Genomic DNA, 70,599 nt, shown 5'->3' on the forward strand with positions numbered 1-70,599 from the left:
GAGACACCAGAGCTGCCGTCTTGGGTTTCTGTGGTTGAGATGACCCCGAGGTATTAGAAAGTCTCTTTTCCCCAGGGACAGAGCTGGGATGTTCCCCGTTCCTGCAGGGACAGAGCTGGGATGTTCCCCTCTTCCTGCAGGCACAGCAGCAGCAGTGCCGGGACGTTCCCAGCTCCCTCTGCAATCCAGGCCGACCACCACCACCCTCCCTGGGACCTGCAGGAATTGCTGCTCACTCCCACTCTGCCATTTCACCTCCCACTCACCAACAGCAGCTGATCCCTCTTGCCCTGCACCCCTATAAATTCTCCCAGAGCTGTAATTGATTTAATAATTGTCATGGGAGCAGCAAAAGGGGGGGAAGGGGGGCAAACTGCCAGACCCACAGAGCTGAGGCTGCTCTGCTGCTGCACAGGAAGGTGCACATGGGACAAACACCTGGGTTTGTTTGGTCAGGGGCTGGGGGCAGGTGGGGAACCCAATCCCACAATGGGGAACACAATCCCACGGTGGGGAACACAATCCCACAATGGGGAACCCAATCCCACAAAGGGGAACACAATCCCACAATGGGGAACACAATCCCACGGTGGAGACCCCTATCCCACAGCAGGGACCTGGGCCCTTCCCACCCCTGCTGCAGGACTGGCCCCAGTTCCTGCAGCCTGGCCTTGGTGCCCACAGGCTCTGCCATGTGCCAGGGCTTGGGAAAGGTGGCAGGAGTGAGGAAGAAGAGCCCCGAGGCTGTTACAAACCTGGGTGTTTCCATCTGTTCTCTCTATTCCTTATTTAACACCTTTCTCCTGACTGTTGCTGATTTGGGGTGTAAATGGACTTTTCCCCCCATGCAATTTTACCTGGCCTCATTAAAAACCAAACCACCTTCCCTGCCTGGACAAATCTGTTCTGCTCCCATGGACATCCCAATTTCCTTGCTGCAGCATTCTGGGCTCGTTGGGGTGAGTTTGATGTGGTGTAAAGCACAAACTGCAGCTCTCAGGGTGATGATGCCTGCAGATGCTAAAAGCCTGTTTAACCCTCTGGGAGCTGGGGCACAGCAGGAATTGCTGAGGGAAAAGGGAAACGGGCTCTTTGCAGCCCTTGGCTGGCTTGCAGCAGTTCTGCTGCTGGCCAAAGGTGGCCCGGAGCTCCTCCTTTCTGCGGGACTCTCCTCCTCTCTCCTCTCTCCTCCCAGGCTGGTGCAGCGTTGAACCTTTGCCAGGAGCTGGACCTGCTGCAGACGCAGCAGCAGCAGCTTTGCAGAGGGAGGAGGGAGCAGGCAGGTGGAGTGAATGCTCTCCCCGGGCTCCTCTTGACAGCAGGGCTCACACAGCCCCTTCTCCTCCTCCCCAGAGCATGCACAGCTCCCTGGGTCCCACCACTGCATTTACAGGGCACCGCCAAGGGCTCCTGCACGGGACCTTCCCCTCCTGTGCCCCTGGAAAAGGCCAAGTCCCTCTCTGCCACATCCCACTCCTCCCCAAGGATGCAGAGATGCTCCAGGCTTGCCCTGGGGCTGTCGCTGATGCTCTCCTGACACGCTGCACCTCGTGCGGGAGGTTTCCTCCACCCAAAGTCCAGCAGAAGGAGTTTCTGCTCTCCCTGCCCTCTCTTATCCCCCAAACTGCAGCTGCCGGGAGAGAATTCCCAGAAGGAGGCGCTGGAGGAGCCCCAAATTCCCCACGTTTTTCCCCAGGGACCGGCAAACCCAGGATTAACCCTCGCTGCGTCCTTTTCCTTCCTGTCCCACAGCACCTCCCAGCTCCGTGCTGCTGCTCCAGGGGTGAAGAGCTCCCGAGGGCTGACTTGGGTCAGGAGAGAGGGATGGCAGCTCCAGATTTGGACACTCTCGCCTAGCCCAAATGAAATCTGCAGGAGGTTTTTGGTTGGGCTTTTTTTCTCCTCCTCTGAGCTCAGTAGCCGCCTCCTGTTTTATTCAGCAGCAGCATTTCTGTCAGGAATTACTCCTCCCTTCCCCTTGGTTCACCCCCAGCTCCTCCACACACACACAGCCCCAAAAGGCACCTGCACCTGCCTCTGGCTGGGCCTTTGCTCCCTCCTGGCTGTGCAGGAGCTGCCAAAACACCTCCTCCTTCTGCAGCCAAATCTGCAGAGTCAGAGTCTCCAGCCAGCTCTGTGGTCCTAAAAGCATTCAGGTGTTCCCAAAATGAAAGGTGATTTTAGTGACAGGAGCAGCCCAGGCTGTGCTGCCTGTGTGCTTGGATCCCTTGGAAGGAGCCCTGCCACACTCCCAAAGCAATGAATCCAGCAGAAGGAGCAACAGAGCCTCACAGAGATGTGTCTGGGGAATGGGAAAACTTCCTCTTTTCTCTCTTCACCTGCACTCTGAAAAGAGAAGGGGAGATGGAAAACAAGTTGCTTGTAACCAAATTAAAATCAAGCAAAACAACCCCCAAAAAGTATTCAAGAAATTGCTTTCCATGATGTGCTACTGGCATAAAAAGCAAAGCCTCTTTTCCTGAAATCTAAAAATTTAGCTTGAGATCATAAGAAGCATTTTTGAAATCTTTTCCCCAGTACTTCAAAACTGCAGCTTGTACAAAATCTTCCCTGACACCTTCTAAGGGCCATTTCCCCTCAGGATGCCAAACCTCCATCCTAACTGGCCATGGATGCCATCTCCATGGCTCGTTGTTACTGCCACACATTGCAGGGCCACCTCAGTCATGTGGGGCACAAATTCTGATAGAGAGCCTGCAGTGGAATTAGGGAAACAGGCTGGGAAGGGGAAATGTTCACCAGAAAACAGAGACACCAGAGCTGCCGTCTTGGGTTTCTGTGGTTGAGATGACCCCGAGATATTAGAAAGTCTCTTTTCCCCAGCCCCACAACCGAAGAAGAAGTTGACATTCACCGGTTCTGCTTTTCAAGGTTGTTTATTTTCTCTTATCTGTTCCATTCTGTCTCTGACCTGCTGAGATCTGTCCAGGAGGTCAGTTTGAGGCACAGTCCCTGCCCTTGGGGTGCTGTTGGCTTTTTATACTAAGAACTACGGTAATTTATTTACAATAATTTTCCAATACCTATCACCTATGTCAGATAGTCTGTCTCTACTCTAAACCAATCCAAAATCACAGCAGAGGATGGAGGACAAGAAGAAGGAGAAGGAGAAGGAGAAGGAGAAGGAGAAGGAGAAGGAGAAGGAGAAGGAGAAGGAGAAGGAGAAGGAGAAGGAGAAGGACACGCCCAGATTCCTCCATCTTGCTTCTTGAACCCCCATTCTAAAGCCCCAAAATTCTACACTTTCACCCTGTGACGAATTCACTGTCATTCTGCTCAAACTCTTGTGGCTTGTAACTCTTCACACAAAGTTGGGAATTGTTTCCATGGGCTGAAATCAAAGGCTCAGGTGTTTGTGACTCTGTGCCAAGGTCTCTGAGCCCCCTGCCAGGGTCTCAAATCACCCAGAGCAGTCAGAGCAATCTCCTGGGTTCTGACACTGCTGCTTTGCAGAGCAGCTCTGAAGGTGTGTGAGGAGTGACTGACGCGCCCAAAGTCCTCCTTCAATCTCCTGACAGCCATTTCTGGGGTGTCTGTGAACTCACATCTGCTTTTCTCAGGGTATGAGAGACCTGCTGAGCCTCTGAGCACCAAGGAAACATTTCTCAAGCCACACAGGATTTTCCTCTAACACAGAGCCAGCTCCTGACCCTCCCCAGCCCTTCTGTAGTGCCACAGGGAGATGCAATCCTCTCCTTCTCAACAACACAAAGAACTTCAGGTGTTTTATCCTCTACCAACTGAAGATTTCCATGAATTTCAGCCCAAAGCATGGAAGTGGGAGGGAGGACCTTGGCTGGATATATAATGCACATGTAGCATCTCAAACAGCGGCACAAACACTCCTGGTTTGATGATTCAGTGAATTTCTCACTTGAAAATCAACTGCTGCCTTCTTTTCTCTCCTGGTTATTTCTTGTTCCTGTTGTTTTATCACTTTGGTGCCGTTATGCCACAAAAAGAGCTTTGTTCCAGGGCCACTGGAACACTGCAGAGCAGTGCTGTTGGTCAGGGAGCTCTCCCAGCTTTCCCAAAGGGTCATTCCAGCTGCACCAGGCACAAACCAGGGGGAATCCACCCCAAAACTTCTCCTGCAAAGCAGCAATGCTGCCCAGCTGCTTTATCGTGGAGTGGAAGGTGAAACAGGACCTTCCTTCAGCCTTTGAAATGTCCTTTTTACAGCTGAACAAACAGCCTCTCATGGATCCCAGGGGAGAAGCAGGAAAATGGGAAATAAAGGAGAAATATCATCCTTCCCAATCCCCTGCCTGCTCTCTGCAGCCCCAGCTCAGGTGCCTTGTCCTGCCTCAGGACAAATGGCCAAATTGTTCTCCTGGAAAAGCAGAGTCAAAGGTTCTGGAAAAGCAGAGTTAAAGGTTGTTCTGGAAAAGCAGAGCTAAAGGCTGTTCTCCTGGAAAAGCAGAGTTAAAGGTTGTTCTGGAGAAGCAGAGTTAAAGGTTGTTCTGGAAAAGCAGAGTCAAAGGTTCTGGAAAAGCAGAGTTAAAGATTCTGGAAAAGCAGAGTTAAAGGTTCTCCTGGAAAAGCAGAGTTAAAGGCTGTTCTCCTGGAAAAGCAGAGTTAAAGGCTGCTCTGGAAAAGCAGAGTTAAAGGTTGTTCTGGAGAAGCAGAGTTAAAGGCTGTTCTCCCAGAAAAGCAGAGTTAAAGGTTCTCCTGGAAAAGCAGAGTTAAAGGTTGTTCTGGAGAAGCAGAGTTAAAGGTTGTTCTGGAAAAGCAGAGTTAAAGGCTGCTCTGGAAAAGCAGAGTTAAAGCCATTTCCAGGCAGTTCTGATGGCCCTGTTTAGGAATCAGCAGAGCCTTGAAGATTTAGCTCTGATTTTTTGCTGTGGAGGCCTCAAAAGTGCAGCCCTTGCACTGCTGGGGGAATTTCACCCCATTGCCATGGGCCAGCCTGGGAAATGTCCCACAATTAATGTCCCACTTCCCTGTTAGTTAATTACTGGTGTCAGTTTCAATAATACATTTATTTTCTATAAAAGCCAAATTGATGCTGTAATTTCTACCAAGCTGAAGGCTTTGAAAGGCTCTGAAATTGTCACAATGCAAGTGCTGGAATACTGAAATATTCTGAATATCCTTAAAGTCTTGTCCAGAAAAACGCTCTGAACTCCTTTTGGTATCAGTGAAGTCTAGAGGAAACACCTTGGGAATGGGATTGGATAGAGGGAAAGATTGTGGGAAGAATAATAAATGTATATTTAACAAACCAGAAAAATATTATTTTGACGATGAAATCAACTGAAAAGAATTGGTAAAGATGTATTCATGTGAACATGATTAAAGCATTCAAATAAAATGTCTGAAACAGAAAGTTTAATACTCAAGATTTTACAATTTAAGGTTTTATTGAGGGTTATAGAAAGGACTAAGAGATAGAGATGTTAAAGGGGGAAAAAATTGAAAACCCAGCTGCAGTTTAAATGGAAGTGAAGTATTTATCAAAAAAATTGCACAGAGAAAAATATACAAAAATATTTCCCTCAAAAAATTGCAAAAATTAAAACCAGCAACTCCTTATCAGTAGTGGCAATAAAAACCCTGATTCTCCCAGTAACTTCTTGTCCAGGCTGGGTAATTTATAATTTCATCTCTGCCTCAGAGTGGTGCAAAGCCCTTTTCTCTCCAGGAGAAGAAGTGCCAGGGATGAAATAGCTGAAATGGAGATGAGTATTTGCAGACCTCTGCAAACCTCCCAATTAAGTGATGCTATTAAAATAAACCCAGAGTGGTGGGGGTGGTTCCTCTTCCATCCCACAGAAATCCTGGGCTCCATCCCTGAGGACAGCACAGGAGTGTGCAGCCTGCAGGGAGGGCTGGGGTGAGAGGTGAGCTGCTTTGGCTGCAGAATTCAGGGATTTTTATTCACAGACTGCAGAGCTGAGCACATTCAGCTGCCTTGAGCCACCTCACTGCAGCACAGCTCCCCCAGCTTTATTTCTCCCTGGGATCTGTGTTTTATGGGCAGCAGCTCGTGCCAGACTGGGAAATAAAGGGATTTTTACATCTTCCCAAGAAATGCTTTTCACTTGTGCCTGTGGGAATATGATTCACTCACTCCAGGGTGCCTTTGTGAACACCCTACGTGGATTTTATTGCTGCCTCTGCAGCAAGAGGAAAAAATATCCAAAGACTGAAATAACTGAATTATAGGGAAAGAATTCCTGAGCTGTTCATCCCCTTTCTGTGACGAAAGGAAGAACATCCTGGAATTCTCTGCTTCAGCTCCCTGCAGATAAAACCACAACCCTAAAATCTCTCTGCTTTTTAATTGTCCATGCAGCCCACAAATAAATGCTCTTTTGGACCTGTGTTTTATCTTTATTTTCATTCGTACTGGAAAGTTTTGGGACGGAAATGGAGTTATTATGAGCCTTCATGTGCTCTCAGCTGTGTTGTAAATGCAGTTTCTCTCTTCACCCTGTCACCAACAGGACTTACTTAAGCTGGCACAGCAAAAATGGGAAAATAGGGAAATATTTCACTGCTTCAGTGTGGCTATTTCTGTTGCTATGAGGATCCAATCCCAAAACATGAAGGAGATGAAATTTCTCCTGTTGAATCAGTTGTAGTTTTTAAAGCACATGTTCCTTCAGCAGCCAGCCCTCAACCAACACCACAAAAATGGAATTATTGTTAAAGACCACTTATATCTTTGCAGGGTTCCCAGAGCAGCTTTTTAGGGCACAACAAAGCTCAGCTCAGCTGAGATCATCAGGTGGCCTAAGTGGGGCCTGCAGTGAGGCCTAAAGTCAGGGGCAGCTTAAACCCAGCTCCTGGTGCTGCCCTGGGGCTGTTTCCTCACATGGGCAGAAATGCAATTAAAGCAAGGAGACTGCAAATCAACAAATTATCTCATTCCAAATGGGCTGGGAAGGTTTTGTCAGGAGTTTTATTTGTCTGGAGGAGCTGCCCCATCCCTGGAAGTGCCCAAGGCTGGGCTTGGCCTGCAGGAAGGGCCCATGGCAGGGGGTGGATAAAAGATCTTTTTTTAAGGTCCCTTCCACCCAAAGCACTCCAGGATTTGGCCAAAACCCCTCTCAGTGGATGATAAATTGCTGGAACCAAAAGCAAAACATCAATTTAATTGATTCTGGGAGATAAGAACCAGCCCTGGGAGCTGCCATCAGATGTTGAGGCCTAGATCAGAGGCCTGATCCAACAAGTAAACAGAGCTAATTAATGAATCTTCTAATTAAGTGTTCCCTGATACAGCTCAGATGAAAGAATTGGCTGCCTGCTTCTTCCAGCTCCTGTAATCAAGAGGCAGAACAAACTCAAAGTGAGCAAATTGCTGCTAGTGTGTGCAGAAATTGCTGTAAATAATAATAAAATAATGAAAGCTGCCCAGGCACCTTCTATATCTGTCACCAACAAAGCAAATAGTGGTTCAAAGGAGATAAATTAAACACTTATTTGCATTTCTTCTGAGTCTCCCAGAGACTGTAGTTCAGTCCTTGCAGACAAAATTCTGCTTTGGTTTGGAAATTCCCGTGAGTGTTGCCTCGTATTAAAAGGACTGCTTGGAATATAGGAAGAGGAGCTCCTAAAATGTGAGATTTTGTTCCAATTCATCAAAATAGATCAGAGCGTTTTCTTTCGCCTGTTTTAATTCAACTCATCAGACACTTTGATGTAATTTTAGATAAATACATAAGACCTGACATCAGAGCTATTGATCATATTTAGCTGTGAGAGTGCCTGATTCCCCACTCCCTCAGAGCTGGGCTTTTATGAGGTAGAAATTATTTTTTTAAAAAGGAAAACCAATGTTTTAGCCTTTTTATTTTTTACTCAGGACTGCTTGATCTCTGTGTAAATCCCAGCTAAGCAGGCGCAGCTCCTTCTGTGCTTCTGCAATGCACGAAGCTCCTGTACTTCTGTGCTTCAGCAGCAGACAATGAAGACTCTTCCTGAAATGCCCCCATTGCAGTTTCTGATGGGAAAGTCTTTATTTAAAAAAGGATAAAAAGGCAAACCCACCCAGAGTGGGGGCATTCAGGTAATTCCTGGTGCTCAGTGAGGCCCAGGCCAGAGCTCAGGTCTGAGCTGTTCCTTGAGGAAATGGCAGCTGCAGGTGGGGATGGGTTATTTATGGATGCAGCAGAGGGAAAGGAATGAACAGGGATGCTTTACTGGGGAGTTGCTGCTTTTCCTTGGGCAGCAGTGGGATTTGGAATCATGGAATTGGTTGGGTTGGGAGGAACTTCTAAATTAATCCAGTGCCATGCCCTGCCATGGGCAGGGACACCTCCTCTCAGGTTTCTGTGGTTGAAATGGCTCCTGAGGTGTTGGAAAGTCTCTTTTTCCCAGCCCAGAAACCAAAGAAGTCAAGATTCTTGGTTTCTGCTTTTCAAGGTTGTTTATTTTCTCTTGTCTATTCCATTCTTTCTGTGACCTGCTGAGATCTGTCCAGCAGGTCGGGTTGTGGCACAGTCCCTGCCCTTGGGGTGGTGTCGGCTTTTTATACTGAGAACTACCTGTGCTTTATTTACAATAATCTTCCAATATCTATCACCTGTGTTAGACAGTCTGTCTCTGCTCTAAACCAATCCAAAAATGTCACCATCACAGCAGAGGATGGAGGACAAGGAGAATAAGGAGAAGGAGAAGGAGAAGAAGAAGAAGAAGAAGAAGAAGAAGAAGAAGAAGAAGAACAAGAAGAAGAAGAAGAAGAAGAAGAAGAAGAAGAAGAAGAAGAAGAAGAAGAGGAAGAGGAAGAGGAAGAAGAGGAAGAGGAAGAAGAAGAAGAAGAGGAAGAAAAAGAAGAAGAAGAGGAAGAGGAAGAGGAAGAGGAAGAAGAGGAAGTGGAAGAAGAAGGAGGAGGACAGGACACACTCAGATTCCTCCATCTTGCTTCTTGAACCCCCATTCAAAAGCCCCAAAATTCTACTTTTTCACCCAGTGCCAAATTCACTGTCATTCTACTCAAACCCTTGTGGCTTGTAACTCCTCACCCAAAGTTGGGAATTGTTTCCATGGGCTGAAATCAAAGGCTCAGGTGTTTGTGACTCTGTGCCAAGGTCTCTGAGCCCCCTGCCAGGGTCTGGAATCACCCAGGGCAGCCAGAGGAATTTCTTGGGTTCTGACATCCTCCCACTGTCTCAGGCTGCTCCAACCTGGCCTTGGACACTTCCAGGGATGGGGCACATCCACTTCTGCACCATTCCTCAGAATAATTTGCATTATTTGGGTCACCCAGGGAATGTTTTCAAGAGGTGAACCTGGGTTTGGGATTCTCTGCCTGAACTGTTGATGGCCTGGGGACACTCACAAGCAGTAAGGGAGCAGCTTCAGCTCCACCAGGGCAAAGGGGGACAGTGCTGAGTTGCTGCAGGTGACACAAGAGGTACAGGCCACTCCATCCTGGCTGGAACCCACCCTGCTTGATCCCCTCCCTCTGCTCACAATATTGATTTTTCTAACACACATCCAGGGGCTTGATTATCCTCTGCATTAAGGCAGAAAGTAGCAAAAGGGACACAAAGGAAATGGTGGAATCTGGCAGCATTCCCCTGTGCCTGGAAATAAGAGTTTGGGGAGCAGGATGCCTTCAGGAATGCCTTTCTTTTCCTTTGAGTACCAAAGATCCATCCTCACCCTGAGTCCCATGGGGGTTCCACACTGCAGGGCTGGCTGCAGACACCCATCCTCCTCCCCGTGCTCATGGCACACAGCAAAGGGTTTTCCACTCAAAAAAAATGTGAGGAGGAATATTAACAGCCCACAGTTACAAGGCTTGTTTTTCTGGGATCTAAGGCACAGTGGTTTTTACAAGCTGAGGTACATTCCTTTATTAATACATGGCATAAGAAATGATAGCATTAATAATTAAATCTTGTGCTCAGGTTGCTGTAGGGCAGATTAGCATAAATCTATTGGCATGAAACAAGGTATTTCAGTTTGCAGGAGCTGAGAAAATATCCCAGAAAATATCCTGAATCCCTGAATCCCTGACCAACATGCTGGGAATCCTCCTCTCTACAGTGTCTCTATTCCTCATTTCTCACCCTTTCAAGCCCAATCTCTGCTACAGATAAAACAGATTAGCACAGAAGACTCTATCTTTGCATGTTCTGAATAATGAATGGCTGCTCTGACATGCATGAATGCAGCCAGGACTCAATTTAAAGACAAATGGTGAATAAAAATCCAGGCAAAGCCGAGCTTGCAGTGCTGGCTGCTGAGAGCAGCTGCACTGATCTTCAGGAGGACTCTGCAGATTTGCAGAATAAAGTCTCCCAGCAGCTCTGCTGGGATATAAGTGACACTTCAGCCTTGATGAGCTCTTGGTGCAGTTCATTCCACTCAGAATGAGCAGGGACTGCAGCTTTGTACCTGAGAGGCTTTGCCCTTCACAGCTCAATGATTCTCGTGTTTAAATTCCCTGAAACTCATGGAGAAGCTGTCATACAACAGGTGATGTTCTGTGTGAGGTCACTGGAAAATAGCAGGAAATACATTAAATCCACCCTGCTCTACCTTTCCTAAAAGGCTGCTATTAAATAAACATTTATTTGTGCCAGAAAAACCCAATTAGCACTGCAATTACTGACAGGCACATTAATTCATACACGTTAATAAGTCCTTCCCCTTTCTTTGGGAAGCACCTCAGCACTTTTGTGGTATCTATCAAGATGTCCCCCAATCTTTACTGACTTTTATTCCTTCCTTGAGAAAGCTTTTTTGTGATATGTTTGCCCTTCTGACTCCTAGAGATGAATTCTCATTGTCTTTTTGAGCCTCCCATGCAGTCTGTGCTCAACACATCTCTAATTTACCTCTGCTAAATCTCTACTACATAAATGCTGCTTTGTTTTAATCAACCAGTGGTAATAGCCTGGCCCTGAGGTAGCTGCAATGCAGCTGTCCAATTTAATCTCTGTATTAGCCAGATTAGACAAGGATAAATATCCTGTCCCTGTGATCCATGTCTCAGACAGACTTGGCTCCAGGGAATCTCAGGGAACCAGGAATCAGCGTGTTCTGCCAGGCCTGAGAACCACCTGTGTCTGCTGCTGCTGCTGCTTCCATGTAATGAAAGGACAAATAACAGTGCCAGGCTTGCCCTGAAGGCCAGGTTGGATGGAGCTTGGAGCAACCTAGGACAGTAGGAGGTGTTCCTGGGACAGTGGGATGTGTTCCTGCCCATGGCAGGGTGGGACTGGATGGGCTTTAAGGTGCCTCCCAACCCAAACCATTCCATGGTTCCATGATGCTGTAATTACCTGGTTATTAAGGACCACTTGTAACAAAGGACGTGGGGAGGATGCAGGGGCTCAAAGAGCAGTCAATACCTTGTGCTAACTGCAAACTGAAGGAAAAAAAAATATTCTATTTACACATCTGGGGGTTCTGAGCTGCAGCCAGGGATGGGTGTCCCACAGCCTCAGCCACAGCCTCGGGCTTGCAGCACATTCCCGAAGCTTCTGCCAGGGCAGCTGTGAAGAGGCAGCGCAGGGGTGTCAAACACAGCCGGGGGGTGCAGGTAGACCTGAGGGGAGCTGGATCGGAAAGGGCAGAGGTGGGCACGAAGGGGGGCCGGGAGGTGGCCCAGGGTGGCCCGAGGAGGGCTGAGACAGGGCTGAGCCGGGGCTGTTCCAGAGAGGGCCGGGCACAGGCATCCCTTCACGGCAGTGAAGCCCGGAGATGGCCGGAGCTGTCCAGGCATCCCTTCCCTGCTGTCATGCCTGGAGTTGTGCAGACATCCCTGCAGTGACGGCCGGAGCTGTCCAGACATCCCTGCGGGGATGGCCGGAGTTGTCCAGGCTTCGCTGCGGTCACGCCCGGAGCTGTCCAGCCATCCCTGCCGCGATGCCCGGAGCTGTCCAGACATCCCTGCCGTGACACCCGGACTGTCCGGGCATCCCTTCACGGCGGTCACGCCCGGAGCTGTCCAGGCACCACCGGGGCGAGGTCCGGCCCGGTGCCGCTGAGGCATCGCAGCAGCGAGGGAGGGCATGAATGGCTGGATCGCTCCGGGCACCCCCTCCCCGCGGCGGAGCCTGGACCACTCCGGGCGTCGCCTCCCCCGGCGATGTCGCCGCGCCCCGCCCCGTCCCCGCTCCGCCCGCCCTCCCCGCGCATAAATACCGGGCTGCGGGCGGCGCCCGCCGCAGAGCCGTCGCCGGAGCCGCCGCAGCCATGAGCTCGTACGGCTACGACCCGTTCTTCCCGTCCTACAAGCGGCGCTACGCGGACAGCCCGCGCATCCATGTGTCGGTGCGCAGCGGCGGCGGCTTCGGCTCGGCGCGCTCCGCGTACTCCAGCCTGTCCGCGCCCGTGTCCTCCGTGTCCGTGCGCCGCAGCTACGCCACCTCCAGCGCCTCCAGCTCGCTGCTGCACTCGGTGGACAGCCTGGACCTGAGCCAGGTGGCCGCCATCAGCAACGACCTCAAGTCCATCCGCAGCCAGGAGCGAGCGCAGCTGCAGGACCTCAACGACCGCTTCGCCTGCTTCATCGAGCGCGTCCACGAGCTGGAGCAGCAGAACAAGGTGCTGGAGGCCGAGCTGCTGGTGCTGCGGCAGAAGCACGCCGAGCCCTCCCGCTTCCGAGCGCTGTACGAGCAGGAGATCCGCGAGCTGCGCCTGGCCGCCGAGGAGGCGACGAGCGAGAAGCAGGCGCTGCAGGGCGAGCGGGAGAGCCTGGAGGAGACGCTGCGCGGGCTGCAGGCGCGCTACGAGGAGGAGGTGCTGAGCCGCGAGGACGCGGAGGCGCGGCTGCTCGAGGTGCGCAAGGGCGCGGACGAGGCGGCGCTGGCGCGGGCGGAGCTGGAGAAGCGCGTGGACAGCCTGCTGGACGAGCTGGCCTTCCTCAAGAAGGTGCACGAGGAGGAGCTGGCCGAGCTGCAGGCGCAGATCCAGTACGCGCACCTGTCCGTGGAGATGGACGTGTCGGCCAAGCCCGACCTGTCGGCCGCGCTGCGCGACATCCGCGCGCAGTACGAGAAGCTGGCGGCGCGCAACATGCAGAACGCCGAGGAGTGGTTCCGCAGCCGCTTCACCGTGCTCAGCGAGAGCGCCGCCAAGAACACGGACGCCGTGCGAGCCGCCAAGGACGAGGTGTCCGAGAGCCGCCGCCTGCTCAAAGCCAAGACGCTGGAGATCGAGGCCACCCGCGGCATGAACGAGGCGCTGGAGAAGCAGCTGCAGGAGCTGGAAGAGAAGCAGAGCGCGGATATCTCCGCCCTGCAGGTGAGGGGTGCGGGCTGGAAGGGTCCCGCGGGGGAGAGGGGTCGGGGTCCTTCAGGGGAGGGGATGATGGGGTGGGCAGGGTTCTGCGGGTCGGGAGAAATTGGGGTTTGAAGGGTTCTGTAAATGTGGGGATGGTGGGGTTTGGAAGGTTGTGAAGATGAAGGGATGATGGGGTTTGAAGGGTTCTGCGGGTCGGGAGAAATTGGGGTTTGAAGGGTTCTGAAGATGCGGGGATAACGGGGTTTGGAAGGTTCTGAAGATGCGGGGATGATGGGGTTTGAAGGGTTCTGCAGGTCAGGAGAAGTTGGGGCTTGAAGGGTCCAGAAGATGCGGGGATGGTGGGGTTTGAAGGGCTCTGCAGGTGAGGAATGATGGGGTTTGGAAGGTTCTGAAGATGCGGGGATGATGGGGTTTGAAGGGCTCTGCAGGTGAGACATGATGGGGTTTGAAGGGCTCTGCAGGCAACGGGAGTCAGGTTTTACAGGGTTCTGCAGGTGAGGGGTTTCAGGGTTTTCTGGGCTCTGCAGGTGAAGGGATGGACGTTGGGGTTTGAAAGGATCTGCAGGTGAGAGGAGTTGGGGTCTGCAGTCTCCCAGATGAGGGGATCAGGTCTGGGGGGCTGTCGGGGGCATCACTCCCGGTTTGTGCTGCAGATAAGGCATCCTGCAATCACACTGCAGAATGCCACAGAGCTCTAGAGCACGACGTGGTGTGGAAATCCAGACCCAAATCAGGATCTGAATTACCAAAATCTTACCAGGGACACTGCATATCTGAAATATGAGATGTTATAAAATCAGAATGGAAAATGCCCCTGATAAAGCCCAATATCCATGTGTCCATGTACAGATTCAGCCTGAACCAACGAAAAAATCATGGAATGTCCTGAGTTGGAAAGGACCCACAAGGATCATCAATGGATATCCCTAAGTTAAAATTAGAAAAAGCTCATAGAGGCCAAAATCAAAATGAAACAATACACAGATTTCATGGATGCTTTAGCACTTGGGTACCAGAAAATTGGGCTCTTTGTGTTAAATAGGACTGGAATAATGTGGAGCAGAAAACCTGCCAGGAATGATGCTTTTTGGCTGAGGGTGGAGTGGGAGCTGTGCAGTTTCTGTCTGCTAGAGCAGGATGAAATTAAAAGGATTGGAGAAATTCCTTGTGATTATTGCTAGACTTGAGAACAGAATTTTATGCTGTCAATATTGTTCCATCCAACAGGATACAATCAACAAATTGGAGAATGAGCTGAGAACCACAAAGAGTGAGATGGCTCGGTACTTGAAGGAATATCAGGACCTGCTCAATGTGAAAATGGCCCTGGACATCGAAATTGCAGCTTATAGGTATGGTGGGGGATGTTCTAAAGAGCCAGAGCTCAGAGCAGGTCCCATTCTCTTCAGGAGAATTCAGGGTATTTAGCATTCCCCCAGCAGAAATTTTCAGGGATCTGTGGCAGAGTTTAATCAGCTCCTCTCTATGTGCACACAGGATTTTTAGTTTGGCAATAAATGATCTCAGTTCTCCATCCTGACAGATGTTCTGTACTTGGGGAAGAGATTTTATATCAGTGGAATTCCTCAATACCAATGGCTCATTCTCAAAATGGCAAATCCCTCAAATGCCCTCAAGGACAGGGATTTTTTTCTAACTTGTAAATCTACAAATTAAATATTTTCCAGTAGAATTGCTGCTAAATAACTGTGATATTTTATCTCTGATACTGAACAGCATTTCAGTGGAAGCCACAAGGGGGAATACTGAGAGAGCAGCTCCAAGCCTTGTCTGACAGCTCAGCAGCAAATTGCTGCAGCTGCAGGGTGGCAAAATGCACCTCTAGTTTCACTTGCCAGGGGGACCTGGTTCTAGAGAGGTTTTAAGGAAAGGTATTTTAAAGAAAGGTGTTAATTCATGAAAAAATCATTTCTGAGTAAATGATTCCAAGCAAACAGGGTGGCACTGCCACAAAGTGCTTTAACAGCCACGCGTGCAGCCCGCAGGGCTCCTGCTGCAGCACAACCAGCTCATTTCCCCCCTGCTTTTATTTCTCCCTGCCAGGAAGCTGCTGGAGGGGGAGGAGACCCGGCTGAGCTTCACCAGCGTGGGCAGCATCACCAGCGGGTACAGCCAGAGCGCCCCCAGCTTCGGCAGGTCCGCCTACAGCGGCCTCCAGGCCAGCTCCTACCTGATGAGCGCCCGCTCCTTCCCCACCTACTACTCCAGCCACGTGCAGGAGGAGCAGATTGAGATCGAGGAAACCATCGAGGCTGCTAAAGCAGGAGAGGCCAAGGCAGCCCCTGCAGAAGAGGGTGAGGAGGAGGAGAAGGAGGAAGGAGAGGAGGAAGCAGGGGAAGAGGCTGAAGAAGAGGAGGAAGGTACTTAGAGTTGCTTTTAAATCCCTTTTATTCATGCTGCGCTCTGCTCCTAAGGGATAAATCCCAGAAATCCCAATGATTAAATCTAATGATTAAAGCTCTTTCCCTTTCTGCTCCTATGAGCCAAAGGATGGTGGGGTTAAGCACATGGAATTTCTGAATATTGAATTGGAGATAAGGTCAAGTGTTCAAATCAGGCAGATTGTAGGTTTCCAAAACCCCCAGTGACAATGCTCAGGTGTTACAGGCATCCTCAGAAAGAAGGACCAAGGACATCCTGAGCTAAATATGAATTCCCAAAGGGCAGCCTGAGATAATGGGAACATCAGCTGATGTGTGGGGCTGGAATTACTGGGTTCAGGGCACGGCACCATCACTGCTCTGCCAGGCACTGGTGGCCATTGAACTGTGAGGGGTTCGTTACTGTAAAGTTAATCATAGTGAAATTACAGCTAATTAAAGAGCCAATTGGAGAGCAGTGAAAGATAATTCAGGTCTTTGGATAAGGCTCTAAGCACTGAGTCCAGAACTGATATTTTTCCAGGCCATGATTTGTTTTTATTAAATATTTCACTCCCCCTGAAATCCAGGAGAAGCTGCTTGTGCAGTTCTGCTGTAGCTGCCAAAATGTGTGGGCTTGAATGGGATTCCCACTGAACTGGCCTCAGGAATTGTTCCTGGATGTGAAATATCTTTGTGTCCCTCAAAGGTGCCAAGGAGGAATCAGAAGAAGCCAAAGAGGGTGAGGAAGAGGAAGGAGAGGGGGAAGAAACAGCAGCAGAAGAAGGGGAGGAGTCCCAGGAAGCTGCTGAGGAAGGTGGTGAGGAGGAGAAGGAGGAGAAGGAGGAGAAGGAAGCAGCAGGAAAGGAGGAGAGCGAAGGCAAGAAGAAGGCTTGATCTGAGGGCAGCTTTCCATCAGCACCACGACTGACTGAGCTCCAGCTGCAGTCTCACCTATTTAATTCAGTGCCCACTGAGTTCCAGTCCATGATTATGATGTTTCTCCCTGTGCAGAGTCTGAGTTTGCTTGCAGAGCACCCAAGGCTTGCTCCCCGAGTGCCGCATGGTTCCACGTATGAGTTCAGGGCTTCTGTCCTTCCTGGGTGACCCAGAACCTTAACATTTCAAATGGGGGGGGAAAGAAGTGCTGGGAATGAAAGGTTACCTTTAACTTGCATTTAAACTAATTCTGGAAACGGTGGGTGGGGGAAGTGATGGAGGCTTCATTAAGTACGTGCAATAAAGCTGTCAATAAAGTTCAGAAATGCTTACACGGATTCCTCGTGCATGTCCTCTGTCACTGATGCCCTTAAAAGGTTGATAAAGGGCTTTATCCCACTCTTCTTGTGAATGAGAAGTGGGGAAAATCTCTTGGGTGTAAAATTTCACACATTTTATACCAATACCCTGGGGTGTGGTGGTGCCTGGGATGGGTCTCACTGGCTGAGGGTGCAACAAGCACGAGCTCCCTTCTGAAAAATGGGAATTTTGTCAAACCAACACAGAGGGGAAAGGAAAATGTGGCTGTTAAATTGTGGCAGGATTGTTCAGTGTCTGCAGGGTCAGCGAGGAGAGGGAAGAACAATTTAGGATGTAGGTGAGGCTTGGAGCAAAGGCTCTTCAAAAATCACATTAAAATCAGAACACGATGAGCAGTGAAAAGGGTGGGTGGTGCAGGGGAAGGAGCTCCTCTCTCCCCCGGGTGCTGTCTGAACTCAGCCCTGCCTCATTTTCTTCTGAGAACTTCCCAGGGCCTTTTGAAGTTTAGGCTGAGCTAAAAAAGGCACAAAAAGGAGCATCTCAAAGCAGCACAGCCTGGCAGTTCCACAAGCCATGTCCTGTGCTCTGAGCCTGTCAATGTTCAATTGCCTGAGGCTGATAGAGGAAAATTAAACCTTGTAAGGACAAGCACTGGGCCAATGCTGCCAATGAAACCAGTTTAAAGACACAAAACCCATGGAAATTTGAGTTAAAATAGGCATTAATGGCTCCACTAAACCTTACAGAAAGGTTTTCTGGATGAGTTTTTGCACAGGATTTTGGGGTAATTTGATTTTATGCACTGGTGCTGTGGTATCAGCTGGTTTGCATTGGTTCTCCTCAATGGTTTTGTCCAGAGAGAAAGGAAATCTCTTTTTTATACAAGTCTTTGGGGGGTACCAAAAGCATTTCCATGTATAAAGTGTGATAAAAAAGATTACCATGGATGAAGCAAGCACTTCAGATTATTATTTTCTTCCACATTCCCAAGAAAAGGAGCAAGAGAAAGAAAAAGAAGCTTGGTCAAACCATTCAGAAAAGCAGTAATCCCAGTAACTCACAGTTCCAGTATCATTTCCAATCTTTTTTTTCTCTACTTTCCTAGGAGTTTGACCCTTTTGAGAACCAGAAGTAAAATAATTTTCACTTTCTTCAGCAACACCTCTTAAATATTTATTTTCACGTTTCCCTCCTGCTTTTAATGGAGATTTTTCTCCCTGTGTTCAAACATTTCTTTTTACATTTCTCTCCTCTTTTAATGCAGATTTTTCTCCCTGTGTTTAAACATTTCTTTTTACATTTCCTTCCTCTTTTAATGCAGATTTTTCTCCCTGTGTTTAAACATTTCTTTTTACATTTCCCTCCTCTTTTAACATAGATTTTTCTTTTTTACATTTCCCTCCTCTTTCAATGGAGATTTTTCTCCCTGTGTTTAAACATTTCTTTTTACATTTCCCTCCTCTTTCAATGCAGATTTTTCTCCCTGTGCTTAAATATTTCCTTTTACATTTCCCTCCTCTTTTAACGGAGATTTTTCTCCCTGTGTTTATGCAGAGCCATTGCTACAAAGGAGATTTTATTTTCCCTCTGCAGGACAGGGGTGAGGAGAACCTGGGGACCTTGAAGTGCTCTTCACAGAGCCCTCAATATTTCTTTTTTACATTTCCCTCCTCTTTCAATGGAGATTTTTCTCCCTGTGTTTAAACATTTCTTTTTACATTTCCCTCCTCTTTTAACGGAGATTTTTCTTTTTTACATTTCCCTCCTCTTTTAACATAGATTTTTCTTTTTTACATTTCCCTCCTCTTTCAATGGAGATTTTTCTCCCTGTGTTTAAACATTTCTTTTTACATTTCCCTCCTCTTTTAATGGAGATTTTTCTTTTTTACATTTCCCTCCTCTTTTAATGGAGATTTTTCTTTTTTACATTTCCCTCCTCTTTTAATGGAGATTTTTCTTTTTTACATTTCTCTCCTCTTTCAATGGAGATTTTTCTCCCTGTGTTTAAATACTTCTATTTACATTTTCCCTCCTCTTTTACCTGATATTTTCCCCCCTGTGTTTATGCAGAGCCATTGCTACAAAGCAGATTTTATATTTTATTTTCCCTCTGCGGGACGGGGGTGAGGAGCCCTGGGGGAACCTGCAGGGTTGTTCATGATTCTGATTATGATTGCTACAAAGCAGATTTTATTTTCCCTCTGGAAAGGAGCAGGAGCACTGGGGGAACCTGCAGGGCTCTCACAGAGGTCTCTCAGGGCTGTGAGGGATGGAGGGAGCTGCTCTGGGGTGTGACAGCCCCAGCTCCCCCAGCAGACTGTTGGGGCTGCTGCTCGGAGATAAGGAATGGGAGCTGCTTCTCAGAAATGGGAGCTGCTTCTGGGAACTGCCCCAGTGCGCTCAGCTGGCTGCTCCTGAGGAGGGAAATGCTGTTCCAGCCCTGGGCAGAGCCCAGCAGGAGCATCAGAGGCAGAGCAGAGCTGGACAGCTGGGCTGGAGAGAGCACTGACCAGGGGTGGAAGGACAGGGCAGGGGAGAGTGGCTTCAAATGGCCTCAAACTGGCAGGGAGGAGCTTTAGATGGGATATGGGGAGGGAATTCCTTATTCAGAGGGTCTTGAGGGGATGAGATGGAATTCCCAGAGCAGCTGGGGCTGCCCCTGGATCCCTGGCAGTGCCCAAGGCCAGGCTGGACACTGGGACAGGGGAAGGTGTCCCTGCCATGGGCAGGTGGGACTGGAGGGGCTTTAAGGTCCCTTCCAACCAAACCATTCCATGATTCATCAAACCCTGCCTTTCTCCAAGCACTCTGAGCTCCTTTAACTCTTCCAACCCCAAAATTTTCATCTCCTTTCACAATGCTTTTTTGCTGACTAACTCTTCCTTCCCTCAGCCCTTTGCATCCCTCTTGCTTTTGGGAAGTGAAGCTCCCTGTGCACCCAGGGCTGTTTCAGAGCAGCACACACAGAGCTGCAGCAGCTCTGCCCTCCCTGTGCACCCAGGGCAGCTCCAGAGCAGCCCCCAGAGCTGCAGCAGCTCTCTGCTCTCTCCTGCAGCCGTTCCCAGGCTGGTCCCTGCTCCCTGGGTTATTTTTAATGCCTTGCAGCTCCGCAGGCTGAGTCAGCCAAGCAGGAGCTGCAGCAGGGCTGGCTCTGCAGGGGCACCAGGCTGGGTTCCCCACTCCTGCCCTCTGCCCAGCCCGGTGGGGAGCCCGGGCCGGGCTCCTGTGCCCCAGCAGCTCCAGGGCTGGGGATGGATCCTGCTGCCAGCACTCCTTACCTTGGAGAACCCAGGGCTGCCTTTGACGCAATGCAGTAAAAGCTGGCACAGGGAGCCTCAGGAGAAACTTTCAGCCCAGTTGCAGCTGCAAGTGAAGCCAGAAGTGTCCCGGGGGTCTTTCCTGCTCTTTGGGGCTGGATCAGGCTGAGATCTCACCCCAGGGAGGTGCTGGGTGCTTTCCCCGAGGTGCACACACAGCCCCTCACACCCCCTCTCCCCTCACAGGGGAACGCCTGCACAGAACACCCACAGCCCAGAAATTCACCTTTAATAACTCAACAATTAACAGCCCATCGTTTCCTGCCACCCAGATTAGTTAGGGATGCTTTAATCCTGAAAAAGCAGCAATAAAGCCCGAGTGTGGATGGGGAGAGCACAAACCCTGATGACTGGAGAAAATTCTGGTGCCTGACTCAGCTCCCTGGCAAATGCATCCTGTTTGTGTTTTGTAATGCTTCTCAGCTTGTTCCCACCTGGAATTTTGTTCTGGGATGCTGAAAAATAACTCTGGCATCTCCACGAGCCAGCACAGGAAAAAGATCCTGGTTTAGAGCCCTCCAGCTCTTGAAGCCACGGTGGTCTAAATATCCCACCTTAAAAGAGATGCAGAAATCTTCACTGTAAATTCCTTTAATTATTATTTTTCCCCTGCATGGATTTTTTTCCTATTGTTTAATGAACTTCTCTGTCTGAAAATAATTATTCCCATCACTGGTTCTGTGCAGTCTGGAGGAGTAATTGGTGCAGAACAGGCAAATAACATCCTATTTATGCCTCTCTGCCCGGGAATGGTGCTCTCCTTTGAAACTGTTTGATTGCAGATGTCAGTAGACAAAACCTCTTGGCACCATTAAATATTAATCAGTTCTTACAGTTTTATAAACATTTAAAAATGTGTTAACCACTTGCTTGTTCCTCTTAGGACTTGCTGGGAACATCTGCAGTGGGAAATGGGCTAAACACACAAATCCAGTGTGCTGGAGCAGGGGGAAAACACACTTGTGGGTAATAACTGAAAGCTGGGAGGGTGAAAGGGGTGAAATGAGGATGTTGTGGAACACATAATTCCACATTAAATATTGGTCTCTGGTTCAGTGCTGGTGTTCTCTTGGAAACTGTGTTTAAATCTAAGGGGAAAACACCTTTGATTCTCACAAACCTTTGGGCACTTTGTGCTTTTACACAATTTGATGTAGATACCAAAAAACAGGGGATTTCTACACTCCTTGTTCCTAAAGGTAAAGTTATTTTTGTGTCACACCCACACAGGACTATGGAGAAGCTGCTGTTTAATTTGCTAACTCTGCTTTAATTAAACATCACTCAGCAGCCAAGCTGTGGAGCACAGATTCCCATTATTGATAGCAGCAGGAGAAACATCCATTGCTTTGCTCCACAGACACCCAGATTCATTTGGAAGCTTTATCTGCTGTGGGCTCTCCACCACTTCTCCAGTGAAGAATGTGCTGAACCCTTTCAATTAAAAACTCCTTGATCTTCAATTATTGATGGGGTGAAGGCACGTGGAAATTCTAGATTTTGATCAGACCCTCAGTCAGGCAACAGATTTCAGGGTAGTCCACGGCCTGAATCCAGGCATGGAAATTATTTGCATTTCTTTGTGAGATGTGGGAGGTGGGGCAGCAGCTGCACTCTTCATTTTCCTTTTGAAATGGGAAGCAAAACCAAAATTAATCCTATAATGACCAATTAATTCTCACATTGGAGTTGGGGCTTTATCTTCTCCCCTTTTTTCCTTTGTTTCCATTTATTTTTCCATGTAGAGCAATTTTTGATTGGCTTTGTTCTTAACAAAAGAACAAATTAACCCCCTTGGGTTAATTTTTGGTTTTAGAATTTTCTGTTTAGAGGCAAATTGAACTTTTTGATCATTGGACCCAGAGAATAAATAAGGAGGTTCCAATAAAATTAAGGCAAGAGGGGGTAAAATAACCAGAGCCAAGCCTGTTCTGAGGGCTTGGTTGAGTCCCTTAATGGGTTTTTGCTCAGTTGAGTGACAAACTGGCGCCACAGAAGATGCCACACCCAGCCTCTCTCCCCAGGAAAATCCAGGAATCGTTTGGAAATTGCCTCTGTGTGTGTGGATGTTGGGGTGTAAGGAGGATAACAACACCTGCAGCAGATTTTAACAAACAGGACTGGGGGCTTAGAGTCTTCCCCTTCCTAAAAAAAAACAATTGCAACCCCTCGAAGCACCTCAAGGCCAGGCAGAGGTGTTCTATGGACTCCTCTTTCCTCTAGAAAATTTGGGATGTAGCTCTTATTTTCCTAATTGAGCCTTTGTGTTGTTAGAGGAATTTTGTCCATCATATCCAATTCCCAGGGCACAGAACATCCTGAGCTGGATGGGACCCCCAAGGACAATCAAAGTCCAACTCCAGACAAAAGAGAACACCAAGGAGAAGAACCTCAACCAATTACCAACCCATGCAGCCGCATTCCCATTCAGGAGAGAGCACCCAGCTTAGGGAGGGGTTTAAATTGGGAAAAACTCATCAGAACAAGTCATGTTTTCGTATTGACCTTTATTGAGCAAGAACTGCTGTGACTGTTTTACATCAAACAACAAAAGGTTGCGTACTGTGCATGTCAACAAGGTTCTCCCAGGAGCAAAAGTCCACCCTAATTGCACCAGTGAGGTAAACATAATTAGTTATAAGTAGCTTTTTTTTATTTTTTAAGGCTAGGAGAGTTCTGGTTCTCATGAATACTCTATGACTGTTTTCAGTTTGGTTTTGGCTCAGTTGGTTCTTTGCATAATACATCTGAACTCGCTCCTCAGATATGTCCCTCCAACAGCTCAGGAAATTCAGAAAAGCTTCCTCTGCACATTTCATCTCATGCACTAGTAGTAGTAGTATTTTTTTGTAGATCCCCAAGCTCTGTGGAGGGAGTACATCTTGAGCCTGCATGCATTCCCCCCCCCTTCCCTATATTGCACGAAAAAGTAAAATACTGTGTGTCTGGAGCCTCCGTGAGAGAACCCGATCTGCTTTGAAGCCGTCACCCACATGCATTTTGCAGCTGTCTATGGCTTAACCTTTTGCACCGACCCAAGCTCTTGAATTGGTTTGAATTTTAGCTATGGTTGCTTTTATTCGCTCTCTTTAATCTCCTTTACTACAGCATGTGAAGTGACTTTCTCCACTTTCTTGGTGGACACCAACTTCTCCTCAAAGCTCTCTTCGTGCTCCTCCACCTTCTGAGTGACGGTCACCGACTTCGTGATGAACGTGGTGCCGCTGTCCCCGCCCTCCCCGGTGATTTTCTCTGCCTTTTTGGTTACCACGATTTTCTCAGCCTTGTCATCCACAGGGCTCACGTCGAGGCCGTTAGTGACCACTCCCTTGTCTTCCTCCTCCTTCTCCTTGGACTCCTCCTCCTTCTTCTCCTCCACCTCCCCGTTGACCGCGATGTCCTCTTTCCTGGACTCCTTCTCGGCCTCGGCGCTCACTTTCGTGACCTTGGTGACAGTGACGGTCTCTTCCACCACAGCCTTGGCATCCTTGCCTGGGGAGGGAGGTTTCTCCGGGGACCGCGGCTTCTCGGGGCTCGCGGCCTTCTCGGGGGTGCGCGGCTTCTCAGGGCTGGCCGGCTTCTCGGGGGAGCGCGCCTTCTCCGGGGGTGCCAGCTTCTCGGGGGGTGCCAGCTTCTCCGGGGCCACGGCCTTCTCGGGGCTGGCAGCTTTCTCTGGGGTGGCAGCTTTCTCGGGGGTGGCAGCCTTTTCTGGGGTGGCAGCTTTCTCTGGGGTGGCAGCTTTCTCCGGGGTCACAGCCTTCTCGGGGGTGGCAGGTTTCTCCGGGGAGGTCACCTTTGGTGTGGCAGGTTTCTCTGGAGATGCAGCTTTCTCCTCCTCCTTGGCCGCCTTCTCCACTTTCTCCACCTTCTGTTCCTTTGCTGCTTCCGCGGCTTTTTCTTTGGGGGCAGCCTTGGCAGGCTCTGTTACAGGGGATTTGGGGGGGGACTTTACGGGAGGTGTTTTGACCTTCTCTGCCTTTGCCGGTACCTCTTCAGCTTTGCCCTTGGCCTCAGGTTTTTCCTCCTCTTCCTCAGCTTCCTCCCCTTCTTCCTTTTCCTCGATTTCTTCTTTTTCAGAGCCACCTTCTTCTGCAGCGTCAGATTTTGCAGCTTCTTCTTCCTCCTCTGCTTCCTCTTCCTCCTTCTCTTCCTCCTCGGCTGCAGCTTCTTGTTCTGCAGGAGCTTCTTCCTCTGCAGCTTCTTCTGCTTTTTCTTCCTCCTGTTCCTCTTGCTGTGCCTTGGCTGCCATTTCTTCTGCGATGGCTGCCAGGGCATCTTCCATTTCAGACTTTTCATCCTCCACCTTCGTCTCTTCAATGATTTCTTCTACAAACTTGTGCTGGACCTTCAGCTTTGGTGGTTCGATTTTTGTTTTCTGGATTTTGGTGGATGCTATTGTGACAGATGGTTGTCTGTGTGTGAATATGGGACCAGTAATGCTTCCAGAGAAGGCACTGAATCTTGTCTCCTCACCCTCCAGCAGCTTCCTAAGGGAATCAGGAGGAGAGAAAAAAAGAAAATGAGCATAAAAAACCAAAATAAGGGACAGCTATGGGAATAATTGTGTCTGTCCCATCCTTGGAAGTGTCCAAGGCCAGGCTGGACGGAGCTTGGAGCAGCTTGGGATCATGGAAGGTGTCCCCGCTTTGGGATGGACTTTAAGGTCTCTTCCATCCCAAACCATTCCAGGATTCCATAACATTTCCCTGCTGTACTATTCCCCTGCCAGCAGGATGGGACCAGTTTGCTGTGGAATGTGCTGGAACTGTCCAGGGCCATCCACTGCTCACAGCCCCAGCCCAGCTTTCCTTGAATCTGCTCTTTTTGCTAACTCACATTCAGCAGTTTTTAGCTTGGTATTGCTTATGACTAGTGTGATACCTTCAGTGATCAGTTAATATTCATCTTTACTGTCAGAAAGCTTCATTGTGGTGTAAATCAGCAGGGATTAGGACAAACTAGGTAATTTAATAGGATTCATTATGACTTAGGCAAACAGAACTTGACACAGCCAACAGACCCAAATCAAATATTGTGTCTGAGACAGTCACAGCTGATTAGAGCACGTGTTCTAATTTCATAATTTGGGCATCCACCTTTTCTCTGTGGGAATATGAGAACTCGAGGCTTCAGCTGACTTTGGCAGCAGGCAGCTACAGCCCCTGGCACGTCTGTGTGTCTGAGCAACCTCAGAAATTTCAACAGATCTTGAGACAGGGGTGGGGTTTTGTTGTTTTTACTTTTCTTCTGTTCAAATGTTTTTCATCTAAGCCTGTGACCCAGAAAAATCAGGAGCTCTCCAGTGAGAGTTCTGAAGTGATACAGAGGAGACTAAAAAAACCTGCCAGGTGATGGCAACAGCAAGCAGCGCTCAGCTCGAGATTAGAGCAGATGCCTCTGAAGGAAAGTTGAGCAAGAAAAGTAAAAGTGTTTGTGACAGACAGATCAGCACTCACTGCCTCAAACCATGATCAAGCAAATTCACTGTCTCTCGCAGGCGATAAAAGGGAGCTCTGGTGACAAGCCCTGCATGCCTGGCATCTGCAAAGCAGACGGGAATTAAAAATAACCTCGTCTTTCGCTGCATCTGCTGCTCTGCAGCCAAGGACAGGATGCGGCACGGGAGCCGGCACTGAGTCACGCTGTGCCGTGCCCGGGGGCTCGCTGGCAGCTCTGCTGATCCCTAATGACCTTCCGGGCTCTCTAAGGGCTGCAGGGATGCAGCCGAGCTCTCATTTCACCCGTGTTCACTGCCTGCAGATATTGCTTAGCTGTGGTAAAGCTTCCTGAGCCAGCAGCATCCGCAGTGCTATTAATATTCCAGACGTGTCTGCAAAGATCCCACTGTACCTGTATGCAGCAATTTCGATGTCCAGGGCCATCTTGACATTGAGGAGGTCCTGGTACTCCCGCAAGTGACGAGCCATTTCCCACTTGGTTCCTCTGAGCTCGTTTTCCAGCTGGTGAATCGTGTCCTGCAAGGGAGACGCAGAAAACCCCTGTGACACAGGCAGAGCCGCGCGGGGGCACAGAGCGGGCACAACTTCTCTGCGGGCACTTTTAGAAACTCTTCCCGCCGCTCGGGGAGGCAGGGCTGCCACCAGAGCAGGACCCGCCCGCTCCCACCGCATCGTCCCCCCGACCTCCGCATCCCTGCATCCCGCGCTGCGGAGCCGGCACAGGGCGCGTCCCGCATCCCTCCCGCACCTCCTGCTCCCGGAGCCGGCACCGGGCACCTCCCGCACCCTCCTCCCGGATCACCGGGCACCTCCCGCATTTCCTCCTCCCGCCACACCGGGCACCTCCCGCATCCCTCCCAGCCGGCACCTCCCGCATCCTCCCCCCCGGAGCCGGCACCGATTCCCCCGGCGGGCTCGGGACAGCCCCGCGCCGCCGCCCCGGTACCTGGTAGGTGGTGAGGTCGTTGTTGTGGCGCTCCTCGATGTCGCTGAGCTGCCTCTCCAGCGACTCCTTGGTGCCGCGCACCGACTCGAGCTCGATGCTCTTGGACTGGAGCTGCCGGCGGTACTCGGCGATTTCCTCCTTGGCGGAGCGGATCGCCTCCTTGTTCTGCTCGGCCGCCTCGGTGAGCTTGGCGTAGCGGCACTTGAACCACTCCTCGGCCTGGTGCATGTTGTGGTCGGACTGGCACTCGAGCTGGGCGCGGATCTCCTTCAGCGCCGTCGTCAGGTCCGTCTTCAGGTAGTCCTTCCTCTCCACGGTGGCGTGGGACGCCTGCAGCTGCGCCAGCAGCTCGGCCACCTCCTCCTCGTGGTTGCCCCTGAGGAAGGCCACCTCGTCCTGCAGCGACTGCACCTTCTTGTCCAGCTCGGCGCGCATCAGCGAGGCCTCCTCCATCTCCTTGCGCAGGGCGCGGATCGTCGCCTCCGTCTCGTCGCGCAGCCGCGCCTCATCCTCGAAGCGCTCCCGCAGGCGCTGGATGTCCTCCTCGATGTGCTCCGAGTCCAGCTGGATCTGCGCCTTCTCGTGGCTCACCTGCTCCAGCGCCCCGCGCAGCTCCCGCAGCTCCTGCTCGTAGGCGTCGCTGAGCTGCGCCCGCCCGGCGTGCTTCTGCCGCAGCGCCGCCAGCTCCGCCTCGATCTCCTTGTTCTGCTGCTCCAGGTAATGCACCTTCTCGATGTAGCCGGCGAAGCGGTCGTTGAGCCCCTGCAGCTGCTCCTTCTCGTTGGAGCGGCTCAGCTTGAGCTCGGCCGCGCCGTTGAGCAGCGAGGACTGGCTCACGTCCAGGCTCTCGGCCGAGCTCAGCACCGTGGAGCCGTAGGCGGCCCGCGGGCCGCCCAGGTTGGGGCGCTTGTAGGAGGAGGACACGGTGCTGCCCGAGCCCCGCGACCACGACTGCGAGCGGAAGCCGCTGGACGGGGAGGCGCTGGCGCGGCTGTAGGTGGCCCGGGTCTCGGTCACCCGGCGGTACGAGGGGTTGCCCAGGGGCTCCATGGTGTAGCTCATGGTGGGGCGCTGGGGGCGGCGGTGCGGGGCTGCTCCGGCCGCCGCCGCCCCTTTTATAGCCCCGCCGGGGCGGCCCCGCACACGTGTGCGGGGGGCGGCTCCCCCCGGCCCGGCCCCGGCCCGCCCCGCGCCCCGCCCCGGCTCCCCCTTCCATCCTTCCCTCCTTCCTTCCCTGGCGCCCCTCGCCTTGTCCCGGCCGCCCCTGCCCGGCCCCTGCCCCTCCCCGCTGCCCCTTCCCCATTCCCCGCTCCCCGCTCCCCTTGCTGCCCCCGCTCCCTGCCCCCTCCCCGTTGCCCACCCACTCCCCCCTTGTCTCCGCTGCCCCCATCTCTCCTTTCTCCCTCCCGCTGCCCCCTTCCCTTCCCCGTGTTCCTTCCCCCTTGCCCGGCTTCCCTCCCCCCCTTCCCTCGGCCAGCACCCTCTTCCTTTCCTTCCTTCCATTCTTTCCTTCCTTTCTTTTTTCCTCCCTTACTTCCCATTCTTCCCTTTCTTTGTCCCTTCCCTTCCTTTTGTTTTTTGTTGGTTTTTTAATTTTCCCCCTACTCTTGCTTTCCTGCCTTTCATTTCTTTCCCCTATTTTTTTTCCCATTCCTCGTCACTCTTCTCCCTCTTTTCCTCTGTTTTCTCTCCGGCAGCGCCCAGGGCAGAGCGGAGCGCGGTGCCGGCCCCGGGCCGCTGCCGGGGCTGCAGAGCGGGGTAGGGCCGGGGCTGGGAACGGGAACGGGATGCGGGATGCGGGATGCGGGATCAGCGCCTCCATCACCACGGACAGCTCCGGCCCCGCGGGCTGGGGGTCGGACCGGCCTGCAGCGGGGCTCGGGGGGCATCGGGGGGCACAGGGAGCCGCAGATGGGTGGAGAGGGTTGTTCCCCCATGCCCTGTCCCCCGTCCCCAGGCGGGGCTGGCTGTGAAGGTCGCAGCGGGGGAGGCGCTCGCCGGGGCTCTGCGGCACCGAGCGCTCCCCGCACCGGCCCCGGGGGCTCTGCGGAGGGGCGGGGGGACCCTGGAGCGCTCAGCAAGAGTTTGGGAGACCCCCGGCATCCCAAATCCTTGCTCTTGGTTCTTCCCTTCCTCTCTTTCTTCCTTTCTCTTTTCTCTTCTCTTTTCCTCCCACCCATCCGCTCTGATCTAACGCTTGGTGCATTGCTCAGAATGAATAATAAATTGTTTGAAACCTTGGTAGAAATTACGTTTCTGGGGGGAAAATAGATTTTGTATGGGCTGCATGACAGTGCCTGGCTGCCATCCAGGCTCCGAACCCTCCTGGAGGGATTACAGCTGCGGAGGAAACGGATTAGTAAACTGCAAAGAGAAAATAAAAATCCATAAAACAACCAAAAAAACCCCAAAACTGACGGTGCTAGAAAAAGCCCTGCCACAGCTCGCGTGGAAAAGCAGAGGGACGCCGAGGGGGGAGAGGTAACTCCTCACTCAGACGGTGCAGAAAGGGCTCTGCTGTGATCACAGCCGGAATTTTTGAGCAGACGAGCCTGTGAAAGGCAAACCCCCCTGGCAAGCCGGTTCCTGGTGGGATGGTGTGGCCGGGCAGCGCTCGGGGACAGGGTTAAACTTGGCCGGGCACACGGAGCCTCGCACCCCCGGCGGCTCATTAACATGACGCTGTCATAGGACTGCAGCACTGCAGTCAGGCACTGCCCGGGTTTAGCCCGGGTTTATCCCGGGATTGCTCCGAGCACGGACAGCTCCAGCCCTGCCTCACCCCCCAGACCATCCCCACAGCACAGGGGCTTTGTGCTAATGAAGCAATCGCGGATTCAAAACCTGCCTCGTTCATTTTGCTGAAAGTTTCTGCCATAGGCACAAACCCCTTTGGATTTCATTGGGAGCGAAAATAAAATTACTGCCTGTCAGGGCATTGCATTTTGTTTCTTTTTAGGGTGAAAGATATGTTATGATCTGGTCTATTAATGGGGTTTTTCCCCCTGATAATAGAGATTGGGAGGGGGAACAGATCATGGTTTAACCCATGAGGAAGACTCACTGCATAAGGAAACACAGAGTTAACAGAGGTGCTGGGGAGCTTTTATTATCCTTTTAATCTCCTGACAACAAGGACTGGCAGATGGAACTTTGTAATAAAACTCCCTCTCATTAAATACCTCGGTGTTTGAAATCCATTTACCCTGTATGCAAAATAAATTGTTGCTTTATAACCAGGCAGGGCTAAGTTTGATTTATTTATTTAATAGTGATACCAAGCAATGCAAACTTTTATGGAACACAATGCATCCCATGTATACAGGGATTGCTTTAAAAATCAGGATATTTAGAAGGGGAAAAGTTGGCATTCACGGAGGTGTGTAGTGCAGAAATTCTGAAATAAAATTCATCGTTTTAATTGAAAACAGAGCCTTGCAGTGTGAATTTCTGCTCTCTAATCAGATGCAGGGGGACAGAGCTCCTGCTACATTATCCTGAAGGTGGTTTGAAGGTTAAAGTGAGTCAGGGAAATCAGTCTGAGATGTTCCCTCTTTTCTGATGAGTAATTAAACCCTTTTCCCTTTCTGTCTGGAGATATTGAAATGCAGGCTGATATTTCTGCTGAAGGAGAATTGTTTTTGCCTCAAAGTTGACCAAAGCAGAGCAAAGCTGATGTCTCAGGATTGAGGCAGGAGGAGGGAAGGGGCACTCCCATGCAAAGGGAAAGCAGCAGCATCGATTTTAATCTTGATTGTCCACTACTGACAAACCTGCAGGGAGGGGAGGGGGACACTGAGTCCTGCAGCTTCCTTAAAAAATTAAGAGAAAAGGAAAGAAAAATACAGAAAGTGGAGTAGCACAACAGCCTGGCTGCTGCCAGGGAAAGATCAAAATACATCCAATGATAATGAATTCATTTGAATATATTAAGAAAGTATTGAATCAGATGGGTGGAATAAAAGAGGGGGCTGGGTGGGGTTTTTTATGTTGGAGAGAGGCAGCAGGATGAAGGCACTGTGCAGGTAATGCAACGTGGTTGGAAATATTACAGATTATTTGTAATAATTAAGATCGGGAGATTAAGATTGTAATAATTAAAGGGGATTTGTCTTGATAAGTTTTTAATATAAAGCCTGGTTAAGTTTAAGCAATTCAAGCCTAAATAGATCTTAATGATAACCATGTAAGGAGGGCAAACAGCGACATCAGATGGAATTTTGACAGAGAGGAAAAGGAGTCAGGAAATCAGGATTTGGTCCATTTTGATGTTCCCCACCAGGCAGTGATGGGACTGGCCAAACTGCAGGATTTACACCCATTTAGGGTGTAAATTTACACCCATTTCCAGCCCTGGAGCCCCTGGTGTGCTGTGGGGGTCACCCCAAACTCACCATCAATAACATCAGGACATCAGCAGGAAATTGGTCTCGTTCCAGCTGAGCCAGGAGAGCAAGGACAGACATTTGAGCCCAGCTGAGGATGTGGCCTGGGATATTTAAATGGCCACAGCCAGGCAGGAAAAAATGGGATTTACGGCCTAAGGGCCTCGTCCTGGACTGCTGGATGCTCCTTGAAAGGGGATTTCACCCCTGAGGGACCCCAGGGGTGCCCAGCGCAGCCCAGGGCCAGGCAGGGCTGATTTTTAACAGGATTCATTTTTTCCGTGTCATTTGTTCAGGGTCTCAAGATTTGAAGGATCAGGTTTGAGTTATCCTGTTCACAAAAGATCTTCAGCATCCTCAGGGACTTGGGGCAAAGAGGGAAGGGGCTGGAGGGGAGAGAATGAACTGTGAGCATTTTGGGGTGGGAATGGGGGATTTTAATGTTCCTTTTGGGGTGAGAATGGGTGATTTTAAGGTTCTTTTTGGGGTGGGAAAGGATTATCTTTCAGGTTCTTTTTGGGGTGGGAATGGATGATTTTAAAGTTCTTTTTGGGGTGGGAATGGATGATTTTAAGATTCTTTTTGGGGTGGGAATGGATGATTTTAAGGTCCTTTTTGGGGTGGAAATGGGGTGATCTTTACAGTTCTTTTTGGGGTGGGAATGGATGATTTTAAGGTTCTTTTTGGGGTGGGAATGGATGATTTTAAAGTTCTTTTTGGGGTGGGAATGGATGATTTTAAGGTTCTTTTTGGGGTGGGAATGGATGATTTTAAGATTCTTTTTGGGGTGGGAATGGATGATTTTAAGGTCCTTTTTGGGGTGGAAATGGGGTGATCTTTACAGTTCTTTTTGGGGTGGGAATGGGATGATCTTTAAGGTTCTTTTTGGGGTGGGAATGGATGATTTTAAAGTTCTTTTTGGGGTGGGAATGGATGATTTTAAGATTCTTTTTGGGGTGGGAATGGATGATTTTAAGGTCCTTTTTGGGGTGGAAATGGGGTGATCTTTAAGGTTCTTTTTGGGGTGGGAATGGATGATCTTTAAGGTTCTTTTTGGGGTGGGAATGGGATGATTTTAAGGTTCTTTTTGGGGTGGGAATGGATGATTTTAAGGTCCTTTTTGGGGTGGAAATGGGGTGATCTTTACAGTTCTTTTTGGGGTGGGAATGGGATGATCTTTAAGGTTCTTTTTGGGGTGGGAATGGATGATTTTAAGGTTCTTTTTAGGGTGGGAATGGATGATTTTAAGGTTCTTTTTGGGGTGGGAATGGGATGATTTTAAGGTTCTTTTTGGGGTGGGAATGGATGATTTTAAGGTTCTTTTTGGGGTGGGAATGGATGATTTTAAGGTTCTTTTTGGGGTGGGAATGGGATGATTTTAAGGTTCTTTTTGGGGTGGGAATGGGATGATCTTTAAGGTTCTTTTTGGGGTGGGAATGGGATGATCTTTAAGGTTCTTTTTGGGGTGGGAATGGGATGATTTTAAGGTTCTTTTTGGGGTGGAAATGGGGTGATCTTTATGGTTCTTTTTGGGGTGGGAATGAATGATCTTTAAGGTTCTTTTTAGGGTGGGAACAGATGATTTTAAGGTTCTTTTTGGGGTGGGAATTGATGATTTTAAGATTCTTTTTGGGGTGGGAATGGGATGATTTTAAGGTCCTTTTTGGGGTGGAAATGGGGTGATCTTTACGGTTCTTTTTGGGGTGGGAATGGGAGGATCTTTACGGTTCTTTTTGGGGTGGGAATGGACGATTTTAAGGTTCTTTTTGGGGTGGGAATGGATGATTTTAAGGTTCTTTTTGGGGTGGGAATGGGATGATTTTAAGGTTCTTTTTGGGGTGGGAATGGGATGATCTTTACGGTTCTTTTTGGGGTGGGAATGGGATGATCTTTACGGTTCTTTTTGGGGTGGGAATGGGAGGATCTTTACGGTTCTTTTTGGGGTGGGAATGGGATGATTTAAAGGTTCTTTTTGGGGTGGGAATGGGATGATTTTAAGGTTCTGTTTGGGGTGGGAATGAATGATCTTTACGGTTCTTTTTAGGGTGGGAATGGATAATTTTAAGGTTCTTTTTGGGTTGGGAATGGGATGATTTTAAGGTCCTTTTTGTGGTGGAAATGGGGTGATCTTTACAGTTCTTTGTGGGGTGGGAATGGGATGATCTTTAAGGTTCTTTTTGGGGTGGGAATGGATGATTTTAAGGTTCTTTTTGGGGTGGGAATGGATGATTTTAAGGTTCTTTTTGGGGTGGGAATGGACGATTTTAAGGTTCTTTTTGGGGTGGGAATGGGATGATTTTAAGGTTCTTTTTGGGGTGGGAATGGATGATTTTAAGGTTCTTTTTGGGGTGGGAATGGACGATTTTAAGGTTCTTTCCGACTCAAACCATTCCAGGATTCCGTTTCCTCTCTGCGGCTGAGGTGGGGATGTCACTTTTTGGTATCACAGCACAAACACAAAGGTCCTGCTGGGCAATGCCTGTGCTCTGAAAAATTGATGTGTTCATTTTGTTTCTGCTGGAATCTGGACTCACAGCAGAGCTGTAACACAGCAGCGTTCTCCTAATGCACTTTTCATCATTTCCTCTGAGCCAACTGAGGCCCCTCAGCACCTCCAATCAAGCCCTGCCAGACACTTGGGTTATTTTCTTCATGCAGAAACGTTCTGTGTTGCATCTGAAGGTGAAATATTCCTGCGAGCCCAGCCCTGAGGCAGAATTTTCATTCCACTGACCAGTGAAGGAAAATTTCTTGGAAATTCCTCCAAATCATTGCTGAGCTCATTGCTGCTTTCACCTTCCTCAGTTTATCTGCTGCAAGAGTCCCTCATGGAATGGTTTGGGTTGGAAGAGACCTTAAATCCCACCCCACCCCATCCCATCCCCACCTTCCGCTGGTCCAGGTGGCTCCCAGCCCCATCCAGCCTGGCCTTGTGGAACATTCGCCCCACAATTTCCTGCAGTGTCAGCACCAAGAATCATTTCACAGCTCCAGACACACTTCAGGCATTTACTCACTTCAAAAAAGGAAACTTTTACCAGACCACCCACACTTTTCTGGGGTGTTTTCCCTGCATTTTGAAAGCCCTGCATTGCACATTGATTTTATAACTCCTGGAGTGGGATGTTCTCTTTCCTGGCCACCTCCTGTTCTGCTTCCATGGGCCACTTCTTTAATCTGCAGGAATTCACAGAGGGGCAGGATGCTGAATTATTCCATGAAGGGCTTAGCCTGGAGTCTGCTGATTAATAATAGAAAGAATAGAAAGATTTCCAAGCAGGTTCCTGCAGCTTTGTGTGGTGTTCTTTGGGATAACGGGGAGGGGGTGACAGGGACAGGGAGATCTTGTGCTTCCAGCTCCCTGATATTCATGGCTTTGATTTTCCACCAATAAATTCCAGCAACTTTTGGAATCCTTGGCCCGCAGAAGCTCTGCCTGTGCTCCTTAATTGGGCATTGAGCTCCTTTCCACTGCTTCTTTTAACTGTCCTTTAACCAATTAATTATAGAACTGTGATGAATTTATGTGAATCATGGGATCACTGAGTCCTGGAAGGGTTTGGGTGGGAAGGGACTTTAAAGATCCTCTAATCCCAGCCCTGCCAGGGCAGGGAACCTTCCCCTGTCCCAGATTGCCCCAGCCTGGCCTTGGGCACTGCCAGGGACCCAGGGGCAGCCACAGCTCCCTGGGAATCCCATCCCGGAGAAGGATTCCTTCCCAATATCCCATCTAAACCTGCCCTCCTGCAGTTCAAAGAGCAAATTCAGCCCACAAATGACCTGTGGCCCTTCTTAGTGACATTTCTGGAGCGATGGCCACGTTCCCTGAGCAGATATTGGAGAAGTTGGCTCTTAGCAGAGAGTTCCTTTGTCAAACCCGGTGTCAGAGGAGCCAAAACCCGACAGGGCAGCAGTGGGAGGGTCTGAACAGCTTTTTCCAGGCAGGAGGAGTTTGGAGGTGCAGGGTGAGGCTGCAGAGGCAGAACCAGCTCCCATTTATTCAAGGAGAAGGATGAACTCCAAGGAATCCGCTGAGCCTCAGTTTCCTTTCCTCTGCAGCACCCACTGCGGGATCCAGGCACAAACCCTGGCAAGGATCAGCTCTGAGCCCCACAGGGCTGGGGTTAGGCTGGGATTTGGGTGGGATTAGGCTGAGATTAAAATGGGATTAGGCTGGGATTTGGCTGGGATGTAGGTGGGGTTTGGGTGGGATTAAAATGGGATTAGGCTGGGATGCGGCTGGGATTAGGTTGGGATTTGACTGGGATTAGGTTGGGATGTGGCTGGGATTAGGTTGGGAATAGACTGGTATTAGATTGGGATTAGACTGGGGTTTGGCTGAGATATGGGTGGGATTTGGCTGGGATTTGGTTGGGGTTTGGCTGGGATTAGGCTGGGATTTAGCTGAGATTAGGATGGGGTTAGGCTGGGGTTTGACTGGGGTTAGGCTGGGATTAGGCTGGGATTTGACTGGTATTAGGCTGGGAATTATCTGGGATTTGGCTGGGTTTTGCTGGGATTAGGCCGGGATTTGGGTCAGATTAGGCTGGAATCAGGCTGGGAATTGGCTGGGATTGGGCTGGGATTAGGCTGTGGTTTGGCTGGGATTAGGCTAGGGTTTAGCTGGGATTTGGCTGGGGTTTGGCTGGGGTTTGGGTGGGGTTAGGCTGGGGTTTGGGTGGGGTTAGGCTGGGATGTGTCTTGGATTAGGCTGGGATTATGCTGGGGATTGGTTGGGATTTAGCTGGAATTAGTTTGGGGTTAGACTGAGATTTGTCTGGGGTTTGGTTGGGGTTAGGCTGGGATTACACTGGGATTAGACTGGGATGTGGGTGGGATTAGGTTTGGATTAGACTGGGGTTTGGCTGGGGTTAGGCTGAGATTTGGCTGGGATTTATCTGGAATTAGTTTGGGGTTAGACTAAAATTTGGCTGAGGTTTGGCTGGGGTTAGGCTGGGATGTGGCTGGGATTAGGCTGGGATTTGTCTGGGATTTAGCTGAGATTAGGCTGAGGTTAGGCTGGGATGTGGCTGAGATTTGGGTGGGATTAAGATGGGATTTAGCTGAGATTAGGATGGGATTTGGCTGGGGTTAGGTTGGGATTAGGCTGGGTTTGGCTGGGGTTAGGCTGGGATTAGGCTGGGGTTAGGTTGGGATTTGGCTGGCCTGGATAAGAGGCAGAGGAAACCCCATTTGGTTGGTTTTTAACCCTTTAGTTTTTAACCCTTTAGTTTTTAACCCTTTACTTTTTAACCCTTTAGTTTTTAACCCTTTGGTTTTTAACCCTTTAGTTTTTAACCCTTTAGTTTTTAACCCTTTACTTTTTAACCCTTTGGTTTTTAACCCTTTGGTTTTTAACCCTTGCTGTCCCACGCCCTGCTGGGTTTGTGCTCTCTGCTCCCTTTCCCGTGTGGTGTTTGATGTCTGGCACCCAGAACAGCACAAATCCAGGTCAGGGCAGCAATCTCCTGGTGAGAAAGTGACCAAAAATAGCTCTTCCTACCTCCTTGGGAAAGGGCTTTTTTTGTAGCCTTCCCTTTCTAAAAATACCACTGACAAGTGCCACAATTCTGCTTTTTCTGACCATTTTTTCCTGGAGCTCTGTGTCCCCCATGACAGCTCTGCCATAGGGCAAAGCTAATTTTAGGGTGTTGCTTCCCAGGAAATAAAGGAGATAAATTGCAGCAGGTTGGAAATTAGAGGCAATACCCACAACAGCAGCTGGCTGTGACATTTATTTATTTATTTATTGTCACACACTTGGGTCATGCCAGCAATAATTATGGGAATTATTGGGTAAAAAGTTTAATTTTTCAGCACCTGGATGGGGAAATGCCACCAGCCTGGGCTGGGATCACTTTGTCCAAATTACCTCCTCTAGAGACTGCTTTGCTCAGAATATTCTCAATATCTTGAAAACTCTGGACCTGGTGGATTTTAACACAGCAAAAGTGTTGGGGGGTAAAGGGAGCTCAGAGCTTTGGGTCATGTCCAGTCTTGGAGGTTTGGGAGCTCTTGGGCAAATTGAATTTAAAATTAAAATGAAAATCAAATTTCAACCCAAAATTTATATCAAACTTAAACCCAAAATGAAAATCATATTTAAACCTAAAATGTAAATCAAATTTATACCTAAAATTTAAATCAAATTTATACCTAAAATTTAAACCTACAATTTAAACATAAAATTAAAATGAAAATCAAATTTAACCCAACATTTATATCAAATTTATACCCAAAATGAAAATCAAATTTAAACCTAAAATTTAAATCAAATTTATACCCAAAATTTAAATCAAATTTAAACCCGAAATTTAAATCAAATTTATACCTAAAATGTAAATCAAATTTATACCTAAAATTTAAACCTAAAATTAAAACCTAAAATTAAAATGAAAATCAAATTTAACCCAAAATGAAAATCGTATTTAAACTGAAAATTTAAATCAAATTTATACTCAAATTTCAAATCAAATTTAAACCCAACATTTAAATCAAATTTATACCTAAAATTTTAATCAAATTTAAACCCAAAATGAAAATCATATTTAAACCCAAAATTCAAATCAAATTTAAAATGAACACGAAAATCAAATTTGAAACAAAATTTAAAAGAAGTGATGCTCCCATAATTACAGGGAGTGGCAGCACCTGGATGGGGAAATGCCACCAGCCTGGGCTGGGATCACTTTGTCCAAATTACCTCCTCTAGAGATTGCTTTGCTCAGAATATTCTCAATATCTTGAAAACTCTGGACCTGGTGGATTTTAACACAGCAAAAGTGTTGGGGGGTAAAGGGAGCTCAGAGCTTTGGGTCATGTCCAGTCTTGGAGGTTTGGGAGCTCTTGGGCAAATTGAATTTAAAATTAAAATGAAAATCAAATTTCAACCCAAAATTTATATCAAACTTAAACCCGAAATTTAAATCAAATTTATACCTAAAAGGTAAATCAAATTTATACCTAAAATTTAAATCAAACTTATACCTAAAATTTAAACCTACAATTTAAACCTAAAATTAAAATGAAAATCAAATTTAACCCAACATTTATATCAAATTTATACCCAAAATGAAAATCATATTTAAACCTAAAATTTAAATCAAATTTATACCCAAAATTTAAATAAAATTTAAACCCAACATTTAAATCAAATTTATACCTAAAATTTTAATCAAATTTAAACCCAAAATGAAAATCATATTTAAACCCAGAATTCAAATCAAATTTAAAATGAACACGAAAATCAAATTTGAAACAAAATTTAAAAGAAATGATGCTCCCATAATTACAGGGAGTGGCAGCACCTGGATGGGGAAATGCCACCAGCCTGGGCTGGGATCACTTTGTCCAAATTACCTCCTCTAGAGACTGCTTTGCTCAGAATATTCTCAATATCTTGAAAACTCTGGACCTGGTGGATTTTAACACAGCAAAAGTGTTGGGGGGTAAATGGAGCTCAGAGCTTTGGGTCATGTCCAGTCTTGGAGGTTTGGGAGCTCTTGGGCAAATTGAATTTAAAATTAAAATGAAAATCAAATTTAAACCCAAAATTTATATCAAAATTAAACCCGAAATTTAAATCAAATTTATACCTAAAATGCAGATCAAATTTATACCTAAAATTTATACCTAAAATTTAAACCTAAAATTAAAATGAAAATCAAATTTAACCCAAAATGAAAATCGTATTTAAACCTAAAATTTAAATCAAATTTATACCCAAAATTCAAATCAAATTTAACCCAACATTTATATCAAATTTATACCCAAAATGAAAATAAAATTTAAAGCTAAAATTTAAATCAAATTTATACCGAAAACTTAGATCAAATTTAAACCTAAAATTTAAATCAAATTTAAACCTAAAATTTAGATCAAATTTAAGCCCAAAATTCAAATCAAATTTAAAGTGAGCATGAAAATCAAATTTGAAACAAAATTTAAAAGAAGTGATGCTCCCCTAATTTCAGGGAGATGCCTCCAAACGCTGTGTTTGGGACTAGAGCCTGGAGCGTAGGTTTTGATGGGATTTGGGATGAAATTTTTGAGTGGGATGTGGGATGAAATCTTTGGATGGTTTTTGGGATGAGATCTTTGGATGGTTGGGATGAAATCTTTGGATGGCATTGGGGATGAGATCTTTGGATGGGATTGGGGATGAAATCTTTGGATGGTTTGGATGAAATCTTTGGATGGCATTGGGGATGAGATCTTTGGATGGGATTGGGGATGAAATCTTTGGAGAGGATTTGGGATGAAATCTTTGGATGGGATTTGGGATGAAATCTTTGCATGGGATTTGGGATGAGATCTTTGGATGGGATTTGGGATGAAATCTTTGGATGGGATTTGGGATGAGATCTTTGGATGGGATTTGGGATGAGATCTTTGGATGGGATTTGGGATGAAATCTTTAGGTGGGATTTGGGATAAAATCATTTGGGATGAGATCTTTGGGTGGGATTTGGGATGAAATTTTTGGATGGTTGGGATGAAATCTTTGGATGGCTTTGGATGGCATTGGGGATGAGATCTTTGGGTGGGATTCGGGATGAAATCTTTGGGTGGGATTTTGGATGAAATCTTTGGATGGGATTTGGGATGAGATCTTTGGATGGGATTTGGGATGAGATCTTTGGATGGGATTTGGGATGAAATCTTTGGGTGGGATTTGGGATGAGATCTTTGGATGGTTGGGATGAAATCTTTGGAGAGGATTTGGGATGAAATCTTTGGATGGGATTTGGGATGAGATCTTTGGATGGCATTGGGGATGAGATCTTTGGATGGGATTTGGGATGAAATCTTTGGATGGGATTTGGGATGAAATCTTTGGATGGTTTTTGGAATGAGATCTTTGGATGGTTTTAGGGATGAGATCTTTGGATGGTTGGGATGAGATCTTTGGATGGTTTTTGGGATGAGATCTTTGGGTGGGATTTGGGATGAAATCTTTCCCTGAGAGGGGCTGGGCTGGAATTCCCAGAGGAGCTGGAATTCCTGGCGGTGTCCCAGGCCAGGCTGGGGCACTGGGACAGGGGAGCTGTCCCTCCATGGGATGAAATGCCCTTTAATGTCCCTCCCACACAAACACTGCAGCATTCCCCATCTCCCAGCATTTCTGGGGTGCCCAGCCCAGCCCTGCAGAGCTCCTGGAGCTGGAGGACAGAGAGGAGCCCTGGGAGCTGCCCTGAGCTCTGGGGGCTCAGCCCTTCCAGGGGGATCTGCCAAATTTAATTGGATTCCTTGGGATCATTTTAAAATTCATTCCTCAAAGACTTTTCTGGATGCAGTTCATTGCCAAGGAGCCACTTCTTGAGAGACAAGGTCAGCGTGAGGCTTGGAACCAAAGAGGGAGGGAGGCAGAAGCTGCACCCAGCTGGCACCTCCTGGCCCTGGGGCACTGCTGGCACCCCTGGAGCTCACCTGGAATTCAGAATATTGGCATGTTTGGCACTAGTGGAGCTCACCTGGAATTCAGAATATTGGGATGTTTGGCACCTCTGGAGCTCACCTGGAATTCAGAATATTGGCATGTTTGGCACTAGTGGAGCTCACCTGGAATTCAGAATATTGGCATGTTTGGCACCCCTGGAGCTCACCTGGAATTTGGAATATTGGCATGTTTGGCACCCCTGGAGCTCACCTGGAATTTGGAATATTGGGATGTTTGGCACCACTGCATCTCACCTGGAATTCAGAATATTGGGATGCTTGGCAGCACTGCAGCTCCCCTGAAATTCAGAATATTGGGATGTTTGGCACCACTGCAGCTCACCTGGAATTCAGGTGATGTTTCTACCCCCAGAGCTCCTTCCAAACATCCCAACATACTGGGATGTTTCTACCCCCAGAGCTCCTTCCCACACTCCCTTTCCATGGGGGTTTTAAGGAATTCTGTGTGCTGAACGTGCTGCTGGAGGATCCATCAAGCCAAGAGAAGGCTCCAGAGAACATCAGGGAATTTCATTCCAGGGAGTGCAGAATTGCATTTGCTGCTGGTGGGTTCAGAAAAGCACATTTTGATGGCCTTTCCTGCATCCCAAAGGGCAAACAAGCTCCTGGTTTATGACAAACGTGGAGTCTCTGAGCTAATCCAGGGGGACCTGTCCCTGTCCCTGTCCTTGTCCCTGTCCTTGTCCCTGTCCCTGTCCCTGTCCCTGTCCCTGTCCCTGTCCCTGTCCCTGTCCTTGTCCCTGTCCCTGTCCTTGTCCCTGTCCCCTCTCCAGCAGCAGCTCGGTGACATTTCCCTTCATTCCTCCTTTTATTTTATTGCCTTGTTTCCACCAGAGGCAGAAGAAAAGCACTTCAATATGGATGGTGCCAGTCTGAAAGAAGGGAAACATTTCTCCTGGCAGGCTCATTAGGATCTGGGTTAATTGCTCTCCTGCTGGAGCTTTAATTGATGCGTGAGGAGGAAGCCATGAGAGGCTGCAGCTCGGTGACAGCCCCACACAACCACAGTGGCTCCTGATTTTTCTTTTTAATTAGCACTAAGGAAGAGTCCACCTTGCTGCTGAGCCCTCTGAGGATCAGCTCTCATGGAGAGGCTGCACATAAATATCATTTATTTTCCTGATGCATCTCTCGAGCAGAGCCAGGGAGGTTTTTCCAGGTGAGAAAGTTTCACAACAAAATTAAGAAAGAAAGGCCCATTCAAGCAGTGCTGCCTGGAGGGTTCACCTCGTGCTTTATTGGGGAAAAAAAAAAAGGAGAATTTAATAATATTAATTATCACCTTGGCCCAAGAACTCAGAGGAGCCTGGGCAATCTTTGGACAAAAATCTGAGCTGGTTTTGGCTGGAATTTCACTTTAATTTCTCCAGTCTGGTTCTCTTAACATCTAAAGAATATTCTTAGCAGAAGTAACTGTAAGCTGATTAGGCGGGAAGCAATAAATCCAAATCAAATCGAATCATGCAGAGACTCCCAGCAAGAAAATCAATAATTTCAGTGATGTATTTTTAAACTCATGTTATTAGGAAAAAACACAGGCAGCTTCTTCAAGTCTTGATTAAGCCGGAGCTGGGAGTTCTCCTTTTTGTCTCATGGTCCTCAACTGGGGTAAAAATCAGAATTTTAAATTTAAATTTGAAAGAAATGGTGTGAATTTGCACCAAGGAGAAGCTGGAACACACAGGACAAACCCAGGACAGTTTGGGAAAGCCTCCTTCTTAAGGGAGAGGGATGATTCCAGGGAGCTGCCTGTGGCAATCCTGAAAGTATTCCATAACCTGATTTAAAAATGGCAAAACAAAAGGTAATTTTAGTGCTCATTTATTTATTTTTTAAATCAATGCCTGTTCTAGGCAGCTGCACTTTGAATTAGCTCAGAGACTCCACGTTTGTCATAAACCAGGAGCTTGTTTGCCCTTTGGGATGCAGGAAAGGCCATCAAAATGTGCTTTTCTGAACCCACCAGCAGCAAATGCAATTCTGCACTCCCTGGAATGAAATTCCCTGATATTCTCTGGAGCCTTCTCTTGGCTTGATGGATCCTCCAGCAGCACGTTCAGCACACAGAATTCCTTAAAACCCCCATGGAAAGGGAGTGTGGGGTAGGAAGGAGCTCTGGGAGTAGGAAACATGTCAATATTCTGAATTCCAGGTGAGCTCCAGGGGTGCCAAATATCCCAACATTCTGAATTCCACGTGAGCTCTAGTGGTGCCAAACATGTCAATATTCTGAATTCCAGGTGAGCTCCAGTGGTGCCAAACATGCCAATATTCTGAATTCAAGGTGAGCTGCAGGGGTGCCAAACATGCCAATATTCTGAATTCCAAGTGAGCTGCAGGGGTGCCAAACATCCCAATATTCCAAATTCCAGGTGAGCTGCAGGGGTGCCAAACATGCCAATATTCTGAATTCCAGGTGAGCTCCAGGGGTGCCAAACATGCCAATATTCTGAATTCCAGGTGAGCTGCAGTGGTGCCAAACATCCCAATATTCTGAATTCCAGGTGAGCTCCAGAGGTGCCAAACATGCCAATATTCTGAATTCCAGGTGAGCTCCAGTGGTGCCAAACATCCCAATATTCTGAATTCCAGGTGAGCTGCAGTGGTGCCAAACATGCCAATATTCTGAATTCCAGGTGAGCTCCACTGGTGCCAAACATCCCAATATTCTGAATTCCAGGTGAGCTCCAGAGGTGCCAAACATGCCAATATTCTGAATTCCAGGTGAGCTCCAGGGGTGCCAGCAGTGCCCCAGGGCCAGGAGGTGCCAGCTGGGTGCAGCTTCTGCCTCCCTCCCTCTTTGGTTCCAAGCCTCACGCTGACCTTGTCTCTCATGAGGTGGCTCCTTGGCAATGAACTGCATCCAGAAAAGTCTTTGAGAAACGAATTTTAAAATGATCCCAGGGAATTTCAAGGTCAGCACATCCTGCAGTGTCACTGGGGATGCTTCTGGCCTTGGCAGGGCTGGCTGGGCCTGGAGTTCTCTCAGGTGTGAGATTTAGAACTGAACAGCGAAGCAAACAAAACTCTCCCAGCTGATCCCTTCCCTTTCTTAAATGTCCAATGGAATTTTTGGTGTTTGTGGAGAATGAGGGAAAGCTTCTGCCAATAATCTCATTTCTCCTGAGATCTGCTCCTCACTGCATCCCTTTCTCCTGAGGCTCGGCCTGGCAGGGGTTCCACCCTCACCCCAGGGCCAAGATGGAAACAAACCCCTTCCCGTGCCCTCACTGCTTTTCCTGCTGGTTTTCCTGCTGGCTTTCCCTGTTTCTGGGTGATCCCAGTGGCAGAAGGGATCAATGGCCCCATATAGAATCCGCAGGCAACCCCGATGAGGGGAGAGAATGAAGCATCTGACTCCATCTTATCAGAAGGTTAATTAATTACCTTATTATACTATATTATTCTATATTATGTTACACTATGTTAAATTACTGTCACAGACATCTTCTATGAAAAATCCTTTCCTTAGGATTTTTCCTCCTGAGAAGCTGGGAGGCCTCAGGAACAAAATGTAAACAATGGTTATCTGCTGCTGTGGAATGCAACAGGTGCATCTGTGATTGGTCTCATCTGGTTGTTTCTAATTAATGGCAATCACAGTCAGCTGGCTCGGACAGAGAGTCTGAAACAAAGCCTTTGATATCATTTTTTCTTATTCTATTCTTAGCCAGCCTTCTGATGAAATCTTTTCTTCTATTCTCTTAGCATAGTTTTAATATAATATATATCATAAAATAATAAATCAAGCCTTCTGAAACATGGAGTCAGATCCTGATCTCTTCCCTCATCCTTGGACCCCTGCGAACACGGTAACACATCACATCTAAAGTGAATCTGCCTAACACTCAACTCTGCACACCCTGGACAGAATCTTGTGACTGTCCTGACTGTCCTGACACACACACACACACACAGACACACACACACACACACACAGACACACACACACACACAGACACACACACACACACACACAGACACACACACACCTGGCCCTGACAGGCCAAGGAACCAAACACCATCACTGTGGGTAAACAATCTCCATATTGCATTCTACTTTGACACAAACGCAGGCACAGTAAATAATAAGAATTGGTTTTTCTTTCTCTGAGGTTCAGAGAATGTGAAACCCAGAAATATTCTTGGGATAAATTGTGCCTTGCTTTTCTCTGTGAAGAGAAATGTGGAGACATCCCCGTTCCCCAGATGCTGCTTTTCCCTCTCAGTGCCCCATGGGTTGAACCATTTCTCCAGTTTTAGCTGAGTCCCGTGGTTGGAGCTCCATGAAGGACACGGAGCTGACCCCATGGACAGCACCTCAACCTGGGCTGGCCCCTCACACCCCTGCCCTGCCCTGTGTGACCGTGTTCACAGGGGTCTGAGGATGAGGGAAGACATGAGGATCTGACTCCATGTTTCAGAAGGCTTGATTTCTTATTTTATGATATATATTATATTAAAACCATACTAAAAGAATAGAAGAAAGGATTTCATCAGAAGGCCATCTAAGAATAGAAAAAGAAGGAATGATAACAAAGGCTTGTGGCTGGGACAGAGAGTCTGAGCCATCTGACTGTGATCGCCATTAATTAGAAACAATCACATGAGACCAATCCCAGATGCACCTGTTGCATTCCACAGCAGCAGATAACCATTGTTTACATTTTGTTCCTGAGGCCTCCCAGCTTCTCAGGAGGAAAAATCTTAAGGAAAGGATTTTTCATAAAATATCATGGCTGATTCCTGCCTTTCCCAGGATGCCCAGCTCCCCTTGCAGGGTGGGGATTGCCCAGCTCAGCAGAGAGAGGCACAGCCTTGCCCAGCTCCTCCTTGGATGGGATTCCATGGATCAGTCCCCAAAGCCAGACTGGAGCAGCTGCCGAGATTTCCCTTGGATTTTTCTGCTCCTTTCCCACAGAGCTCCCTGCTGGTGGGACAGGTCTGGCACTAAACCAGATCTGCCTGGAAAGCAGTGCAGTGTGAAATGCTCAGCTCTGGGCTGCCTTGGTCTCACCTTCATCTACTGGAATATCACCAATATAAACAGATGGGACCTGCCTGAGCTTGTCTGGGCCTTGCTGCTGAACCAAACAGCAGCACTGTGGTGTTTCACCCCACAGACACTTTTGGCTGTGGGTATGTGGTGTTTCACCCCACAGACACTTTTGGCTGTGGGTGTGTGGTGTTTCACCCCACAGACACTTTGGGCTGGCTGGGTGTGTGGTGTTTCACCCCACAGACACTTTGGGCTGTGGGTGTGTGGTGTTTCACCCCACAGACACTTTGGGCTGTGGGTGTGTGGTGTTTCACCCCACAGACACTTTGGGCTGTGGGTGTGTGGTGTTTCACCCCACAGACACTTTGGGCTGGCTGGGTGCTGCACTGGGCCCATGGGGACAAGTGCAGGCCTGCAGGAGCTCTGGTGGTGCTGGGATGGAGCTGCCCCCCATAACAGGGGCTGCTCTTCAGGTTTCCCTCTGTGGAGAAGCTTTGAGGCAATGGTGAAGGAAAGGAGTCGGTTCTGATGGAGGGTTTGGATGCAGAGCTTTATTCTGGCCCACAGGCCTCTGAATGCAGCACCAGCTCCAACAGAACTCCCTGAGCCCGTGGTTGCTGCTCCTTTGAACCCCGGGGAGAGGGGCAGGGAAGGGGCAGGGAGCCACCAGGCAGGGACAGGAGGGGAGGGACAAAGGGACAAAGGACACCTGGATGTCCCAATGCCTCCCAGGGGTAGAGGGCATCCTTTGGATCTGCCAATTCTGGAATGCCAGGACTGTCAGACAGTGCTGGGAGGGGAAAGGAGAGGTGACTGACACACCTGGCAGGGAATTATCAGGGAGGGATCCGAGGTTATGAGGTAAATCCTGAAATCACAACACAACATTCATCCCCACAGCAAAGTCACAAAATCCTGCCATGGGTTGGGTTGGGTTGGAAGGGACCTTAAAAAGGCACCTTAAAACCTCACCCAGTGCTGACCCCAGCACCTCCCACTGTCCCAGGCTGCTCCAGGCCCATCCAGCCTGGCTCTGGACACTTCCAGCCAATTATTAGATTTTGATGTCCTCCACATCTTTGTTGCCTCAATTACAGAAATATTTAAAGAAATTTCTCACCACTGTTGATTTATTGTCTGGGGAAATCCCCATCCTCTTTCCTTGGCGCTTCCCTTAATCCCAACTCTTTTTCCATGCAGAAAGAGGAGATGAGTGGGATCATTTTAACATTTCCTTTGTCCCATTTGAAACATTTCCTTTGTCCCTGGTGCCACTGGGATTGTCCCCCCAGGTACCTCCAGTGCTGCTTCCAAAGTGGAATTGTGCTGACACAGCCCAAATTTACTGCCACCGACACCAAGCCCTAGAAAATCCACTTTTAGCCCTAAAATCCAATGCCAAGAACAGCTTTTCTTTAATTCCCATGTGCAGAAGGGGCTGGAATCTGTTCAGATTGTGATTTTTCCCCTCACAGGAACTGAGTTACCTCCTTCAAGCAGGGAAAAGAAAAGTTCTACATGCCAGGGTTGATCTTCACTGGCAGATTTGAACAACCCTGAGAGTGAAAAATCTCTTTTAATTGGGTTGGAGATGTTGGGAGTGGATGGAGGGCTGGGTTTAACCCCAGCTGGGATATCTGTGAGCACAAACGATGCTCATTTCCCTTTCACAGCACCCATCAATAGGGCCCAGAGGTCAAGGAGAAAAACCCCCAACCTGCCCCTGTGCTTTTGAAATGTTTCTGTGTAAATAAATCCCGGGTGAGCTGTGGCACCATCCTGGCCTGGGGAGGGCTGGGAGAGGCTTCCCTGCATCCCTCCTTCCTCTCCTTTCATGCTAAAAAGGAGCACGTGTCTCCCTCTCTAAACTGTTTTTTTTTTTTTTTCTCAATTTCAGGGTATTTTCAGAATATCTTAATTTCCAATATATCTTCATTTTCAGTATATCTGCATTTTCCAGAACACCTGTATTTTCAGGATATCTGAATTTCAATACTCTGTATTTTCAGGATATCTGCCTTTTCAATATATCTGTATTTTCAATATATCTGTATTTTCAGGATCTCTGCATTCTCAAAATATCTTTGTTCTCAGGATCCTGTATTTTCTGGACATCTTCCTTTTCAGGACACCTGTATTTCCAGAACACCTATATTTTCAAGATACCTGTATTTTCAGGATATCTGCATTTTCATGATAGCTGCATTTTCAGGATTCTATATTCTCAGGATATCTGCATTCTCAGGATATCTTCATTTTCAGGACACCTGTATTTTCAGTATATCTGTGTTTTCAGGATATCTGCATTCTCAGGATCCTGCATTTTCAGGACATCTCTATTTTCAAAATTACCTGCATTTTCAGGATATCTTCCTTTTCAGGACACTTGTATTTTCAGGATATCTGAATTTCAGGATATCTTCATTCACAGACCCACACAGATATTTTCAGGATATCTTCCTTTTCAGAACACCTGTATTTTGAGTATATTTGCATTTTCAGTATAAGATATCTGTATTTGCAGGATATCTGCATGCTCAGGATATCTTCCTTTTCAATATATTGGCATTTTCAGGATACCTGTATTTTCAGGATATCTGAATGTCAGTATATCTGTATTTTCAGGATAGTTGCATTCTCGGGATATCTTCATTTTCAGGATATCTATATTTGCAGTATATCTGTATTTTCAGGACACCTGTATTTTCAGAATATATGAATTTCAGTAGATCTGTATTTTCAGGATATCTATATTTTCAAGATATCTGTATTTTCAGGATATCTGCTTGCTCAGAATATCTTCCTTTTCAATATATCTGTGTTTTTAGTATATCTGCATTTTCAGGATACCTGTGTTTTCAGGATATCTTCCTTTTCAGGACATCTGTATTTTCAGGACATCTGTATTTTCCAGATATCTGTATTTTCAAGATATCTGCTTGCTCAGGATATCTTCCTTCACAGGACACTTGTATTTTCAGGATGTCTGAATTTCAGTATATCTGTATTTTCAGTATATATGAATTTCAATGTATCTGCATTTTCAGGATATCTGCATTTTTAGGGTAATCCTGCCCTTTGCTGTTCAACCCAGGTTGCTCAGAGATGCATTTCAATGGTGAAATATTTCCCTTTGCACACCCAAAAGCTCCTGCAACCCCTGGAAATCTCAGGGGATGCAAGTCTTGACCAAATCCAAGTATAAAATCCAGGACAGGGATCCTTTTGTTCTTCCCTGGGTTTTGTTTGGGGCCCACTCCTCTTTTCCACCCTTGCTGAGCCCTTCCCAGGATTGTTCCCTTTCCCTTTCCAGGGCAATTTTCCCTCTCAGAGCCCAATTCCCGTTTGCCACAGGGAATTCTGGAGCAGCTCTGGGAGGGTTCATTGCCTTTGCTTCAGCCTGGGGGATTCTGGAGCAAATTGGGTGTTTAAGGTCGAAAATGTGGATTAAATGTGCTGGCAAAAGGGTTTTTCTGTAGAAATCCAAGAATCAGAGAGGCCCATGAAGGAAAAATATGTCCTGGGATGGGTTCAGTTCTCAGCCCTGAGCTGAGGCTTTGCCCAGCAGCTTTTGCTGGATAGAGAATTTTTGTTTCCCCACCTGGGAGGCATTAGAGGAGCTCCCTTTGATTGAGGGTTTGATTTCCTGATCTCCCACTTCCTTCTGTCAGGAGATTTTAAAGCAATTTGTGTTCGACATCAAAAAGAACCTGGTGTTTATCAAAAATAATCTGTTATGGCAAAAATAACCTTGTTTGTGTTTATCAAAAATAACCTGTTATATTAAAAACAACCTGGTTTATGTTTATCAAAACATGACCTGTTATATCAAAAATAACCTGGTTTGTATTTATCAAAAGTAACCTGTTATATTAAAAACAACCTGGTTTGTGTTTATCAAAACATAACCTGTTATAGCAAAAAAAACCTCCCTGTGGAGGGGGAGTAGGGGAGGAAACCAAAAGGATTTCCCCAGTTTAAGGGAGAACCCAAACAGCAAAAAATTCACTTGATTCCTTTCCATATTGGTGGGTCACTGTGGGGATATGGGGTCATTCCTTTCCCTCTGATTTTTGGGGTCACTCCTCTTGTTATGAGTGGATGTGGGACCATCCCTTTTCCTCCTCTGGATGGATAAAAGGATCCTTTTCCTCTCTCTGGATGGATAAAAGGATCCTTTTCCTCCCTCTCTGGATGGATAAAAGGATCCTTTTCCTCTCTCTGGATGGATGAAAGGATCTTTTTCCAGCCCCTCTGAATGGATAAAAGGATCCTTTTCCTTCCTCTCTGGATGGATAAAAGGATCCTTTTCCTCCCTCTGGATGAATAAAAGGATCCTTTTCCTCTCTCTGGATGGATTAAAGGATCCTTTTCCTCCCTCTCTGGATGGATGAAGGATCCTTTTCCTCTCCCTGCAGCCTCTGCCTGAGATGCTCTCATGAGTCAGCAGCCCCGGCTGTGAGGCTGCTCCTTCCCAAACTCTGAATTAAACATGCCCAGCCCTGCTGAATTAAACATGCCCAGCCCTGCCTCCCCCTGCTGCTTTCCAGGCTTTTCCCGAGTTCCACCTTCGGAAATCCAGGGAAATCCTCCCTGGAGTTCCAGGGAAACGCTGATTTCAGAGGAGAGGCAGAGCCGTGCTGGGGGCGAGGGGGATATTCTGAAATGCTGCTGTTCCAAAACGGGTTTTATGAAATTCTGCTGTTCCAAAATTGGGTTTTCTGCGTTTTATCCTGGGGAAATGCGGAGAAGTCCTGGCTGAGAGAGAGGTGGGGGCTGCTCCGGTGCTAATGAGTGTCTGAGTGATGACGGGCTGGAATTCTAATTAACGCTAATGATGGCACTTCATGGAATGCAGGGAACACGTTCTGAGAGGCTGATACAAAAATAGATCTCCTTTTTTTTTTTTTTTTTTTTTTTTTCCCTCTCAAGACATGCAGTTTAAACTCCAAGGGCCAGGCACTGCAGTTATTTTATCCATTTTAGCTGGAGAAAAACCTGGTTCTGGAGGAGCTTGTGGGGACTGGGAAAAGCATGGCCTCGTTTTTTCACATCCTGACAAACAAGGGATGCTCCCTCCACGGGGCTGATGTGGAGAAAAAATTGCTTCCCTTTTTTTTTTGTGCGTTGAAATGCAGCACCAGAAATAATCTGAGCCAGAATAATAAAATTACAAATAAAGGGCTGAGGGCGCAAACTGAGGAGCACCCACAGTCCCTCCTTTCCCTAAAACACAAAGATGCTTATGCCTGGATCCTGAAATAATCCCAGCCCCACTGCAAAAATCCTGATTTCCTGCCCTGGTTTGCATTCCTTGGGCTCTGTGTCCCCGAGGGGACCGAGGCTGCTCCATTGTCACAGCAGCTGTGCAGCAGGGACAGCCCAGCGCCTCCGGGCTTCCTCTGGGCTCTGCACAGCCCAGGCCTGGGGAAAAGCCAATTCCAGGAGTTCCTGACTGACTGCAGGGCTCTGTGCGCGGATCTCAGCGCGGTTCACATCTGGGAGCAGATGGGCACAGCAGGGAAAGCTCCCGGTGGATGCAGGCACAGAGCAGCCCAGGGAGGGGCTGACAGCCCGGGATCCCCCCGTGCTCAGGGTCAGCGCCCCTGAAAGCAGAAATCTGCAGGTTTCTTTATTGCCTGGAGGGAGCAGATGCTGGGCTGGTGCAAGAAGTGAGAATTTAATGCAGAAACATTGAGGAGCAACTTTAATGCCTTGTTTTAAATCTCCTTTTTTATAATAAACAGGAAAATACATTTTGAACAGGAAATGCAGAATGTTTAACCTGGAATTTTTTACACTTATTCTTTTGATCTTTGTGGGCTTTCAGAGAGGCTGCTGAGAGTGAGAATAACTGGGAAATACGGAGATGATGCCTGAGAAGAAAACAGCCCATAAAAACCCCTGTGGATTTTTGTAAAACATGGTTTTAAAGAGGAAACACAACATTTAAGTCAAAGTAGAACATTTTAAAAGGCAGGGGGTGAAATGAAAGCCTCAGTGCTGCTGCTCAGCTGTCCCTGCCAGGGCTGGGGGCAGGTGCCCAGAATTGCTGCTGGCTGCGGGCAGAGCTCATCCATGCCATGCCATGCCATGCCATGCCATGCCATGCCATGCCATGCCATGCCATGCCATGCCATGCCATGCCATGCCATGCCATGCCATCCCATCCCGATCTCCATCCCCATCCCATCCCATGGATCCCATCCCATGGATCCCATCCCATGGATCCCATCCCATGGATCCCATCCCATCCCATCCCATCCCATCCCATCCCGTCCCATCCCATCCCATCCCATCCCATCCCATCCCATCCCATCCCATCCCATCCCACCCCATCCCATCCCATCCCATCCCATCCCATCCCACCCCATCCCATCCCATCCCATCCCATGGATCCCATCCCATCCCATCCCATCCCACCCCACCCCTCAGCTCCCCAGCTCCTGCCCAGCAGGAGATTCCCGTTGTTGAAGGTTTCTCTCTGTTCCTGGTGGATCAGGATCCATCCCTCCCTCCTCCTCCTGCTCCTCCTTGCCAGGAGTTCTCCCTGCAGAGGGGACAGGCTCAGCTCAGCCCCTCCTGTGCCCGATTCCTGGCCATTTTTGGGGTGTGTTACCCCAGGGAGCCCCGAGCTCAAGCCTGTGGCACTGTCCCCTGCCTCCAGGACACCAGGAGGAGCTCAGGGAGAGCAGAGCAGTGCAGAGAGAGGGATTTCCCTTTTATTCTGCTGTTGGTTGTGGAGCAGATTTTTCCCTGCTTTGAAGGGGCCAAACAGCAGCAAATAAACAAACAAATCAATCAATTTCTGCCCCGTCCCTCCGTGAAGATGAAATGCTCTCCTGCAGCCCTGCATTAACCCCTGGCCCTGCATTAGGCTCCAGCTCCTGCTCCTCGCCCTGCATGCTTTTAAGGCAGGATTTCAATTATCCAAAGTGGCTCCTGACAGAGTTCCAGGCACATTCCCAGGGGATGGATCCCTGCAGTCCCTGGGCTCAGGGAGTGATAGTGGAGCCCTGGAAAAAGTTAAAGATAGAATCTAAAATGTGTTTTCCCAGATCAACTGCACCTGCGTAAGCTGTATGATAAATTAGATAATTGTTAGATGTGAGGATTGTTTAGTAATTAAATATAATTTTTATACAACCATAAGAAGAATAATGAGAAACTATGTTGGAAATTCGGGGGGGCGGGGGCTGAGCTTAGCTGAAATCTATGTATACAATAGAACAATATAAGTTTAATAATTAACATGAAAGTTATATAACTATAGAGTATAAAAACATGATCATCTCGGATGTGTGGTCGGAATCAGATTTGGGTTGAATATACCCCGATTCCCAGAGCTCTTCAATAAAAAGCACCACATATAATCCCCCGTGATTTTGTGTTTCTGGACGTTAACAGGAGCACCCCCTGCCCTGCAGATGGAGCTTCCAGAGCTTCCTGTGGGGATGGATTTGGGTGGAGCTGGGGGCTGGGAGTGCAGGGTCCCTGCCCTGGGGCTCAGGGATATTTATAGGAAAAGCTTTTTAATAGCCTGAGCTGGAAAAAAATCTGGTTAAACCCGAGCTCATCCCCACGTAATTAAATAACCCAGCTATGACTAAGAATATTGATCAGGCCCCGGCTCCCCTCCCTCCCAGAGGAAATTTCCTTGGGGAAGATTTTCCTGCTGCTCCCAGCCCTGTGGATGTGGCACTGCAGCCAGACCCATTCCCTGGCTCTGCTTTCATCCTTTAAAATGCCCTACTTTGCCTTAAATCTCCTGTTTCCTGCTTTAAACACGTTTTTTTAAAAATCCACAGGGGTTTTTATGGGATGTTTTTTTCTCAGGTATCACCTCCATATTTCCCAGTTATTCTCACTAACAGCAGCCTCTGTGAAAGCCCACAAAGAGCAAAATAAATTAATAAGTGTAAATCATTCCAGGTGAAACATTCCAGATTTTCTGTTCAGAATGTGTTTTCATTTTATTATCATAAAACCCATTTGAAACAAGGCATTGATGGTGCTTTTCTGGTTCAAATTTTTGCTGCTTGGACTCATGCCTGTTAAAAATGTAAAAAAATAATATAAATTGGAGGTAAAAGCATATTTGCTGTTCTCCTGCAGGTTAAATTACCTGTCAGCTTTGCCCATTAGATTCCACATCCTTCAGTGATCTCAATTTTTATTTGGTACTAAATGTTAATCACCAGAATTGCTGCTTGTGTTTTAATATTCCTTTTCATTATCCAGGCTCCTGCACACAGGAATCTGAATTTATCTGAGGGGCTGCAAACACTTTAATACACTTTATATTATTTATGCCACATATTTGCAAAGGATAATACAGAATAAAACCTCTTTTGTCAAGAAATGCTGTGCTTGGTCCAGCTACTTCCGACATCAATAAGAGCTTTTTCATAAATATTAATTTAAGTTTCTATCCTCAGCATGGAGAACATGCAAAGCATGGAAAAATAAATGTGTTTGCAAAAGATCCCAGCTAATTTGGGCTCAGGTGGTGGAAAGTGCAGGGGCTGCTGTGAGCTCACCCTGCAATGAAAAACAGGAGCTGAGCTTTGGAACCTGCATCTCTTTGGGGTCTTTTTCCATAAAATTAGAGAATGAAGGAAACTTCTTCATCTCCAGCTTTGTGTTTCAGGCTTTTGAAATAGAGGAGGAATAATAGAAATAACAGAAATGATGGAAATAATGGAAGTAATAGAAATAATGGCAATAATAGGAAGGAGCTTCTTGGCTGCCTGTTTTCCACAGGCAATGGATTCCAGCTGCTCCAAAATAAAGACACTGGGAGTGTTTGAGGCAGGCTTTGTGCTCCTGGAGATCCCTTTGTGTGCAGAATTATCCTGAGGAGGGGAAGGGCAGGGGCAGGGCAGCCCTGAGCCCCAGAGAAAGAATTGCCTGGAAAATGTGATGGGAAGGGCTGGAGTGAGCAATCCCTGTGACTGAACCCCAGCCCTGCCCCAGGGACAGCCCAAAGGGTGAAATGCAGCTCATTCTGCTGGATTTGGGTGGGTTTGGGTAAATAGAGCCAGAAAACCAGGAGCTGCTGGAGAACCAGGAGCTGTCAGAAAACCAGGAGCTGCTGGAGAACCAGGAGCTGTCAGAAAACCAGGAGCTCCCAGTGGAGCTGCAGCTGGACCATCAGGAAACCAAATTTTCCCACTGTCCCCCATTGCTGCTTTGGGGTTGAGGGTTCTTTTGAGTCCCTTCCAGCTCAGGATAATCCCTAATTCTGTGATTTTGGGCTGTTTTCTGGTCACAAAGCTTCCAAGCCCTTCGGTGCCACTGGAGTTTGGGCTCTTCTGAAGCAAAGTGAAACCTGGGATCACATCAGATGTGATGGAGGAATGAGAAACCCAAGAAAAAACAGGATTCTCATTTAGTTTGCAGATTTATTATTATTTTAATGGAATTCTGGGGTGGCTCAGTTGGGAAAGGGCCTTAAAGCCCAGCCCATTCCACCCCCCCGCCAGGGGTTTTCATGCCACCCTCACGGGGAAGAATTTCTTCCCCATAACCCACCCAAACCTCCTGGAAGTTCAAAGCCATTAAAGGCATCAGGAATTCCACAAAAATAACTGGAATCACCCCATGCCTATCCTGAAAGGCCCTGGCAGCCCCTGATCCTGGTCATTCTCTGTTTATAACCTGACTTTGGGGAGGGCAGAGCCCCTCCAGCTGCACCAGGTGCTGCATTTGCCAACATTCCCTCTCACCTGAGCAACATTTTGGGACCAGAAGCTCTGAACCCCTCTGTGAGCAGATTTGAACTGCTGGGAGCTGCAGCCAGGCTGTGGCAATTGGGATTCTGAGCCATCCTCCTCTCCCTGTCAGCCTGAACTCCAATTTCTTAATTTGCTCCAGTCCTCTGCTGCTCAGGCTCAGCTTCGTTAGCCACGTCCCCTTCAGATGGAATTAGAGCTCTAATTGACAGCCAGGACAGGGCTCTAATAGTTGGGAACAGCTCCCAGTCAGCCACTTGTCCCCTGATGTCCTGTGACAGCAGCAGGGCCAGCAGGAGCAGCTCCCTGGTCCTGCCCACCCCTCTGGTGATCAATGGGGCATCAGCAGGGCCCTGATGGAGCAGGGATGTGTTTGGTGTCCTTGGGAAGTGGAGCTGAAGGGAAGAACTCCATGAGCTGCCAGGATGTTCCAGTCCTGGTTTGGAAAGGCAGGTGTGTGCTGAGGAAGGCAGGAGCCTCCCCGGAAATGGAAAATGCAAACCCCCTCCCTCTGAATTATTATAATTGAAATTAGGGGCTCTCAGGCAAAGATATGGGAGCAGGAATAACAGTTCTTTACTAGGAAAAGTAAAAATACAAATGCAGCAGCACAAATAAACAAAAACACTGTCAGGGCCAGAGCAGGCCCTGCCCCCTGTATGTCAGGGTGGTGGCACAGCCCCATTGTGGTGCAGACATCTTTTATGGAAAATCCGCTCCTTAGGACTTTTCCTCCTGGGAAGCTGAGAGACCTCAGGAACAAAATGTAAACAATGGTTATCGGTGCAACAGGTGGATCTGTGATTGGTCTCATGTTGGATGTTTGTAATTAATGGCCAATCACAGTCAGCTGGCTCGGACAGAGGGTCCAAGACAGACCCTTTGTTATCATTCCTTCTTATTCTATTCTTAGCCAGCCTTCTGATGAAATCCTTTCTTTTCTTCTTTTAATATAGTTTTAATATAATATATATCATAAAAATAATAAATCAAGCCTTCTGAAACATGGAGTCAGATCCTCGTCTCTTCCCTCATCCTCGCTCCCCTGTGAACACGGTCACACCATCCCATGGGGGCTCAGCCCTCCTGCAGTGCCAGCTGTGGTTCTGCTGCAGCAGGGATCCTGCACAAGGGGGGAGTTTTCCTCTGCAGCTCCAGGGCTGCTGCAGATGGGCCTGGGCTCCCTCTGGCAATGCAGGGCAGCAGAAAGCTGCTCCTCTGGGAATGCAGTTGGCAAAAGCTGCTGGGGTGTCCCAAAGCTCAGATTGTATCCAGGTAGGAATGTTTGAAACCTCGGACTGTACCCAGGCAGGGATGTTTGAAACCTCAGACTGTACCCAGGCAGGAATGTTTGAAACCTCAGATTGTATCCAGGCAGGAATGTTTGAAACCTCAGACTGTATCCAGGTAGGAATGTTTGAAACCTCAGATTGTATCCAGGTAGGAATGTTTGAAACCTCAGATTGTATCCAGGTAGGAATGCTTGGCTCCTCCCCTGGGTGGAGCATCTCCCATGGGATGCTGGAATTTGATCAGCCATGCAGCTGTGGAAGAGGTTTTACAGTGACTTCTGTGAGCCAGAGAATATTTGGATGAGAGGATCCATGTTTACCCCTGAAAGAATTTTCTACCAAGGTCGTTGACATAGAAACCAAGAGAGAAAGAAGGAGAAATAAGAGAAACCTGCAACTGCCTGTTTCAGTGAGCATTGTGTTTGTCTCTGGTGACCAATGAGTGAAGTGTAAGCTTATGAGTTTTGCAAGAATGTACAAAAAGCATCCATGCTGGAATAAAAACAGTTTGGAGCCTTCTGAAAATGGAGTGTGTTGCTTTGGATTGTCTCCATCTCAACTGCGCCATGCAGGGACACATGAACAGCAGATAATTAATAATTAATAATTAATAATTAATGGCCCAATAAGAGCAGAGATCTCCTGGAGGGAGGATTGGGTGTGGAAGAGATAAAGAAAAACTGCCCAATGAACAGAGCATAACTGCCCCAGCTCTGACAGATGGGAACAGAACACACAGCCCTGGGCACACCTTGCATTTCCAACCCAAGGCATCGAGCCCTTCCTCCCCAGCTCCTGCCCTGACTGAGGGCTCAGCTCAGGAGACAAATTAGGCAGGAAGGGTTTGGGTACTCACAGGGCATTTAAAGACTGAGTTGTAAGTGGGAGCATTGGGGTTCAGACCCTTGTTCTTGCTCAGGAGGCACAAATTGCAGCGGGTGTTTCCTGCAGGATCAGCTCTGGGCTGTGTGGGTGATCCACAACCTCCCCTGGGCTCTCATTTCACTTCCACGTGGCCCCTCCTGAACCAGATCATGGTCAGGGACTGCAAACTCCCTTTTCCTGCTGGGAATTTGGGACTTATACCATAAAAAAGAAGGAAATTACTTTTCTTTTAGCACTGGAGGGGGAGAAACCCCTCCTGGTCAGGCACTGGCACAGAGATGGGTGTCACCATGGGTTGGCAGGTGACAAATTTGGCCAGAGCTTGGCCAACCTGAGCCCAGGAAGAACAGGAGCCACCAAAGAGTGGTTTGCCAGGAGCTGAGTGTAATTTAAGGGCCAGAAACCCTCACTGAAGCTCTCTCTGGAGAGCCTCTGCTCTGGAATTGTTATTTCACCCTCAGTGAGCAAACCCATTGAGGAAAAAGGTTCATTTTCACTGGAGCTGCCCCCGACTGCTGGGAACATTCAGCTCCAAGGGGTTGATTTATGGCTCTTTTTGAAGCTTGTAAAATCATTTGTTTCTATTAATACCCCTCACTGCCTCACTGCCACTTCAGCAGGGACAAATTTGCAGTCACAGATGGAGGAAGATGAGGAATTAGGAGAACCTGAGGAGCCTGGCTTCACCCTCTCAAACCCAGCAGCAATGAGAGCCCAGGGGTTTCTGTGAGGTGAATTTATCCCTGGACATTTGGGGCCAGAGGAAAACCATCCCAGGTGAGGGGGTGAGACTCAGAAGCTTTTTCTGGGGGAGATCAAGGACAAGTGAGCAGGGGTGAAAAGCAGGGAGAAGGGAGAGGAGGGGGCTGTGTGTGCAGAGCACTTTGGCTGCTTGGGAAAAAAAAAACAAAAAACCCCAAATTCTGTCCCAGGTGGGATTTAATGTCCTTTGGGTCAGTGTAAAACAGATCACCCCCCTCATGATCATAACGTGGGGTTTGTGAGAAAGCCTTGAGTGTTCCTTGCATGTAATGTGTTATTCCAGGTGACCTTCAGCAGAATTTCAGTGTCTTTAAACACTCAGGTCCTTCCTAATCCTATGGAGAAGCCTCAGATATCCCACAATGAAGGAGCTCCATGCAGCTCCATTCCCCATCAGGCAAATGCATCTCTGCAAACATTTCATTTCAGAGCTGTGGAAATGCAAATCAGCCTAAAACCCCCATTTCCCCCCTGCTCTGTCTGCCCTGCTCTCTATGCAGAGAACCAAAACCCTTCATTATGCTATCAAATTGATCTGCCAAGCCCCAGCCTGCAGCCCTGAGTGGATTTGTTCATCAATTCCAAGTTTGAATCCAGGAGGAAGCAGCACAACAAAGGGAGATGTGACACCCTTCAGCTGGAATGAAAGGAGGCTGAGCCCAATTGCTGTGCCCAGACTGAGTTCATTTGGATTTCTGAACCAATCTAAAAGGAACAAAGCAGAGAGGCAGTGGCAGCCTCCCCTGTTTGTTTGTTTATTTGTGTGAATGTCACTTTAGTGTGGCTTTTTTTTAATCCCCTCTCTTGTCTGGGCTGGATTAACACCCAAAGTGTTCTGACGGAGCCGTGAAAGCTTAAAAAAAAAGTGATTAGAGATGGAGAAGAGAACAAAGGAGGCTCAGAGCATCCATGGACTCCTGACCTTGGGGAAAAAAAAGCTCCTCTGGGATTAAAATGTAACTTTAGACTCCAAGATATCTGAAGGATGTTGGTATTTTACAGCAATTCAAAGGTGTCCATATAAAGAGCTTGATATTACTTGGGGTTTATTTTGCAAAATCTCTTCACTGCAATCCCATCTCCAACCAAACCTCACCATTTTCAGCTCTAACCCAGTGCCAGGACAGGTAATTCTGACCCATCCAACCTTCCCACCTACATTTATCCCTGCTCCTCCTTGCTCCAGGGTGTTTAATCCCTCTGCAGGGGTAGGAGCTCATTTATTTCAGTAATCCTGGGATCTCTGGGGATTTTGGGATGCTGCACCACCACAAAGTGTGGCTGGGCTTCTCCAAGGTGATTTCCACTGCTCCTGGCCTGGGAGCAGCTACAGCACCTTCAATCAGCTGGATTTTGGGCAGTGCTGTGCAATTTTGAGTGCAGGGCAGCATCCCTGACAGCCTGGGGTGTTTTGAGTGGATAATTTTTATAATGTAAATTTTGGATTCTGGATAAAAGGTTAATCCTGATCTCAGCTTGGTGACTCCAGAACCTCGTGGGCTGTCACACATGGGGAGCCTTGGGGACAAGGGCAGCCCCTGCTGAGGGGGTGGCTGAGGGTCAGCCCTGGATTCTGGGGCAGGAGAACAGAGGAGAAGGGATTCATGGAGCCATCACCTCCAGGAACAGCTCACCTGCCCAACACTGCCTTCTTCAACACCCAAAATTCACCATCCCCAGAGATTTCTCTGGCTTACACTGCTGCCCCAAGACTCCTGCTCCTATCTACGTTCCCCTTAAAACCCTCCAGCACAAGGGATGTTTGGATCTCTATGAACTGCCACATTAATTCTGATTTCAGCCCTGCCCCTCAGCTTGCAGCCTGGGTTTGAGGGCTGGAGCTGCTCTGAGAGATGGGAGGGGTTCCCAAGGGTTAATTGAGGTTTTCTTCACAGGTCACTGGGGACACTCTTGCTGCCTGCTTTAACTTGGCTTTTTCTCTCTTTACCAAGACAGAAATCAAACTAATAAATTAAAAGAGGGTGGAAGAGAGATGCAATAATCAATCAAAGACTTTCCCAGACTGAGATGAGTGACTCTAAGGGAAGCTGAGAAAACAAAAGCAACTTCTTTCCTGGATGAAACGTGAAGGAAAAAGACCCTTTTTTGGCAGATTTTTAATGAGCTTTTGGCAGAGAGCTGTTGATTTTCATGTGTGCCCAGAGCAGAGAAGGGGCTTGGCTTTAACTCAAGCTTCAGTGAATGGCAGGTAATTAATTAAACAAGGGCTGAGCAAGTGTAAAGTCACTGGGTTTGAGCCTGAATCCAAACTCACCCAAAGCTTGGCCTTGCTACTGCCCTGACAGAGCAGCCACAGAGCTGAGCCCTGTGTGAAGAGTGCTCTCAGCCCCTCCTGCTCACCTGGAGGTTGAATAAAATTGCTTTGATTTACACAAATGCTTTCTTTTCACCTGTTCTGAATCCTCCCACAGTGACTTGTGGGAGCAATTGACAGTTCCCAGCTCAATATCCTGGAGAGAGATGAAACAGCAGCAGTGGGAGATAAGGGGAGAGCTCACAGTGTGATGTAAAGCTGGGCCTGCCCAAAATGAGCTCTTATCCAAGAATAAATGATACCTAAACAGATGCTTGGCACACACAGGCAGCCTGTCTGCCCAGGTGTGGTATTTTCAGGGTCCCCCATTGGAGGAGGAAAGGATGAATCTGAGTCCATGCTCTTAGAAGGCTAATTTATTATTATATTATATTATATTATATTATATTATATTATATTATGCTATATTATGCTATATTATGCTATATTATGCTATACTAAGGAATAGAGAGAGGATACTTACAGAAGGTTTAACAAGATACTACTCAAAAACTTGTGACTCTCCAGAGAGAGAGTCATTTACTTAATGACCGTGATTGGTCATTAAGTAAAAACAATTCACAAGTTGGATAAACAATCTCCAACCACATTTCAGAGCAGCAAAACACAGAAGATGCAAATGAGATAATTATTGTTTTCTGTTTTCTCTGAGGCTTCTCAGCTTCCCAGAGAGAAATCCTGGGCAAAGAGGATTTTTCAGAAAATATGATGGTGACAGCCAGGAACTTATTCTAGTTCTTAAATTTCGATGATCTCCTGGAGCTTTTTCATATTCCGAGCCCTCTTTTGGAGGGGTGAAAGGTGTTTTGGGTTTTGGACTCCAAGAGCTTCAACCTTTACTGTCCTAGGTTGAAAAGATGTGGCTGGGGTGTGTGTTCTATTTTCCATCTGTCAGAGCTGGGGCAGTTCTCCTCTGTTCATTGGGTAGTTTTTTCTTTATCTCTCCCACACCCAATCCTCCCTCCAGAAGATATCTGCTGTTCACGGGCCATTAATTATTAATTATCTGCTGTTCGTGGGCCATTAATTATTAATTATCTCCTGTCCACGGCCACTGAGTGTCCCTGCATGGCTGATCAAATTCCAGCATCCCATGGGGAGATGCTCCACCCAAGGGAGGAGCCAAGCATTCCTACCTGGATACAATCTGAGGTTTCAAACATTCCTACCTGGATACAGTCTGAGGTTTCAAACATTCCTACCTGGATACAATCTGAGATTTCAAACATTCCTACCTGGATACAATCTGAGGTTTCAAACATTCCTACCTGGATACAGTCTGAGGTTTCAAACATTCCTGCCTGGATACAATCTGAGATTTCAAACATTCCTGCCTGGATACAATCTGAGCTTTGGGACACCCCAGCAGCCTTTGTCCCCTGCACTGCCAGAGGAGCAGCTTTCTGCTGCCCTGCATTGCCAGAGGGAGCCCAGGCCCATCTGCAGCAGCCCTGGAGCTGCAGAGGAAAACTCCCCCCTTGTGCAGGATCCCTGCTGCAGCAGAGCCACAGCTGGCACTGCAGGAGGGCTGAGCCCCCATGGGATGGGGCTGGGACACCTCCTTGACACACAAGGGGCAGGGACTGCTCTCACTCTGGCAGTGCTTTGTTTTCTTTTTTGTTCTATTGCATTTGTATTTTTAATTTTCCTAGTAAAGAACTGTTATTCCTGCTCTCATATCTTTGCCTGAGAGCCCCTTAATTTCAATTATAATAATTCAGAGGGAGGGGGTTTGCATTTTCCATTTCGTTCCCCCATTTCAGGGGAGGCTCCTGCCTTCCTTAGCAGACACCTCCTTTCAAAGCAAGACATTTACACACTTGAAACTCTCTGGATCAGAGAAAGAGCCCCCAGGTGATCCCAGCTGCTGGATGGGGCTCTTTGCCAGTGGGATTTCACCTCCCAGCCCTTCCCCTCTCCCTGTGCCAGCAGGGAGCTCACCAGCAGGGGCTGGAAGTGCTGCCCCTCCGCAGCAGTTTCGCTGCTGGCACTGCCAGCTGGGCCCTTCTGCTCTGAGGCAGATGATCAAAAGCTTCTTTTCAGCAAAGATTTGTAGCTGGGGAGAAAAAAAATTAAGAAATTCAGGTTTGAGACAGGCTGATAAATGAGGTTTTTTGTTTGTGGCTCATCCAATCCATCAGTTTGTTTTCCTGATCACACTGATGTGCAGGATGGATGAGGTGTTTTTTCTCTCTTTATTTGACTTGTTATACACAAAATATCAATGTGTGGAGGCTGCTCTTGAGGCTCAAATGAGCCTAAAAATGTAAATTAATAATAATAAATTATCCATATTTGGGCACCTTCATGGGTGTGTAAGGAACTCACCTGAGGTCAGGGTGGGCATTTTGAATATTTGAAGATCTTGGGGTACAATTGGGAACTTGGCTTGGGCCACAAACTGTCCAAAATCTAAACTCTGATAATATTTTTCTCACTTGGGCTTTGACAGCTTTCATTAGCCAATAAAATCCATATAATCCATAAAACAGACACCGCTCTGTGGAACTGCAGCCTGGATGGGAATGTTTTCCCCTCAGGACAGTGTGTGTCATGTTTGGCACCTGTGGTAGCACTCGAGCACTCAGATAACAAAACCAAGCCCTCAAGCAGAGTATTTCTGCTTAGTGACTCCCTCGAGCTGCCTCACAGCTGATGTCTTTATTTGCCATGGCCTTCAGGAAGGATTTCTTTAGTTCAGTTCTAAATCTTGCAGTGTAAAATTGATTTTTCTGCCTGTTTCTGCTGCTTCGCAGCAAACAAATGCTCCTTCCCCCAGGAAAGGGCTTTATACTCTGAGGTTAATGATATGTGGAGTTAGAGAAAGTCTCCAGTCAGCACTCCAAGGATGAGGCTGCAGACAGGGCTGGCTCCTAAGTCAGGAATTAATTAATTAGATTGAGGCAGGCAGGAAATGTCGTGTTGTGATGTTTATCTCAAGCAGTGCCCTGTATCTGGCTGCTGATAAGGGATGTGGTTATCTCCTGTCCTCCACAGCAAACAGAGGTCACTGCATGGCTAAGCCATTATTAGGACATTTTTCAAAGGTGATTTGTGCACCTGCAGCTCTTTTCTGTGTTAAAATAGGGAGCACTCCCTGTGCTGAGTGTTCTCAGGGGATGGGATTTCCTCAGGAATAACTCTGGGAGATCACAGTCCTTGATCCCCCCTGGGAAAAGCTGCTCCCACTGAAGCCAGGACAGGGAACGGGCACTGCCCACCCCAGTAATTGCAATATTTGGGTGCATTTCTGTATTTCATCCCAAGAATTGCAATATTTGAGTGAATTTCCATATTTCACCCCAGTAACTGCAATATTTGAGTGCATTTCTGTATTTTACAGCCCACCCAGTAATTGCAACATTTCAATGTATTTCTGTATTTCACCCCAGTAACTGCAATATTTGAGTGTATTTCTGTATTTCACACCAGTAACTGCAATATTTGAGTGTATTTCTGTATTTCATCCCAAGAATTGCAATATTTGAGTACATTTCTATATTTTGTCCCAATAATTGCAATATTTGAGTGTATTTCTGTATTTCACAGCCCACCCAGTAACTGCAATATTTGAGTGCATTTCTGGATTTCACCCCAGTAACTGCAATATTTGTATTTCTGTATTTTACAGCCCATCCCAGTAACTGCAATATTTGAATGTATTTCTGTATTTTACCCCAGTAACTGCAATATTTGTGTGCATGTCTGTATTTCATCCAAATAATTACAATTATTGAGTGCATTTCTGTATTTCATCCCAGTAATTACAATATTTGAGTGCATTTCTGTATTTCATGTCAGCAATTGCAATATTTGAGTGCATTTCTGTATTTCATCCCAATAATTGCAATATTTGAGTGCCTTTCTGTATTTCACCCCAAGAACTGCAATATTTGAGTGCATTTCTGTATTTTACAACCCACCCAGTAATTGCAATATATCAGTGAATTTCTGTATTTCACCCCAGTAACTGCAATATTTGTGTGCATGTCTGTATTTCATCCAAATAATTGCAATTTTTGAGTGCGATTCTGTATTTCATCCCAGTAATTACAATATTTGAGTGCATTTCTGTATTTCATGTCAGCAATTGCAATATTTGAGTGCATTTCTGTATTTCATCCCAGTAGCTGGAATACTGGACTGCCTTTCTGGATTTCATCCCAATAATTGCCATATTTGAGTGCATTTCTGTATTTCACAGCCCACCCCAGTAATTGCAATATTTGAGTGCATTTCAGTATTTTATCCCAATAACTGCAATATTTGAGTGCATTTTTGTATTTTACAGCCCACTCCAGTAATTGCAATATTTGAGTGCATTTCTGTATTTCACAGCCCACCCCACCCAATAACTGCAATATTTGCATGCATTTCTGTATTTCACCCCAGAAATTGCAATATTTGAGTGCATTTCTAATCCCAAAGTGCAGCTAAAACCTGCAGCTAAAATCTGCGCTGAGGTAAAGCCAAAGTTCTCCACATCCCAGGCTGTGTAACACCACCTGCTCCCCACTTCCCTGCACATTTCCAACCTCAGATCTCCAGGGAAATCGCTCCCCCTGTCCATCAAACCCTCTCCAGGCTGGCCAGCAGCCCCTGTACGCTCAGGCCTGGCGTGGGCCGGGGTGTTGATGTGGAAATGGGGATTTGATGGAACCATCCCTGCTGCCAGGACACAATCTGGGCTTGGTTGGCTCCTGCCTGGATCAGCTCTCCCCTCCTGCAGGAGCTGTGTGCGCGAGCAGCATGGACACACTGCAGCGGGAAAATCCATCCAGGCAGGGAAAATTGTTAGAATTGTGAGAGTAATGCCATGGTTGGCTCTCATAATTAAAAGTATAATAATTATTATACTTTATTATTACACTTTATTTATATAAGAAAATATTATATGAGGCATTTACATTCTCTGAAATGAGAGAGAGACATAATTCTCTCTCTCAGGGTTTTTTCCTGGGGAAGCACAGAGAGAAGAAGAGAAAAACAATTCTTATCTCTACTTGCTGCTCCTGTTGTTTTTGCACATGTGGAATGTGTTGGAAAGATTGTTTATCTGAAGAGATTTGTCAGTTGGATTCTGCTGAGGATTGTTTTGTTTCCTTGGCCAGTCACTCAAAGCTGTGTCCTGGCTGTCAGGAGACAGTCACCAGTTCTCTTTAGATGTATCTTTGTAAAGTGTAGTATAGCATCTCTATAATTAATATCATATCATATCATATCATATCATATCATATCATATCATATCATATCATATATCATATCATATAATATCATATAATATAATATTTTAATAAAGCAATGGTTCAGCCTTCTGAATCAATGCAGTCAGATGCCAATCATTTCCTCACATTGGGATTTTACTATAATTATGTATATATGTTAAGAGAAGTTTTATAGACTTATAAAACTTAGACAAAAATTATATACTTAGAAATGAAAGTCTATGAACTTATAAGTAAAACTTATAAACTGTTTTACTCCCCTTGCGTTGTTATTATGGGGTGGCTGGGTTTGGGACATTTGGGAGGGTCAGCTCGTTACCATGTGTCCTGGATTGCCAAGCAAATTGTGTTCTATTCACCATCTCTATGGCAGTTGTCTTCTGTTCAGTGGGCAGTTTTCCTGATCTCTTCCACACCCACTCCTCCCTCCGGGGAGATATTTACTGATAAGAGGTCGTTGAATGTCACTGCAAGGCTGATAAGAACTACAGCATCCCATTGGGAGATGTGAGCCCAGAGGGAGGAGCCAAGCATTCCTGCCTGGATATAATCTGGGGATTCTGGAACACCAGCCAAGCATTCCTGCCTGGATATAATCTGGAGATTCTGGAACACCAGCACGGCTTCTGCACTGGATTCCCCAGAGGAGCAGCAGCTGCCTCTGTCCCTGGATCTCCAGAGGAGACTCCACCCTTGTCCAGGATCCCTGCTCCAGCAGAACCAGCCCTGACACTGCAGGAGGGCTGAGCCACAATTCCAATGGGACTGCTGCCAACACCCTGACCCACAGGGTGTGAGGTTGGGTTCTGGCCCTGGCAGGGTTGGTTTAGTTCACTCATTGTTTATTTTATCCTTTTATTTTCTTCCCTATTAAAGAACGGTTATTCCTGCTCCCATATTTTTTGCCTGAGAGCCTCTTAATTTAAAATTTATAGCAATTTAGAGGAGGGGGTTTGCATTTTCCATTTCAGAGGAGGCTCCTGCCTTCCTTAGCAGACACCTGGCTTTCCAAACCAAGACACCCTGGCAGTATCTGACCTCCAATCAAGGTGTCAGGAAGTGACCTTCACCTCTGGGCAGTGAAGAAGAAGTCGATGGACAGAACTTTGTGGGGGCTAAAGGGTTAAAAGGTGAAACATCCATTGTGTGGATGAACACACAGTGGGGAAAATCCTCTGCTCCCAAAATATTTTCTCTCTTCAGTCTTCTGTTGTATTTTTGGTAAGGTTTTAATAAACCTTTTACATTTTCTGGAAGGGAAGATCATTTCTCACAAAGTCAACTCCTGGGTTGAGTTGCAGCCCTGGAAGCTGCTCTGCCCTGGCAGGTCAATAATGACACAGCACAGGCAAACCCTGCGTGGCAAATAATTGACTAATTAGCAAATCCAGCAGGAAATGTCAGGCACAAGCTGGGGAAGGGAGCTGATATCCCTGCCAGCCGGGTGACAGCGGGACATTTCCATAAAATGTGGAATTGCACCCGTGTGGGTGAAGAGTTGGGGCATTTCTCAGGTGTTGGGGCAGCTTTGGGGATGGCAGCGAGGACTGGAGGGTTCTGAGCTCAGCATCTGAGCTGGGGAGGTCAGTGGGGCAAACTTCAGAGAGGGAAGAATTAGGGGCAAAAATCCTGTATTTGTGGTGTGAAATTACAATTGTTCTTCCCCAAAATGATTACTGTCTGGGAAAAGATGGAGTGCACCAGGTGTGACCAAGCTTTAAACCTCTGGGAAGGGCTGTGTGTGTAAAAATCACATATTTGACCTGTATTAAATCCCAGATTCTGACCTGGATCAAGTCTCAGATTTTGGCCAGTATCAAATCCCAGAATCTGACCAGTATCAAATCTCAGATTCTAACCAGTATCAAATCCCAGATTCTAACCAGTATCCTATCTCAGATTTTGGACAATCTCAAATCTCAGATTCTGACCAGTATCAAATCCCAGATTTTGGCCAATCTCAAATTTCAGATTTTGACCAGTATTTCAGATTTTGGCCAATCTCAAATCTCAGATTCTGACCAGTATCAAATCCCAGATTTTGGCCAATCTCGGATCTCAAATTTTGACTGGTATCAAATCTCAGATTTTGGCCAGTATCAAATCCCAGAATATGACTGGTACCAAATCCCAGATTTTGGCCAATTTCGAATCTCAGATTTTGGCCAGTATCAAATCCCAGAATATGACTGGTACCAAATCCCAGATTTTGGCCAATCTCAAATCTCAGATTTTGACAAGTATCAAATTCCAGATTCTGACCAGGATCAAATCCCAGATTTTGGCCAATCTCAAATTTCAGATTTTCCTACAACCCCACCCCAGCTGCTCCTGGATTGCTGTGTCTGGTCAGGCCAAGGAAAAGCCCTGAAAAAGAACAGAGAGAAAGAAAAAATTATAAATAAAGAGAGAGGCAAATGGTGCCTCTGGGAGTAGCTCAGAAGGAAGGACAGAGGATGGTTCTAAATCCAGGAGTTTTTCCTGCCTTAAACCAGAGATTAACACCCAAATCTATCAGATTAATGGCTGAAAACAACAAAAAAAATGGTGCTGAATTTGTAATTTCAGAGAAAGATTAATTTTTTTTCAAGCCAGGAGTAAATTTGCAGTCGTTTTCCAATGGAACATTCTGGGTTTTGAGGATTTCTCTTCAAAGCTGAGCATGGGGGGAGCAGGATCCCCCTGAGCACAGGGATGTGAGGAGGGGGCTCTGGGGGCTCAGCCTGAGAAATCTCCAGGACAAATTTACAGGAAGGTAAAAGAAACCTTTGGAACCTCGAAATGAAATAAAAAACCTGAACCTGCTGCTAAAAATGGCTGCGATTAGGACAGCAAAATTTGATTTGGAGATGTTTGAAAGAGGCTGAGAGGAATAAATATTGCTTGATTTATTTTTTATTTTCAGCAAATGATGTAATTTCTAAATGCACACCAAAAACCAAATATATGTTGGAAAAATGAAAATATCAACATAAAACTTGGTTTTGCTGTTGTGATTTTCAACTTAAAAAATCAGTTTAATTCTAACATGAGCAACTGTGCTGAACCTAAATCCTAAAAGACACAAAACTTGAAATTCTGTTGCTTTATGATAGAAATAATTTTTATTTTCTTTTACTTTATAGGAACCATCCTGAAGACTTTGAGTTCTGGGAATCTGGAAGATTTACTGCTACAAATCCCACCACTTGTTTTTTTCTTTTTAACAGAGAATTGGGGCACAAACACAAAATGTTTAATGGTGCTCAGATGCCAAATTTCTGCCAAATAATTTTTACTGGGGCTGGACACAGAATTGCTGCTGAAATGATTGAAAATGAGAAGTTGGCAAAGTCCTTCTGAGGCAAAAATGTGCATTTTGGCTTCTTTTGCTTGCAGGGGCTGCAGAGTGAGGAAAGTCAGATTAAAAAACCAGAATTATTTAACTCTTAAAAGCCTGGTTTGTGCTGCAGTTGGATTGCTCTGGAAAATACTGGAATTTCAGATTTTCCACATTTTTCTCATAAATTGATCCTGTCCCATCCTGTTCAGCCTGGCCTTGGGCACTTCCAGGGATCCAGGGCAGCCCCAGCTTCTCTGGGAATTCCATCCCAGGTCCTCCCCACCCTCCCAGGGAGGAATTTATTCCCAATATCCCACCTAACCCTACTCATTTAATGGCTTTTTTTCCTCCTGTGTAGAATTTGATGCAAAGATTTTTACAATTTTAAAATCTTTTCTTAAAAGCCAATGAAAACAAACTTTTCTCATTTGAGCCATCAAATTCAAACTTTTCTTTTATATTTTTATATTTTATTATGTTTTTATTCCTGGGTGATATTTCTCTCCAGCATTGCTTTTCTCTGATTGGTACCTTATTTTATTTTTATTCTGTGTACAATTCAAGGACTTGAAGAACACTTAAACTTCTTTTGTTTCCCCCTGGTTTTATTCTGGGTGAATTGCAAGGATTTGAGGAGCACTTTTAAATAAAACCTGTTCTTTTTGTTTCTTCCTGCCTTTTTTCTTTTTTTTATAGAATTCAAGGATTTGAAGAGCGCTGTTAAAAAAACTTTTCTTTTTTTTTTTTCAATGTCTCCATTTGGTTTTTTCTCTCCCAAATTACCTGTGTAAGTGCATCTATAAATACCAGAGCAAGTCAGGCATGAAGCACTGAGACTAAATATAAAACCTAAGGAAAAAATACAGAAAAAAACCTCATGTTAGAATTAAACTGACTTTTTAAGTTGAAAATCACGACAGCAAAACCAAGTTTTATGTTGATATTTTCATTTTTCCAACATATATTTGGGTTTTGGTGTGCATTTAGAAATTACATCATTTGCTGAAAATAAAAAATAAATCAAGCAATATTTATTCCTCTCAGTCTCTTTCAAACATCTCCAAAGAGGAGAACACCTTGATTTTATTGGACAGATCCCGTTATCCACGTGGGATCTGTGGATCCACCACAGACCAGGCTCAAACCTGCTCCACCAATGCAGAATTTTCAAAATATTTGAGCTGTGTCAACACCAAAATGGGATCTTGTTGGAACCCTGAGAATTTGAGACTTTCTGTGCTGACAGGCACTGACCCCCAGGAGAGGCTCTGCATTTGACCTGAGGCTGTGGAGAAGCTTCAAAAATGGAATGATAGAAGTGGGATTGTGGGTGTGGAGTTTGGATAGAAGTGTGTGACATCACACACTTTTACTAGTGAATTACTAGTGGAATTCACTACTTTTTTAGTAGTGAATTAGTAGTGGAGTTTGAATAGGATATGTAATATCAGATAGTGGAAAATTTAGAGTTTAAGGTTTTAGAATATAGTAATGGATATAAAGGAAGATGGAGGTCTTGGGGTGGAGGTTGGTCCTTCTTCTTCACCTTCTTCTTCTCCTCCTCCTTCTTGTCCTTCTCGTCCTCCTTCTTCACCTTCTTCTTCTTCT

General features: G+C 47.1%; 2 protein-coding genes across 2 annotated transcripts; one reads left to right on the forward strand and one right to left on the reverse strand.

Annotated features, from left to right (window-relative positions):
* The first annotated feature begins 12,134 nt into the window (after positions 1-12,134).
* On the forward strand, positions 12,135-16,888 carry NEFL (neurofilament light chain). Its single transcript, XM_058042380.1, has 4 exons — positions 12,135-13,230; positions 14,458-14,582; positions 15,295-15,611; positions 16,321-16,888. Exons 1-4 carry the CDS (start codon positions 12,181-12,183, stop codon positions 16,506-16,508), a joined length of 1,680 nt encoding a protein of 559 aa, XP_057898363.1. The 5' UTR covers positions 12,135-12,180; the 3' UTR covers positions 16,509-16,888.
* Positions 16,889-22,680: 5,792 nt separating this feature from the next.
* NEFM (neurofilament medium chain) lies at positions 22,681-27,691 on the reverse strand. Its single transcript, XM_058042388.1, has 3 exons — positions 26,594-27,691; positions 26,039-26,163; positions 22,681-24,675 (listed from the first exon to the last, which is right to left on the reverse strand). The coding sequence occupies exons 1-3, from the start codon at positions 27,653-27,655 to the stop codon at positions 23,265-23,267; spliced, it is 2,598 nt and encodes an 865-aa protein (XP_057898371.1). The 5' UTR covers positions 27,656-27,691; the 3' UTR covers positions 22,681-23,264.
* Positions 27,692-70,599: the final 42,908 nt, after the last annotated feature.

Source organism: Melospiza georgiana, chromosome 31, assembly GCF_028018845.1.
Source record: "Melospiza georgiana isolate bMelGeo1 chromosome 31, bMelGeo1.pri, whole genome shotgun sequence".
NCBI lineage: Eukaryota > Metazoa > Chordata > Aves > Passeriformes > Passerellidae > Melospiza > Melospiza georgiana.

Coding starts and splice junctions, on each gene's coding strand:
- NEFL (XM_058042380.1), top strand. CDS start 12,181: ATGAGCTCGTACGGCTACGACCCGTTCTTCCCGTCCTACAAGCGGCGC. Junction 14,583..15,294: donor ATCGAAATTGCAGCTTATAG/GTATGGTGGGGG, acceptor TCTCCCTGCCAG/GAAGCTGCTGGAGGGGGAGG. Junction 15,612..16,320: donor GGCTGAAGAAGAGGAGGAAG/GTACTTAGAGTT, acceptor TGTCCCTCAAAG/GTGCCAAGGAGGAATCAGAA.
- NEFM (XM_058042388.1), bottom strand. CDS start 27,655: ATGAGCTACACCATGGAGCCCCTGGGCAACCCCTCGTACCGCCGGGTG. Junction 26,164..26,593: donor ACGACCTCACCACCTACCAG/GTACCGGGGCGG, acceptor TCTCCCTTGCAG/GACACGATTCACCAGCTGGA. Junction 24,676..26,038: donor ATCGAAATTGCTGCATACAG/GTACAGTGGGAT, acceptor TGATTCCCTTAG/GAAGCTGCTGGAGGGTGAGG.